This window comes from Eretmochelys imbricata, chromosome 10, assembly GCF_965152235.1.
Source record: "Eretmochelys imbricata isolate rEreImb1 chromosome 10, rEreImb1.hap1, whole genome shotgun sequence".
NCBI lineage: Eukaryota > Metazoa > Chordata > Testudines > Cheloniidae > Eretmochelys > Eretmochelys imbricata.
The window spans coordinates 58,554,338-58,615,074 of record NC_135581.1 but is presented as its reverse complement, the minus strand read 5'-3'; the positions used below and the strand labels follow the sequence as shown (position 1 = coordinate 58,615,074).

Below are 60,737 nucleotides of genomic sequence, written 5' to 3'. Positions count from 1 at the left end.
CTCAGAGCAATTTTTTTTAATTAAACAAACCTGAGTGCTAAGAGCACAGTGCACATGCAATCTAACGTTTCTGTACAGCGTGAATTGGACAATTTTCTGGTCTTTGCCCTCATTCTAGCATCTGAGAGATTCCCCCATGCAAAATGAACCCAAGCAGCAAAACTTCTGTTTCTGGAGAGGCAGGGAATCTGTTAGGTGGCAAGTAATGGATTGAATGAGCTTTCAGTGGAGTTAGTGTAACATTGCTATTAGAGATGACACAAGTGAGAAGTTAAAGGAGGACCTCACAGGGTCCTAGAGCCTGGGCTCGAGCCTGAGTCCGGATGTCTACATTGCAATTAAACAGCCCCACAGCCTGAGACCCAGGAGCCCAAGTCAACTGGCATGAGCCAGCCACAAGTTTTTAATTGCTGGGTAGACATACTAGAAGTAGGGAAGTAGAAGCACTAAGCATGAGGCAGTGCCCGGCTGCAAGGAGATCTGGGGCGGGGGGCAGAGAGAAAGAGGGGTGGCCTTGGGAGTGGACTGGCAGTGTAAAGGGAAGGTGGTTTGCAATGTAAATGGAGGAAGTTTTGTTGCCCTCCTAAAGATGCTGCCCTATCCATCTTCAAAGATTTGCTTGCCAAATGCAGCATTTTATATTGTTTTTGTGGAGATGGAATCAAGTCCTCACTTCCCTTGGGTTTTCTTAAAATAATATTTCACACTAGGTAGGCTTAGGTCTACTGCCCTTCTAAAATTCTTATTGTCTTATCAATAGCCATAACAAGGTCCACTGTTCCTGCTACCATAAGGAATTTAGTCTTTGTAACAGGGTAAAAGGATTTGATAATGCAATCCATTCTGATTAGGAAAATGTAGAACTTACATCATCAGAAAAATCCACTGGAAATACTTCAAGGCTGTCTTCCTTTTTTCATACATCACAAATGTATTTATTGAGAAACCTTTTGTTTTCAAAGCAACACCCATTTGCGCTACCTTGTGAAGTGTTTCTTATTCAGGGGTCTGAAATTAATAAAAAAAATATGAAGTGAGCCAATGATATTCTGTTCTTGCAGAGAAAGGTGTGCACAACTCATGGACCTTAATTGTTCTGAAAAAGGGAGTGTGTGTCTGAAAATGGACAGGGAACTGGCAAACAAACTACTTCTCTGTACTAAATCAATCCATTTGCAAAAAAAAAAACCCTGGCCAAATCCTGCCCTGATTTACACACCCCTCTCCCGTGTGCATACAGTAAGATAGAGCTGCTTGTAATGCAACTTACAAAAGGAGCTTATATTAGTATTATAACCAGCAGTTTAAGGAAAAGCCATCACTAACGCTACATATAACATTGGCTTGGACACACAGACAGCTGTACAACATTTTTATTACACTTGCCTTTTGAAACAAGAGCAGCGATACCGCAGCATTTCACTACTGCCCTCTGCCCAGCTCTTAAAGACGTGTCAGTGTGAACGGTTATGTGTGTCATACTATTTCAGATAATCTCTGACATCACACATTCTCAACGAATCATTGCACAGTCATCCTATACAGGAACATAGGAAGTGCCATACTGTATGCTCCTAAAAGCTATGTCAATAAATGGGATGGCTGTATGTAGCGAGGTGCTGCTGGGCCCCTCTTACTTCTGTCCCTGCTGCCCTCACAGAACCAATCAGGGGTGCCTTAAGTTGATGCAATCACCTGTGTATTTTATTTATAGTTCTTTCCCACCACCAGCTTACTATCTATGTACAGGGTTTTACAGCCAGACTTACCATCTATGTACAGGGTTTTACAGCCAGACTTACTATCTATGTACAGGGTTTTACAGGCCCCCACCCCCAGCCCTGGCTAATTACGCTGGCAGCTGTTTCTAGTTGCCAAGCAGGCAGGGCTATTCAGCCAGCTCCAATCCATTCTGGGGTGGCAGGAGGCTGATTAAGCACTTTGTGTCCAGCACCCTGTCACACACCTCCCGCCTTAGGTAACCACTAGGTTGATCCTTCCCTGTCCTCTCCTCCCTCTGCCAGTGGGGCTACTCTTGGAGAGTCTCTTGTCTCCCACCAGGTGCTCCCCGGGGTCCTTCTTGCGGGGTTTGTTCATCCCCCACCTGCAGAACGTACACTGTGTAGGGGCAGGATTGTCTGGCTATGTAGACTCCCTCCTCAGGCCCTACGCTACCAGCACTCCCAGCTACCTTCGAGACACCACTGACTTCCTGAGGAAACTACAATCCATCGGTGATCTTCCTGATAACACCATCCTGGCCACTATGGATGTAGAAGCCCTCTACACCAACATTCCACACAAAGATGAACTACAAGCTGTCAGGAACAGTATCCCCGATAATGTCACGGCTAACCTGGTGGCTGAACTTTGTGTCTTTGTCCTTACCCATAACTATTTTACATTTGGGGACAATGTATACCTTCAAATCAGCGGCACTGCTATGGGTACCCGCATGGCCCCACAGTATGCCAACATTTTTATGGCTGTCTTAGAAAAACACTTCCTCAGCTCTCATCCCCTAATGCCCCTACTCTACTTGCGCTATATTGATGACATCTTCATCATCTGGACCCATGGAAAAGAAGCCCTTGAGGAATTCCACCATGATTTCAACAATTTCCATCCCACCATCAACCTCAGCCTGGTCCAGTCCACACAAGAGATCCACTTCCTGCACACTACAGTGCTAATAAGCGATGGTCACATAAACACCACCCTATACAGGAAACCTACTCACCGCTATTCCTACCTCCAGCTTACACCCTGACCACACCACGCGATCCATTGTCTACAGCCAAGCTCTGCGATACAACCGCATTTGCTCCAACCCCTCAGACAGAGACAAACACCTACAAGATCTCTATCAAGCATTCTTACAACTACAATACCCACTTGCGGAAGTGAAGAAACAGATTGATAGAGCCAGAAGAGTTCCCAGAAGTCACCTACTACAGGACAGGCCTAACAAAGAAAATAACAGAACGCCACTAGCCGTCACCTTCAGCCCCCAACTAAAACCCCTCCAATGCATTATTAAGGATCTACAACCTATCCTGAAGGATGACCCAACACTCTCACAAATCTTGGGAGACAGGCCAGTCCTTGCCTTCAGACAGCCCCCCAACCTGAAGAAAATACTCACCAGCAACCACATACCACACAACAGAACCACTAACCCAGGAACCTATCCTTGCAACAAAGCCCGTTGCCAACTGTGCCCACATATCTATTCAGGGGACACCATTACAGGGCCTAATAACATCAGACACACTATCAGAGGCTCGTTCACCTGCACATCCACCAATGTGATATATGCCATCATGTGCCAGCAATGCCCCTCTGCCATGTACATTGGTCAAATTGGACAGTCTCTACGTAAAAGAATAAATGGACACAAATCAGATGTCAAGGATTAAAACATTCATAAACCAGTCGGAGAACACTTCAATCTCTCTGGTCACGCGATTACAGACATGAAAGTTGCGATATTACAACAAAAAAACTTCAAAACCGGATTCCAACGAGAGACTGTTGAATTGGAACTCATTTGCAAATTGGATACAATTAACTTAGGCTTGAATAGAGACTGGGAGTGGCTAAGTCATTATGCAAGGTAACCTATTTCCCCTTGTTTTTTCCTACCCCCCCCTCAGAAGTTCTTGTTAAACCCTGGATTTGTGCTGGAAATGGCCCACCTTGATTATCATACACATTGTAAGGAGAGTGATCATTTTAGATAAGCTATTACCAACAGGAGAGTGGGTTTGTGGAGGGGGGCAGAGGAGAAAACCTGGATTTGTGCTGGAAATGGCCCAACTTGATTATCATACACATTGTAAGGAGAGTGATCACTTTAGATAAGCTATTACCAGCAGGAGAGTGGGGTGGGGGGAGAGAAAACCTTTTGTAGTGGTAAACACCCATTTTTTCATGCTTTGTGTGTATAAAAAGATCTTCTGTACTTTCCACAGTATGCATCCGATAAAGTGAGTTGTAGCTCACGAAAGCTTATGCTCAGATAAATTGGTTAGTCTCTAAGATGCCACAAGTACTCCTTTTCTTACTGTGTAGGGGGTGGATGGCCCCACAGCTCTTCCGCTGTGCACAGGTGGTCACACCAATCACACCCCCCAGGTTTGACCTCTCTGCTTCTCCCTCTTTCCCTCCGGCAGGGGAATCGGGGTCAGCCGCGACTTCCTACAGGACACCCAGGGCCTCAGGTTCTTCCACCCTGTCCAGTGGGGTCTGGGTCTCTTTGCCTGGTGGCTCTATTTTGGGGCACTCCTTTGGCCCCTCCTCCTCTACTCCCTTTTCTTCCCCATTCGGATTCTGTTGTCTAGGGTTTTCCTCTGTTCTTTCCTAAGGATGTTGGTCCTCCCCCTTACTGGGGTCCACTAGTGTAGGGGGCGCCCCTCCCTTCTTTGGCGTCCCTTTTCTTTCCCCCTCCCATGAGTCTCCTCCCTCTGCCTCCTTGCCCTTTTAGGAAGGGGTTCCAGTTCCAGTCCATCCCCAGTACCACCGGGTACACTCTCCGGGTACCACCAGCAGGTATCACCCTCCACTACCCTGTCCCGTTTCCAGGAAAACCTGCCCGACACTTCCAGGGGCACCTGGACCATTGGGCAGTGCTTCCTATCCTCATGGAGGCACTCAAGTTTCATCCTTGCCCCGGGGATAAGCCAGTTTGGCTTTACCAGCCCTCTCTGGATGAGCAAGCACGCTGAGGCCATGTCCACTAGGCTCCTCTGGGGCTTCCTCCCCACACTCCCTGGAATGGTGACAGTCCTTACCCCTTCCCCCGCCCTCCAACGTTAGTCCAGCCACAAAACTCGGCTAGGCCGTATTCCATCTCCGGGCAGTGCCCCCTTTTTATGTCCTGGTCATCCAGGGGCTCCCCTGGTATAATCTTTCTTCATCTCTGGGTCCTTCCTGGGTTTTTTTTCCCCTACTCCAGGCCCCTGCACATCCGATCCTCCTTCCGGGGTAAGTCTGCTTCCCCATATTCCTCAGTTAGCTTGACTGCAGCCTCCACTGTGCTTGGCTGGGGTTGTTTGACCCAGACTTGCACGCTATCTGGGAAGCCCTGTAAAAACTGTTCTAGAATCATTTGGTCCATAATTTCTCCCACTGTTTGGGTATCCGGCCACAGCCAACAAGCGGCCCAGCCCGTCAGCTTCTGGGTGAATGCCCGGGGCCGCAACCCCCCCATCCACCTGGCTGACCAAAACTTCTGGTGGTATTTTTATGCCAATAGTCCCACCCAGTCTAGGACTGCCTCGTAGTCCTTGGCCTGGTCATTACTCAGCACCATATAGGCTGCTTGAGGCTCGCCAGGCATCCGGGTCATCGGTGGGTCCCATCTCACACAGGCCCAATCCCATCGCTTGGGTGCCATCACCCCACATGGGACTCATCAGTCGTTGTAGGAGCTGCTGCTGCACGTTGGCCTTCTCCCTTATAAAGTCCTGCAGGGTTCTTGGTTGTTCCAGCTGCCAGGTGAGTAAGACCTGCCTCTCTAGCTGGTGAGATAGCTGGAAGGCTTGCAGCGCCTTTTGTATCTCCTCCTGCTGCTTCACTAGCCATAGCAGGGTCCCTTCCATCTCTGGGCTGCCACGCACTCGCCCTGGCTTCAGACCCTGGACAAGCCCCAACATGTAGCAAGGCGCTGCTGGGCCCCTCTTGCTTCTGTCCCTGCTGCTCTCACAAAACCAATCAGGAACACCTTAGGTCCATGTAATCACCTGTGTACTTTATTTATAGTTCTTTCCCACGACCAGCTTACTAGCTTTGTTCAGGGTTTTACAGCCAGACTTCACCAGCAACAGGCCAGAGCCACCAGCCCTTCTCAGCCTCTGGCCTTTCTTTCCCCCTCCTCGCCTTTATAGCCCCTGGCTAATTAGGCTGGCAGCTGTTTCTAGTTGCCAAGCAGGCAGGGCTATTCAGCCAACTCCAATCCATTCCCCTTGATTGGGGCTGTTGTGGCAGGGGGCTGATTAAGTGGCAGGGGGCTGATCATGCCCACCACCCTGTCACACTGCATTTCTGTATCTTCTAAAATGTTATCATTATTTGTTATTTCCTGAGACCCGATGGTGTATTCAGCCTTTTACAGAACAAAGAGCTGTTGGCTTTGCCCCGAGGAGTTTACAGGACTCTCACTGACTGCAGTGGGCTTTGGATCAGGCCCTTAAGGCTATAGCCAATGTGAAATATGCTTAAAGTGTTTACTAATAGATGTAACATGAATTCATAGGAATCTTTCAAGTTTGTCACTCCAAGGGGCTGATGTTTCTTCTATGGCCTGAGATCTTTTACTCCTATATCTGATTCACGTTAGTATTTACAGCAAAGGATAGATGGAGACAGACCAGAAAGGGAAAGATGGTCTGAAAATCTGTTCCTTAGGTAGTCAAAGAATCAGTAATGCTGCATTTGAATCTGTTCAGCTCATCATAAAATAGTTGTTTTCTTTGAATGCACCAGCAGTAGCAATGATTCACTTACTAGAGAAAATCTTTCAAAGATTGTGTAGTAATTTTTCTGTGAGTTGGGTGAATAAATTTGCATATGGACAGGAAGTTCTGGACATATTTGCCCCTGGCGTAGCTCAACTAAAACCAAGAGATTTACAGTAGAGAAAAATTTTGCCCATATTACAATACAAATACTGAAAGGTGCATTGTGTTGCATGTTAATAAACTTGCTCACCCTAGCTGTGTTGGGTTTAGAACTTATATCAATAATGATTTATGTGATACTCGGAAAACTATCCTGTTAAGAACTCAGTGCTGTATATACTGTTACCCCTGAGAATTAAGCTCTGGGAACAATACACAGCAGCATTATTCTTTATTTCTGTAGGGCAAAGCATGAGGGGGAATGTAAGGAAGGTAGAATAATACAGTCTGTATATAACCCTTTCTCATTCCTATTCTGCTTGGATATAGACATAGGGCCAAAGTACTTCAATGCAAATTTCACGGATGTAATGGCACAATTTGTGGGGCCCAGTTCTGAGGTTACAGTATAGGTACAGTCAAGAATGGATCACATTAATATTGTAGACATTCTTTCCCTTTTTAAAAAGCATTGGCCTCCCTGCTTTCAGTCACCTGAATTCCATTTAAAGAAACTTAAACTGTATACGTTACACACATGGGAAACTCAAGTCCAGATGAAACATCACTGGCAAAAATCAATAAACTACAGGCAGAGAGCATTCGTCTCCTTGTGCTGTTCTGCACATGTGCGACCGTCTCCACCTCTTTGCAGAAATAGCAGCCTTTCCACATGAGCGATGGCCAAAGGCCAGGATTAATCACAGTCCAGAGATGCTGGTGCAGAGTAGTGGTGCTTACTGCCTGGACCTGGGGAGTTCCATCCCAGTTGTCAGGTTTTTAGGCTCTAAGTTACCCTGACAGCTTTGAAGGGTGCTCGTGTCATCTGTTTGGCATTGCCAGTATTCCTACCATTATGACACCGCGAGCAGGGCCAAGATGGTAAACCTGAGAATGAGTGAGACTAGTAGAAAACAGTAATCATGGTGTTATCATCTGACCACTGTTTAATTGGGCAGTCCAACTCTCTACGTAGTAAAGGAGCAGTAACAGGAAAGGTAGGTTGCATGGACTACTAATTAAGGTTTTAAATGTTTAATAGCATTTCTTTTTCCTAACATTTCATGTGTTCTTCCCCCCCAATGCCATCTAGATATTTGTTAGAACTGGGAGAGTACCTCAATAAACCTGCTGTGATTATCACTCAAATGATAAACTGAATTCACTACAGCTGTGTTTGTGCCCCTTTTGTATTGGCTTTCTGCAAAGATTCTAGCCAATGACTTTAATGGGAAGAATATATGTGAAAACTGCAAATTTTAAGCAAACATTAAAGAATATTTGAAGAAAGCAAATTCTGATCTTTTAAGTGTAGATATTGGCACTCCAAAGCGGATTCTCAGAGTTATGCTCACCTAGTCAAGGAACAAAAGCACTGTGGGGAAAGCAATGTGGTCTGGAGAAATGAGCATGGAGTTGGGAATGAGGAGGTCTTGAGACATAGTCTTGGATGCGCCACTGACTCTACTCTGTGGCTTCAGCAAACTCTCCCTCCCACAGTATCTCCAGCTACCAAAAATGGGGCTACCAAACCTTGCGCACCTGTTGTGAGGATTAACGAAGTGATCATCACACCGCCCTTTGAGCACGTAAAGGGATACAGAAATGCAGTGCAACTCTGGAACAATGCAGCTCTACATTGCCTCCCTACTCAGGTCTGTGGCTATCTGCCACAATCTAGGCCTCTATTAGAGAAGGAATTGCTATCAACATTTATCTTAATCAATTACTTTTCTTAAGTACACCACTTATGTCTCATCTTTCAAGGAAGAAACACCATGTTCACCTCATTCTTGCTGTAATTAATGTGTCCTGCTGCAATTTTTTTTTAAACACACACAATTATGCAAGTCTTTTCCTTTCAGAGCCATAATAAAGTTGTACCTTTTATATGCTGCAATAACTAATATCCTGAACATGTAGCTTTGTGATGTAGTAATGCAAAGGTGTCTCCCAAAATGTAATAAATTGGGTTATAATCAGATTACACCCCAAAGTTGCACAAAACCAGAGTGATCTCTGGAATAACTCAGCTGAAGCAATTGGAGTAGAAGACTTGAGTGAGGGAAGTAAATTTTACCCTTAACCTGATCCTGCAGAATCAGGCCCTTATTCTGGATGGGCCAGATCCAAAATCCACTGACGTTCATGGGAATGGGAATTCCCACTGATTTTAGTCGGCTTTAGGTCAGGCCCTATATTCCTGATGCTGCAAGGTGCTGCTGCCTTCTACAAAGCCTTATTTACACTAGGATATTTCAGACACCTAATACCCTATGGGTACAGCACTGCTGGAGACAGGAATAGCATAAACAAGGCTTAGACATCATTATCACTGCGGCATCTAACCCACCAGTGGAAATGCAGCCACTGGGAACTGTGGATATGCCTACACTGCAATTAAAAACCCACAGCTGGCCCATGTCAGCTGGTTCAGGCTAAGAGGTCTTTAACTGCAGTTTAGACGTTCAGACTCAGGCTAGAGCCTGATGTCTGGGTCCCTCCCTCCTCCTAGCATCCTAGAGGTTGGGCTCGAGCCCAAAAGTCTACACCACAGTTAAAAAGCCCCTTAGCCAAGCCCTATGAGCCTGAGTCAGCCAGAGGTGCAAGTAAGCTGGTCCGGTGTATCAGCAAGAGCTGGTACGCCGTGCCAGACCAGACCGGCTTCCCCAGGCTGGCAATTTAAAGGGCCCGGGGCTCCCTGCAGCGGAAGAGGTGGGGACTTTAAATCCCCCCTGGGAGCTCCTTGCAGCAGCCGGAGCCCCAAGCCCTTTAAATTGCCTCCTGAGCCCCGCTGCCGGAGCCCTGGGGTTGCGATGGCAGGGCTCCAGTGATGATTTAAAGGGCCCAGGGCTCTGGCCGCTGTGGGGAGCCCCGGGCCCTTTAAATCACCACCAGAGCCCTGCTGCCGCTACCCTGGGACTCCGGCAGCGGGGCTCAGGAGGCAATTTAAAGGGCCCGGGGCTCCCCGCAGTGGCAGGAGCCCCGGGCCCTTTAAAGCACCGCCCGAGCCGTGCCACTGCCCGGGGCTCTGGCAGCCAGGATCGGGCAGCAATTTAAAGGGCCCAGAGCTCCACTGCAGTAGCAGTGGCTGGAGCCCCGGGCCCTTTAAATCACCCCTGAGCTCCCAGCCGCCTCTGCAGCTGGGAGCTGCCAGGGGGGATGTAAAGGCCCCACCTCTTCCGGTTAAGGCCACACCTCTTCTGGTTGAGGCCACGCCCCCGCTCAGGACTCCGGCATAGTTTCACCCCTGGAGTCAGCTGACGCAGGCCAGCCACAGGTGTCTAAATGCAGTGTAAATATACACCAGGGATCCAAAAGACCCCAGGTGTAGACACAGCACCAGACCCTGTGTATCCCCAACTCATCATGAAGTCACCTACCAGGATTAGGCTCTGGATATTCCTGTATTTAATACAAATAAAGCCAACGGATGAAATAATGCGTCAACTTGTTCAAGTCAATCAATCAATGTGTCAATTGAGTCAGTGACATCTGATAGGAACAACCAAGATGCTAATAGCTTTTTAAAGAAAAGCAGATGAATGTTTCACTGTAGAAATATTATTCCACACTGGGCCTGATTCTGTAGGGTGCTCAGAACCTTCAGCTCTCTTTCATGTCAGTGGGAAATCAGGTTCTGAATACCTTGCAGGATCAAGCCCCTGGTCAGTTTTACTTCAAAATAGGGACTACAATTAAGCTAAACATTTTGGAGGCATACACTCTTTTTCAGTCCTTCACCAGACTATATCACACTGTAGAAAGCCACTGGACTGAAGCAGATTTCATTAGAGGGGTTTACATTATTCTGCCTCATTGCTCTCATAAACAGGCCTCTCTCACCACTGGAGAGTTAAAGCATTTAGTTCAAGAAGTGTATTACTATTCAGTCCATGGATGTACAAAATCACAGCACTTCTAAAGCAGCATTCTTCATTAGGCACTGAAATCTCTCTAAACTGTACAGAATGTGATTTTTTTTTCTTTAAAAGAAAAGAAAAGAAAAGAAAAGAAAGGCAGGCAGGCTAGAGCACATTTCTTTGGCAAGCACTCACTCACTGGCACAGCCTCCTTTGCAGAAAGGTTTCAAATGGCCAACAACTGCGTAACTTTAATTCCATCTGGGAGCAAAACCAAGGGCTTGCTTCCATATTTGGCAGTTTATATAATCTCTCCCCTTCTCATCTTTTGGGGAAATAAACACACAAAAGTTTACCTTGGTAAAAGGTAACCTTGGGGGGAAGACAATGATTAATCCAGTCTATGTGGAATTAGAAGAAAAAAAAGTCCATCAGCTTGTGATTGTGAGGTTTCCAGTATTATCTCGTTCTGCTAATATAAATAGAAGCCAGCAAACTCAGATATCGCACAGGATGGAAAGCTCATGATGAATCATCAGGTCACGTCCAGGGGATCCAGTCAATGCCTGCACAGTCAGATGATTCCACTGGCAGCACAGATGTCAAAATCTCATATTTCAATGTATAAGTAAAAGTGTCAAAGTTCAGCTGAAGCATGATTACACAGCAAATTTAAGGGGTCTGTGTTGGTGCATAACTGGCATTATAGAGCAACAAGAGGAACCAAAAAATGAACGGGCAAAGCAAAAGAACGTTCAAGGAGAAATTTGCCTTAAAGAACAGCTTTATAAAAGAAGCCCTGTCAGAATTCCTGGGAACATTTATATTGATAGTAAGTGTCAGCTGTTTTCCTTCCTTCCCACTAATTTAATGATGGACAGTGTTTGTAAGGGGACATGTGCTGCTTTTCCTTGTACTCTACAAGTAGCATGGGTCAGTGACTGACAAATAGTGCACAGCAGTGAATGAATTGCTTCTATTTAATGGTAAGTTTGTTATTACTTCAGTCACTTGAAATAAATATGCATGACTATTAAATATAGACAACAATATTTGTTGAATGTACTTTACAATTGTCTGTTAAAGGTTTCATTTGATAGCTGACTAGGTTTTTAGTGACTTACCAACTTCTGAAAAACGTGCAGATGTGAACAATACACTTCAATAATCCTGCTTTTCTATTTTTTTTAAAAATCAGGAATTTCTCAGTTCTCACGCATGAGTTCCATTTGCATTGACTAATTAACCATATTGTGCAAATAGGGGATAACAGATCTCAGACTAGGTATCTTTTCACTGTGTTACACAGATTTAATCCTGTGATTCCTAGTGAATGTAATGGCAGTTGCACTGCTGAATCCTCAGGTATTTGAAAGCTTATCATATTTTGTGTGTATATACTGTTATATTTGCTGTAACCTGCTACTGTTTTCCATTTCAGGCAAATATTATACCCCCTCCGTTATGTATTCACAACAACAAAATGTTTTTCTCTTTACTTCTTATTCAAAAAGTTTCCTGGGATCTTTGCATATTAGAAATTAGACACACAACGTAGATTTGATTTACAAAGACACACTGGCATGTTATTAATATTCTAATAGCACATAAAATAATGATTATATTGTGCTTTCCAAACACTGACTAATCCTTAGTGAGTTTGGTATTCTTTTTTTAAGATGGGGAAACTGAGGCACAGAGCAGGTCCCTGATTTACCAAAGAGAGACTTCAGTGACACAGCCGGGATTAGAATACTTGTTCCAAGACCCATCTCCTTCCTTGTAGATGGAATGCAACTGTCTTGTGGTTTTGCTAAGCATTTCATCAAGGTGAAACTGCACCAAAAACTAAACAAAACAAAAATAAAACCAAAAGTACCTACCAAGACCCCAAACTAAATACAGGCATAATACTTGCATGGAAAGGTGTATCTTTTTGTCTGTTACCATGTCAGTTAGATTTAAAGCAGGTCATCTAGAAGACTCCCGACAGTTATGGAAGTGTTGAAAATGACATTCTTTATCCTACTTCAACTAACTCTTAGCACGGGCATTACAGTAACAATCTTACTTTGCAATTTTCCAAAACATCTATACGGTGTTATAACAAGGAACAGTACTCACTCAGTTAGATGCAAGAATCTCAAAGCATTTTACCAGCAATAATCAATTAACATCCAGTCCTATGTCTTAACCACATGATCCTCCTCCCCCACTCATTAATCAAATTCTGTAAGTGAAGAAAATATATTACAGTGTAGATACTATTATTTAATGTTCTGCCACGCAAGAGTGGAAGGAAATGCAACCCTACAGTCTGTTTTATAGTATAACAGGGAAATCAAACTACATAATCCTGGGGTTGGCAATGTGACTAAATTTCACAACCTACTTTCCTTTTTTTTTAGTTTAAAGTTGTTTCAGCCTTGGATAATGCTGAAAAAACCTACAAATAGACAAAACTGGATAACTGAGCAATCAGCAAGCTGCTAAGAATCTAGGCTGATGTTTTGACTGCACAGGATTTTCTGAAGTAAAGTGCAGTACAGGTTTATTGTAACAAGGTGCTCCCTTTTCTGCAGTTACTTGCCCCAGGAGTCAATGGAATCCCACTACCAACAGCATCTCTCGCCTCATGATTCACTTCTTTTAAAAAAAAAATTAAACCCGATTTAATTTTGAGCTGGTGAAAGGGGCATGACTGACAACTCTGGAGACAGAAATCCACGAAGAGCAGGTACAGAAGTAAGAGCTTCCCCACACTGTCCCACTGACATGCCTTAATCCTATTCTAGAGTGAGAGTCAGACAGTTCAGTGGGTCTATTCAATCCAGAGCCTCTCTGGAGGCACAACTGATGCCAGTTAGGAGGATTGCTTGTAGGATGTGGATACTATATCCACCTAGAAATGGGCTACGACCACCTATTGATTTCCCATATGCCACATATTGCAATGACTTTCAGTCACGACCAAATTGGGGTTTAATAGAATAATAAAAATTAAAATTAAAATAATTTGGCCAGTCTCTTATTTCTCCTAGAAGTGGAAGGCTGCATATGTTATTACTAACTCAGGATTCCAACCCCACTGACCCTAAGAAGATGTAGCTGCCCCGCCAATACACACACAGGCAAAGCAATCCAACTTTGGCTCCAGTTCTTCTGGGAGGCAACATCATTGATCCTAGACCGCAATGCATTCTTATGTTACCAAGTTTTAAAAGTTCAGTCAAACCTGGAATGTTATTTCCAAACTCTGACAAATTAAAAAGCCTTATAGGATTTATTTCAGGATATTGGTAAAGTAGCAATTTGTTATGGGGCAAAACCTGCCCTTCCACCAGGGTCGCGGAGGGTTCTGCCTACAGTAGAACTGATGTGGATCCATTGAGGACAGGCCTTGAGGATGCCACACAGAGCTAGCTACTCACACACCCTGTGCCAGAGCCTGGCTTCATGGGGATTCACTGCACACCACAAATCCATAGGAAGAAAGTGGGATAGGTGAATTTGATGGCGTATAGGTCAACAGCCATGGCCCCCTATATAAAATGGGTCATAGATGCTGCTGTGTAGCCTACTCCAGTTTTAGACCCCTCGGCTATATGGGGAAAGGGCTGCTTTCACCACCAGTTTCCAAAGTGTTCCCCAGCACACAGCATGGCTGCTCTAGTTATGCTCTAGGACCAGGATTAGCATGGTTCCACCATACATAGGCAGTGAAAACGTCACATTTAATTAAGGAAGGAACATCAGGCCTCGTGTGTAATTTCTAAGAAACAAACTTGGACTAGTGCAGTTTCTATATGGCAGAGCTATATTAGCAGCATAGGCAAATGTGTGCTACAAGGAGTGTGCATTATGCCAAAGATTTCTGCTTGCAGATGGTTTGCTGATGTCTGAACTGTTCATTTCCCCATTTTTACACTTGTGTTGGTGGCATTACATGTAACATTTAAAGTCTCATCGTGCAGTTTAAATACACTTTTAAAGATGAAAGTCTATCTTTAACCCACCCAGTTATGGTAGGTCTGCAGCACATATATAAAAATAGAGACAACTGTTTCTTCACAGCAGGTGCAGTGTCATGTGATTTTTGCACACCCAGGATATGGAAACTACAGTATGGGCCAGATCATTCCAGTTCTGGCTGACATTTGGCCCTGTTCTCATTATGGTGAGGTTTGCACTCCTCCAAAACAGGCTGTAGGTTCTGCCCCAAATCTCAGGGACCTTCCCTGGGTTTCCGTGTTTCATCTGGGTCTCCCACACACATGCATGCACCCAACCCCTGCCCCATGCCAACCTCCCATACACAGACAGCTTCCTGGCAGTGAGACTCCACTGGACCCCATTGACAGGGCTCCTGCAGCTGGCTGCAGCCCTCGCACTGTGGGGCCTGTGGCACATTTCCTCCCAGAGCTCCATGGGGCTAGTGGCAGAGGCGGCTCAGGGAGACTGACAAAACAGAGCAGAGAAGCAATGGAGCAGAGGAGTGGGTTATATGATTTCCAGGGGATCTCTCATTAGGAGTCTGCATAGGGCTAGTCTGCCTCTCTCTGGTTTAAACCTGCATTCTCTCTGTATATATTCCCTTGTTTCTTACCCTTTTCCAAAGCCATGTCTGTGCAAGGGTGTCTTGCATCAGCGTAGCATACACCAATGCAGCTACACAGGAACCAAGGTGGTGGTGATGTGCTGCTCCAGTGTAGTCAGACTTACTCCAGTTTACACCAGTGTAACACATCTGAACTGGAGCAGTGAAATGTTCCAAAAGAGCAACTCCCTTGCTTGTTCCCATGAGCTGAGTGTATTTTCTGTTTTATTTTCACTCTCAAGAGAATGTTCTTGTTGAAAGCAATTTCCCAGAACACTGGCTATGGAGCCAATAACTCCAGGGTCCAAGAGGCAGGTAGGGGCACGGCCTGTTTACTTGCTAACGTAGAGCACAAGCTTCCACTTGCAATATCAGAGCAAGTGGGTGGCAGCTGTGCAGGCCCCCTTTATAAATAGATTGAGTGTTGTGTGCCTGAGGCCTCCGACAGATTGTGGAGAACATTTCACTGTGTGTTATAGTTGGAGATGAGGTTGTATATGTTTCATGATACATCTACACTGTAACTGGGGGGTGTGATTGCAACATACATACCCAAGCTAGCTTTAACCTAGCTAGTGTGGGTACCTGACCAGTGGAACTGCAGATGCACAGATTTCAACACAGGCCATTCGAGCCTGTCCAGAACCTTAGGTAATTACTCAAGCAACTAGTCTGCGCTGAAGTCCATGCTACTGTGGCTTCAGTACTGTTGGTACCCGTGCTAGCTAGATTAAAGTTAGCTTGGGTATGTATGTTGCAAAGTACTGCAATCACACACCCCAAATGCAGTGCAGGTAAACCCTTAAACTTGACCTTGAAGGGAGTAGAGCCGGGGACTTAGGAGGACTGCTGTCCTTCTGCGCAGCTTTAGTCCGTGGCTGAAGTCGCAAGGCCTCCTGTGTAACTCCCATTGAAACAAATGGGTGTTTGTGTGTGCATAAAGACTGCGGTCTGTGGAGATCCAATACACCAGCTGTGTTCAAGACACTGCCACAGGCTGAGGGAAGGTAGCAGCGGTTGTTTGATTAATGACCGAATGCCTATTTATCTTGTGGTCATCAGCATCTTTTGTCTTGTTTTCAAACCGCAAGCACTTCATTATTGTACTCACCACTTTTTTTTTTCTGGTTCCTATTGTAAATAAACTCCTCTTTGGGTTTGCACCAAAATACCACGTCTTGGTTTATTCCTGTCTGAAAAAGCTACAAATCAGTCATCGACTGCTGGTCAAGTCACAATCAAGTCAGTAAATCCATTATAATTTAGCTGACTTCATATTTTCCTTCTTCCATGCTCCATATGAACTCCAGTGCACACTGAGAATGGTATCTTCCTGTATTGCAGATCCACAGTAGCGAAGCCATATTTCAAGTCTTTATAAAGTGGTGTTTATTGGATAATAGCCAGTTTAAATCTGGATTCCTTACTTCTGTTTATTAAATGAAAGACGTGTTTAGCCTACATTGTGGAATAAGTACTTACAACTTTTGTATTTTTAAAAACAAAGATGATTTAAGTTTTGACATTATCAAAAAGCAAAGTTTGAAAGAGAGGTTAGAGTATCTATGTATAGAATGAGAGGGTTCAGTCATTTTTGTATATTATAAGATATAAATAAAATAGATATCAGTGGCCTCTAAGAGCCACCTAACTATTAGCTGTTATCATTGAAAATCTCCAGAAGCCATCATGTGAATAGTTAGTTAGAAGGAACTTGAAGTAGGATGGGTTAGTCATGAGTGAGAAAAAAGCGGTTATAAATGAAAGATTAAAATGCATTTATAATTGAAATTTTGATACATCATTTACTATGGCAACACCCTTTATAACAACATTCTATGCATTGTTGGGCTCAGATACGGTAATATTCTGAAAAGTGTCTCTACAATGTCATGGAGTTCTATGCAGTAGGGCTTCTGGCATACTGAAGTACAAATAACACAATAATAATCATTCATGATTTGAACTTGACACAGTTTGGTCCTGAACTTGCAGAGCATTTTACAAGTAAAAATGTGTGTGTTTTTTCCTATCTGCCAAAGCCATAAATTCAACCTGGGGTCAGAAAGTTTTCTGGCTCCTGGAAACTTACCAGTAACATAGATTCTGAAGCTAGAATTTTGTTGGCAATCCTATTGATGACCTGCAGGCCAAATAAGAATTCCCCCCCCCCCCTTTCTCTCTCTCACATGTATTGAACCTGCTTGCAAACAGAAGTCAAACCTAATAAAAACATCACTTACTTTTGTCACTAAAGAGGACAGTCAGCCCAACACACAAGCACCAGATTGTGCTGAGTGAGGGGGATATTTTTGCATAGTTACTTTTCAGGCCATAATTGTACTTTTATCAAAATTAGGTTTTTGCTCCAAACACCAGTTCATATCTCACTGTAGTTTTTCTTTCTAAGTGAGCTGAATGTTTAGCCGTGGAGTGGAAGAACTGGAAGGGAGGCTAGCTAATGTTTTTTCAAATCTAAAATGTTTTTCACAGCAAATAATTTTTAAAAGTTACAGGAAATCCTTTGTGTTTCCTGTTACCCAAAGTGCAAAATTGTGGTAGTCAGGCTTTCCAGTATCTGACATTTTAATTTCAGGTGCTGCAAACATTCTGTACTGTGCAAAGGTTTTAAAAGAGAATTCAGTTCATCTTTGCAATACCAGCAGCCCCATCTCATTGGCTCCTGTTGATTAACACAGAGGTACCAATAAGTAAACTGGGATACATTTTCAAAGGACAGAGGCCTAGAGTCCTTTGTGCAGATATGACTTTTGCCAGCAAAATTGGCACTGAAATGCATGCACATTGCTGAGTACTTTAGCCTCTCCCAGCCTGACTACAAAATAATCAAATCTACATTCACAATTCAACTGTAGGTGCAAAACGTGGGTGCAAATTTTGCAGGCGCAAATTTGGACACTGCTCTTTTGGTAATTTGGCCCATTAAGTAAGAAAATAAAAATAAATACAACGAAGTTAAACTAATAAAGTTTCCAAACTGTTACAAGAGCCTGGAACATATAACGAGAGACAAGAAATTAACTTTTCACTATAAAGCAAGTTTACACTCTTTTGCCTTCAGTATGCTCTGATTGTTAAAATCATAGAATTGTTTGGGTTAGAAGGAATTATTGTGAGACATCTAGTTCATTCCCTTGTATAATGGCAGAATCAATTTCTAAGCTGTCCCTAAAACTGTTTATGACTGATATGGCAATTTCCTGCAATATTCTTGAAAAACCTTATTATGTTAAATGTACGTATTATTGTGCGCTGGGGTTGTATGGAACCTTTCTGGGGGTAGTGGCAGATACTATACCTGGCAATTCAAAAGAGACTATATTGAAAATATGCCAGATAAGTGTGGACATCTGGAACAATAAGTGGATTTTCTGGGGAATCCCTAGGGAAAGATTAATGCAAATTCCCCAGCTACAGGAGAGTATCATTGTCTGCTGATTACCTGTTACAGCAGGCCAAGCTCAAAGGCCTGAGCACTATAAAGAAATAGGCTGATCTGCCCAGTTTTTGTTCTGGTTCTGGATCTAAGATGGATGTGAACTTGTAACCCTGGAGAAAACCCAGTTGTGGGTTGTGAAGGATTAAAACCTACCAGGCCCCTTGGTTGGAGAAAGCAATGGCCTCTGGTAAGCCTTTAAGCATGCACATAGGAACTTCTATTGTTTTGATATATTCTCTCTCTAATGCTTTTACATTAAGAACAAATGTGCTTGCTTAGAAGAAGCAATGCAGCAACTTACACCTGTAGGCAATACACTGGTCATAGCCTTTGGAGAGAAAGCAAAGCACAGCCACTGGCCTGTTTAAGCAAATTGACTTGTTGGGGGTATCACACTGTAAATCAGGGAACTGCCTTAAAAACCCCACTCAGAAGGGAGTGAGGCACAAATCTCCACCCAGAAGAAGTGACAGCAAGGAGCTGAAAACAATTAAATGGGTCCCCTGGGTGGACCACGGAGGGAGAAAACAGGTGCAGTTGCCCTGAAACTGTGACAGCACAACACCCTCAAAAGAAGAGCCTGGGAACTTAAATTCATAACTCTGCTGGATGCTAAAATATATAGATTAACAAGTGCACTTATTTTGACTCACTGTGACAATTTGTAACATACCCTATTGCCTGCTGCCCTTAATTGCCCACTTCATTTCACGTGGTCTTCTACAGCAGGTGTGAACCCCTTGTGCTTCATAATCTATTCCACCTTCTGTTTAGCTTAGGCGCTCTGGTTACCTTCTTCAGACCTAAGGAAGAGTTCTGTGAAGCTAGAAAGCTTGTCCCTTCCACCAACAAAAGTTGGTCCTATAAGAGATTAGCTCACCTACCATGTCATACTGTTCTATTAACATTTGAAAACATTAAACTTACACAATTTATCCTATTTTTGAATGAAAACAAAGTTCAACTAGCTAAGAGCCAACTACCAACGGCATTGTACACCCAGCATGGGGTGTGACTGTACATGTGGGAGCATGACCAAAGCCCTGCTTTCCCATTCATTTGCCAGCGCCTGGAGGAAGTGCATACTGCACTTTTCAGGTACCGCTCTCCCAGGAGCCATTAGGCCAGCTTCTGTCCTATGCAGGCACAACACCTCCAGACACCACTGCCTGTGTGATACAACTCCCCAGCCAGCATTGCTGTGGTTAAACATGCTTTTACTTTTTTTAAGCTTTTACATTTGTAAGTCGGTGCAGGAAGGAAAAGAGACAGACACCTCTCAGTACAAGAATAAATGATGAGACTTGCAAGGAAACACCAGTTTAAGATAATCTAGTTCTTCTTGAGAAGCTAAAAAGTAATTCTCCCCTCCTTCTCTTTTCTCTGCACCCCATCCCCATTTTGAAGCGGACACCCTCCACCTCTGCAAGGTAGGGTCTACAACCTGAACTCCTTCAGAGTGTTTTCCTTTCCGACCCTCTCCTGGATTTCTAAAACCCAGTGAGAACCTGAAAATAATTTTCACCAAAGAAATTAGTTCAAACTGGTTGTCTTGCCTAGTTTAGGACAGAAAAGCATTTCAGTATCCGGGGATGAAGAGGGCAACATTAAATTAGTAAAATATGAGACAGTATAGACCTTTCCAGTTTCCCCGGGCAATTTAAGAGTTTATTCCTCCTCTATAGCATGTGCAAGAGCAATAATAAAACATTTAAAGCACTACTTTAAAAATGCAGTAGGGTCTATAGCTCAATATTTCTCATATATGTTTTATTTTACATAGAGCAATTTGAACCAGATCTTCACGTGTTTTAAAAGCTTAAATGTACACATTTCTGCCAGACTCTTATGAAATGTACAGTATATCACTGTCTCCTAGTAGTAATGTTTTTTGCCATTAAAAGGAAGTTTCAAAATTATAATAATTTTAGGGTTTATGTCCATACTATTTAATTACCTAAATGATCAGCTTTAATTCCAAACCCTTATTTCATTGGATAGTGAAAACAAATGAAGGGAAATCCATTTGAGCCTGAAAGGATATTGATTGTGTCCCAGGAGATCTCCAGAAGAATGGATATGGCACTCTTATTACTCCAAGTTTGATTAAATTGCAATAGCAGGACAAAACTAAATATGTAACTAATGATAAAGAGCCATGTGGTTTTAAAGTAGTTACATGATTTTTTTTTAACTAGTAGACTACATTTTTATTGCGCCATGAAAATTAGAAATGATATCAGCCAAAACACTGGAGATATTGGAAAAGATGGAGATGAAGAGTAGTTTTTGCTGAAGATTTTCCATAAAGGATAAAAAAAGCTTCAGAAAAATTCTGTGGCGTGAATTCTTCCAGAGCTCTGATCCGAAATACTAGCTGTTCTAAAACATGCCTCTGTTGTTATTATTGTTTGAATTGCGATAGTGCTTAGGACCTCCAGTTATGGACTAGGCTCCATCGTGCTAGGTGTTGTACCAACACACAGGAAAAAGTTGGACCCTACCCCCAAAGAGCTGACAGTTTATTATAAAAACAGTTAATCAGGAAATCAAATGGGAAATAACGATTTAAGCAAAGTTGATTTTGCAAGTAGATGGATTGTAAATGAAAGAGCACTAAAAATAGACAAAGGAAAAAACTTGAAACCATCGACTTGATAATTGTCTCTGTCTGAAAATAGTTTAGATGTTATTATTAAAAACAACACCTAAGATTCCCGTAACTGAAGAAGATCACAGAAAAATATTCTTTACATTTTCAGTTTTACTTTGTGCATTTGACAGCAATTTGCATAGGATCCATTTTACTGTTTCCCCCATAGAATCAGTTATTTAGCCAGTTTCCCCTCTTTGTGAAGATCCTTCATATAGCAACAGGGAAAAATAATCTTTTTTTCTAATAGGAAAATGTGATTGTCCCCCTGCCAATTTTTGTGGTTTTACAAAGAGGCAGAGGTAGGACCTGTAACTTTTCTTTCTTTCTTTCGTTTATACTGCTATCACCGCAGTAGCTGAGCAGCTTACATGTGAGCTTGCCAGCAATACAAAAGACCCTAGTGGAGTCTCTGGCTCTTCTCCCATTTCAAAATTAAAAAAAAAAAAAAAAAATGGTCTGGGGTATTTTTTTAGGAGTTTGTGGGAGGGGCAGGGAGATGTTGGGGTTTTAAAAAAAATTTAGTTGGTTGATTTGCATTACAGCTATGTTCCTTTGAGTGTTCTTTAATTGACTAGATTTCCATGTGTCAAACGTTTGAGCAGGTCAGAAATGTCCTCTGTTCCTTTGTCTACATTCATTTTAGAAAATGAAGATTTGGAATAGATTCGGCCCTTGATACAAGAAGGTGCAGATCACACCCTGCAGCACTAGCAAGGCCTCTGATGCCCCTTGGAAGAGGGTAGCAGAATTAACCCTTGGGAAGGGCTGTTGGTGTTCTCACTGCCCCTCTTCTTTGAGGCGTTCACAGGTCAGGGACAGCTTCAGGGCTACTCGACACTGGAAAGTTAGGTCGACCTAGCTATGTCGCTCAGGGGTATGAAAAATTCATTCCCCTGAGAGACATAGGTAGGCTGACCTAAGCCCCGGTATAGACACAGCTAGGTCAATGGAAGAATTCTTCCATCAACCTGGCTACTGCTTCTTGGAGAGGTGGGTTTACTACAGTGACAGAAAAACCCCTTCCATCGCAGTAATAAATGCTACGCTATAGCACTACGGCAACTGCAGTTCTAACCTAGACATACCGTTAGTTTCTAGGAGCACTCCACCAGAACCCAGCTGGCAGAGGCTGTCAAAGGCACGTCCAAATCAGCACATCGCCTGAGAACCTAGCTATACCCACTCCCAGGCCAGTGGCACCACTTTATGGGCTGTGCTGGTGTTAGGACCCAGGGACTAGAACCCAAGTCTGCAGAGCCTAGGGCAGCTGATATTCCCACAGTGGCACTGGGAGGCCATGCAGAGGCACAGCTAGGGAGCACTGTGGAGAGTAAGTGCTGCAAAAAGCAGTGCCCAAGAGACCCAGAATGACTGTACCTTGTGGCCCTCTGATTGGCCAAGTACCCCTACTTAGCTGCAGGGGTTGCCCCAGGAAGTTGTTGGGGCAACCACACAGACTCTGGCCTGCTGGAACACCAGACTTCGCCTCATCTCCTGATCTCCATCTCTGACTCCAGCCTGACTTCAACCCTGATTGCTGCCTCTCAGTTCTAACCTGGTACTATCTCTGATCTCCAGTCTCTGACCCTAGCTTGACTCTGACCCTGACTCTTGTTTATGGGACGTGGCCTTGAGATTGCTCCAACTCCTCCCGCGCAACTCCCATCCCTGGTGGGCAAACCTCAGCTGTGACCACCTATGCCCTTGTCCCTTACAACCGGTTAGCCATGTTCCCCACCGCAACCCAGCAGAGGGCAGGTTGCAGCCATTTCATCTGCTCACCTGATGGACTTTCTGAAATCCTATATCCTGATTTTTCCCTGAAAAATCCTAACCAGCCAGGGGGGAATATGGCTACTGCCTTAAGGATGTCACATCAGACAGTTTTCCCCTACAGATGGTCCTCCAAGCTCCCAACAGGTTCCCATGACAATCTTTCTGCTTCCACGCACTCAGAATGGATGAAGCTAGGATACAGCAAGGACTCTCTCTCCTGGGATGATAGGACTTTTAGCCTATTGTACTGCATTGCATTCTGGGGCATCTCAGCCTCAAAGAACCAGATGCAGCTGTAGAATAATCCAGACAAATATTAAAGAGGCCCACCTTGCCTAAGAAAGAGGGAGAAGGCATGTTGCCTGCCAACAGAAAATGCCTGCCGATGGTTGCAGAGAAAGGTAGGAAGGCGGGTCTGGTGTCGGGCAGCGAAGCGGTCCTCCCTTCACAAAGAAATCTGCACTGATAGTTTTACTGCATTAGAGTGATCCTTGGAGCAAGCAAATGTGCGTGTCAACATGTGGCTGTCCTCTGAAAAGTGACTAAAACAGACACTATTATTTTTCAAAGACTTTCAGATTAAGAGTGCTTCATGGACAAGTTAAAAGATGGGTTTTGTAACTGCCACCTCTGGGATCAGCCTGAGTTTGTGCCGAGTTCTTTCCTTCTTGTAGGGATAGCTCAGTGGTTTGAGCATTGCCTGCTAAACCCAGGGTTGTGAGTTCAATCCTTGAGGGGGCCATTTAGGGATCTGGGGCAAAAATTGGGGATTGGTCCTGCTTTGAGCAGGGGGTTGGACTAGATGACCTCTTAAGGTCCCTTCCAACCCTGATATTCTATGATTCAAAATATCAGCAGTTGTAAAGATTCTGAAGACCATATTCTGCCCTCAGCGACACCTGTGCCGCTCCATTGTAGGCTTGCACAAGTGTAACTGACTGGAGCTTACTGCACAGTTCTGATGATGATGCGCAAGATACAACAGAATGCAGCTCATTGTCTAAACTGCGTTGGCTCTTTGCAGCTAACAGCGGTAAAAAGCAATAAACTTCGTTTTGGCAAAAAGAAAAGGAGGACTTGTGGCACCTTAGAGACTAACCAATTTATTTGAACATAAGCATCCGATGAAGTGAGCTGTAGCTGTAGCTCACAAAAGCTTATGCTCAAATAAATTGGTTAGTCTCTAAGGTGCCACAAGTCCTCCTTTTCTTTTTGCGAATACAGACTAACACGGCTGCTACTCTGAAACCTTAGTTTTGGCACTACAGGAAGTAGATCTGACTCTGAATACACAAGCAGCAACTCTGTTGAGTAAAGAGATACCATTCTTATATATACTTTAAGTATTGCACTTTAAGAGGAATCAGACACTATAGCCTCTATAGAAAATAGATCCCTTATTGTTCTGGACTTGGACCTTTCAGAAAACCCTTTTTAATACCAGAAATGCTATTATATACATTTTTGCAGAAATCCTGACTATCACACAGATGGAGGCAGTATGCTCTCAGTCTCGCCAATGTCTGGGAAAGTTCTACAAGCTGCCAAGGAGTAACAAGGATATTATGCTTAAAGGAGCCCAATTGTTTTCCTTCCCCTGATGTTTGTCATATTACCCAAGACAAAGGAAAGGCTTCAATGTCTGAGAAGCGAGCTCTTCTGGCAGAGAATGTGTAGACAGCCACCCCACACCCAGCCAAACTACATGTTATTGAAGACAATAATCTTGTTTGTTTTGGGACAAAAAGAGTCAGCCCTGAAGCTACTGGGGTAAATATAAGCAGATGAGGCTGCAGACAACTGGAAGCACAAGATAAGATAAAGGTATCTGCCCTCAATTACACTCAGGCAACCCCCACTGATTTCAATTGTTTCAGTCAATGAGATTGCATGGGTGTAACTGAAGGCTGAACTTGGCCTAGAAACTTAAAATATTGAGTTACAACATGCTGATCTAGTCCAGTTTCAGCTCAGATTAGTGGAGGTTACCAAGATATTAAATTGCTGCTCATGTAATAATATTATGAGGTGGTATCTGCAAGCTGAGCTCCTGGTATGCATATAATTGACTGTGCCCATGATAGTCAGTACTCATTCACTGCGCATGGGCAAGCATTATACATACACACTGGGCAAGGTATTGACTGCCTTGGCTGCACGTGCTAATTTTAGTTTGTGTGCCTGCTTCTGTGGGTGCCGTTAGTTGCAAGCACAAAAACAGAGGGGCTAGAGCTGAAAGCTTGGCCCAGGGCATGGCTACATATTTAGAAAAGATAGCATTTAGCACTCCCTGCCCTCCCTCCCCCATCTTCTTCCCCACCCCAGTTGTCTCTCTTACACACAGACTGGGTCACATTTTCAAGAAGGTGGTCTCTTTTTTGAGCCTGCAAAACTTGTGCCCAGCCATTCACTTGAGGGATACCAACTGACTGAGCGCAAAATATGAGTGCAAACTGTACCTGCAGAAAGGTACATAGGTACCATAGCAATATTGGGAACTTTTTGTTACACTTCTAAGCTGTGTCATTCACTAGGTCTTGCCTGGTGCAATTTCTCAGATATCCCCTCTACAAAGTCTGAAGAATGAGGTAGCTGCAGAGCACAATGCTTTACTCATCCTCTACCAGCTCTGGTCCCATCAACTATTCCATTACCCCAGTCTTGTGGTCTAAGTCTCGAGTTGCTTCAGTTCAGGCATATCAGTTCTTGCCAGATTAAAGAAACGCCAACATACGAGCCTGGACGACCCAGGTTGTAGCTAAAGACAATAAAACTAGTCAGATTTAAAAACAATTAAAATGCCTTTTGTTTTGGTTTTTGTTGTGCGTGTCTAATCATTAAGAGAGAATATACATTACAGAAGTGTTCCACTCCTAGCATAGCATAAAGCAGACTGAAGCATGGAATTGGTCGGTCTGCTTCACAAGATACAATGCTATAGCCTATGCTACTGCTTTCTAACACAATAACCCTATCTATAAAAAGTATCCTGGCAACTCTAATGCTCTGGCACCACATAATGCTTTGTTTGCTTGTGAGCGACATATAACTTGTAAGCAACATCTGCCCCTGCGTAGATGATGCAGTTGGAGACAGACCGGCCCGGCCAAAGGCTTTTTGCTGGTATAGTAATGTCGGGGGTGATTTTTTTGGCAACTAGCAAAAGCCCGAGTGTAGATGCAGTTATACCAGGATAACTGAGATTACACTTGGGGAACCTGTACAGTATATGCTGGAAGAAGCACTTTTTTTGCTGGTATAAACTGCATCTACACTGGGAGGGTTTGCCTGATAGCTACACGAACAAACCTTTTGTAGTTTAGAGTAGGCCTAAGGCAAAATAGGCTTTTACTGCTGCTCTGCTTAGCTTCTGCAAAGAATCTGCATCACACTCACAATATGCACTTCTCTAAGAACAAATGTATTTACATTCAGACAGAGAGTTAGCAAGACCATCTGCAACGCAGCCATCTGGTGGCTCCCAATAACATTACACCAGTGATTGAAGAGAGGTGATTAGCACGAGCTAACTTGGCATCACTTTTAAGTAAAGATAAGAAAGTGATCATTCATGAGGAGCAAGAAAAATTAGAATCCCATACACATGGACAGGTAGAAAATGAATATGCACATGAATATGAATCACCAACGTAATTAACATTAAGAAAAGGAGTACTTGTGGCACCTTAGAGACTAACCAATTTATTTGATCATAAGCTTTCGTGAGCTACAGCTCACTTCATCGGATGCATTCACTGTATTTTCCACTGAATGCATCCGATGAAGTGAGCTGTAGCTCACGAAAGCTTATGCTCAGATAAATTGGTTAGTCTCTAAGGTGCCACAAGTACTCCTTTTCTTTTTGCGAATACAGACTAACATGGCTGCTACTCTGAAACCTGTCATTAACATTGTTCAAGATAATCCCAGTCACACCCTAACAAGGAGTGAGTCAGACTGTGCTCTGGCTCCTGAGGCGCTACTATCCAGTGAGCCCTAGCCTCTAGATACAGATGGACATGCTGTGAAATGGAAGTGCTCAGGCTGTTGATAACCACCCATTCTAGGGCCCTGGGCCCCAGTTCAGCTGTGGATCCCTAGTCAGCATAGCACTGAAGTGTGTGTTTACATTTAGGAATGTGCTTAAAGGGAGATTTTCAAAGGCACAAACTGACTTGCGGTGAGAGCTGGGTGCCTAACTGCCTTTTGTGACATTCACAATCTTCCCTATTGGTTTAATGTGGGGCTTGAGCATGTGCTTAAAGTTAAGCATAAGCTTAGTTCTTTGCTGACTCAGGATGGACTTAATCACTCTAAGTGCTTTGCTGAACTGGGATCTTGATGAGAACCAGCGTAAAATGTAAATTTGTTAACCTAGTGAGAATGCCCCCGTGTGAACTGTTGGAGAACCCTCATTTTAATGAGGTGCCATGTGGAGAATGCAGAGACAATGAAGCACTCATGTGAGGGCTTCCGCTTGTCCACACATCCAAGAACAGGGCTAAGATAAAATATTCACAAGTGGGCAGATTTTGAAAACGCTCAGTACAGAGCAACTCCCCTTTGCTCTCAATAGGAGCAGTTGGGTGCTGAGCACTTTTTAAAGGGTAGGCATAGGTGTTAAAGGAAAGAGGCACTCATTAGTGAACATGTATAACTATTTATTTTTCAGGCTGTTTGCACAGGGAAACAGCAAACAAGTAGATCTATTTGGCTGATTTCTCCAGAACTTTCTCCAGCTTGTCTCCTTCCAGCCTAGGCCCACAATGTAATTAGTCCTGGTCTTTCATTCTTGTTTCTGACCTTCATTTATGTAACGCTGGATCTTTCCAATCATTCCAACCTCTTTTCTATACTGTCCTGTCCATTTTATGGACACCTGGCATTTTAAATAGTTTTACATGATATTCTAGCAATTCACATTCACACAGAGTGTTGTCTGATCTCAAGACAGCATTACATAAGCACACGATAAAATCTCCAGAGATTCCTCTTTTACCTGCTGGTTGAACAGCGTAATCCAGAGTTTCAAAATGAAGTGACATGCTATGAAACTGTTGCGATATATTTCACAATTTTTATCATCATTTTCTCATTGTTTATAATAACCTATTGGAACTGAAATCTTCCCAGACAGAATGATCTTCCCCAATCAGCACCCATCCACTGGAGTGGACTTGTTTGTTTTGGGAGGTGGACTTCAGAAAGGGCAGCATTAAAAGGATTTAGTCTGAAAGAAAAGTCAAAATCAAAATATAAACTTGAACATGTTTTACACAATAAATCAAGCTGAATTTTGTGAGGGTGGTGCACGCGAAGGTGTGTTCCTTTCCAGTGACACTCAGCCCGAAGGCTCTTGTGCAGGCTCCGCACTGGGCTGAATTTCACCAACAAAGTTCAGAAGCATTTTCATGGGAGAGACCATATAAAATACTATGTATACGCAACACAAATTGAGCTAGGAGGCAAGAGCTGGGTTTGCTGCCTTTTAGTGAAGCAAGAAGAGAAATGTAACATTGTCATAGCACTTTGTCTTCCAACCTAGACGTTCACTTTTATTCCATGAATACCAGATCCTTCTCTGTTATAATCTAGGACATCGGTAGATAAAATTCCTACCCACGACAAGCCATGCTTTCTGCCACTGAATTGAGGGAGATGCAAAACCAATGCCCAGCACAATCGAAGTACTGGTTGTCCACACGCCATTGATTTCAAACACTTGCAATTCTTCACCAACATGGCTCCCTTGCCCTTAAGGCAGCACGCAGGAGTCACAGCTCTCCAGGAAGATCCCATTTACCACTTGGTGCCAGCAGGCTCACGCTTTATCTTTCCCTTATGGACTACAGGCACTCGGGTGTGGGTGTGTTGCCCAAGACGTCCTTAGCCGAGGGGCCATGGGCGGGACCGTAACAGTGGCCGTTGGATTTGCAATGGCAGTCACCATGGCAGTGTATGTATCCGGGGGCGTGTCTGGTAAGTCTTTTTTTGTGACGCATGCATACCACAGCTTTCACAGATTTATATATAGTCTAGTTTCATGGTATTCTTATCAGATACACATTTAGCAACTTCAGGTTGCTGTCTGCACCATTATAGCGGAGCATAGATCAGATCTTCCATTAACCCCATCCCTCCCCACACTTTCCTTTCTCAGTATTTAATAAATTCAGCCACCAGTTTCCATTCTGGACCTAAACACATAACACTAAGGCCGCTCAGAAACCTGGTACTTACAATAAGTGCTTTGCACCAGGTCAGAAAACAGCCAAGCCACTGCCCTGAGGTTTCCTCAACAGAGAGGGCTCCCTGGATAGCACAGGAGCCATGTTAGGGTAATGGCCAGGAAAAGCTGCTAGAGTCTAGCGATGCCCAGCTACTACAATGATTCCCAGCTGGGCACAAGTTAGAGTGACCCTGAAGTTGCTCTAACTTGTACCACTAGCCAGCCCTACGATCAGGGATGTATAAAGGTGACATACAGATACCTTTGCCATCCCCTTCCCCATGTCTGCAGCACGGGGAGCCGAGCCAGACTACAGATCTAGGTCTCACGTCAGTAAAGTGTCTAACTCCTCCTCCCACCCCCAAGATTTGTAAAATAATGTCAGTTTGGTCACTTTTAAGAATCAGGCATGACAGAAATCAATAAAATAATAATTCTCTTCTTGTACTGAGAGACTTTCCCTTTGTTTCGCTGTCTACCTTTGAGGTAACTCAGTACAGTACCAACATGCAGCACATTTATACCTTCCCATTCAGCTCTGACCAAATTGATCCTGGGAGCGTTTGTATACCTGCTTTCAGCTCAAGTGTTTATTCTGAGTTAGCTCTCGCCCCTAAAAAGGAAGCTTGGATTTTTTGTCTATAAGCAAAATTAATTGCCAGTGAAGAGGAGACTGCCATGGTTAAAGTTAAAGGGTTCCCTTGCCCTCTAGTTTCGGTTGAGGAAACTGTGACCACTGATAAAGAGGGGCAGTTCAGCCTAGCAATAAGCATGTAAATCTAGTTGCCTTGGAAGGAATTGCTGTGGCTGTTTGTTTTCTCCTCTCTAGTGTGTTTTTACGCAGACAATACATTGAGATAACTGACTGAGAGGATGTTTCTAGGTTCATACCAAGAAGTGGTTCAGTGTATTGTGAAACAGCCAGATCTCATTACCTCCACTCAGACAGATAAGTCAATAGTACCACACCAGCTTAATTTGATAGTACAATATGTCGGAATGCTGTTCTAATCTGAGCAAGGATTAACTACGGCTGTTCCTTGTGATGTGGATAGGGTTCAGTTAGGTCTTCCAATGCAGCACTATGAAAATAATCTGGAAAGCACATCTCACTTTTTGTACCTTTAAAGGATATTCATCTGAACCTGTCTAAAATATATGGGGCTCGACTGTGGCAAGGTTGCAAAGCTTTTTCTTTGAGAAGGGATTCTGCATGCAGCAAATTTTCTCTAGGAAAGACCAGATGTGTCAATAGGATGCGACAACCCAACATCTAATGATTTGTATATGTAGTAGAATATCTGCCTCCACATAGCCTCATTAATAAACCCTATGGCTCACTGGAATCCTGCATTCCCATGGCTAAGTGCTACTGACATCCTTCGCATTGGTACTTTAGGAAATTCTAACTCTCTGTATCATATGGTTAAAGGTCTGGATAATCTGAACTTTCTTCTAGATGCCATTTTAAGGGAATTTCCCTTTTCCCCACCATTCTGGGGCTGTCCACATCCCTGTCAATGCCCTGAGAATTCCCCTCCCCACACTTTTTCCTCATTTCACTGTTGATGCTTCCCCATCCTTCTGGCTGAATTAGAATGGAAATTACACTTTCCAAAGCCTGTCAATGCTGTTATTTCGTCACTTGAAGGAGCAGCAAGTGGCTCAAAGACCAAGAACCTTGAGTCTCCCAAGTCAGTGGTAAATCCACCCAGTAGACTAGCCCATTGCAGATCTAATTTTATCAGCCATTTCTAATGAGCTCCTTTTCCAGGTTATAAGCTTCTCCCCTGCATGTACTCGCTAAGAACAGGTGGGGGATTGTTGAAAGAAAATAAAATTCTTCCTTTCAGATAGAGTAAGGAAAAAGAAAGAAAAGACAAGAACATATGAAATTCCACATGAAGGATTGTTAAGTTCCAATCCATCTATTAGCTCTATGATGAAGAATTAGAAGAATTCATTCCAGATTGATGCCACTAGGTGACAGTTTTGGAAAGGATACAAGGGACGTCTTTATCCTACTTGTTATCTGTGTTTATCTGTTCACATGTCATAGGTGCTTATGTTTCACAAGAAGATAACACAGTGCAAGTAAACATGGAAATAGGAGAGAGACACCCTTTCTCCATTGCTATCCTTTGACAAAGGTCACTTTCTTATATACATATTATCAAAGACAAAGGCCATCATTTTTCTTACCTCAATATATCCCTGAATGTGGCTTTACCTGGAAGTTACCACATGGCATGTTCTACATTGTAGCAAAATCCACATTCATCATATTTATATTTTAGATATCTTGAAGTCTACTTATTACAGTAACTAGAAATATGCATTTCTTAAGAATCTACTGCACATCCAGCAATAATGAGGTTTACAAAGGCATTCAACACTTTTCCCCAATGCGGATGAAAAGGTGTTGAGGGAAGTGGATAATACATGACAAAACAAACAACATGATTCAGATGTTGATAATGAAGTTGTTACAGTAAACTCAGCTACTGGAGAAATCTCGTCCTTCCTAAATATCTAGGTACTTACATGGTCCCTGTCACAAATGCATCTGAGCATTTCCGAAATATTTAAAAATAGATCCCTCTGCATCCACAGGGTCACCCCAACAGCCCCCTGACCACACGCCCTCCTGAACTCAGCATAGGAGTGTGGTGAGGGGCAAAAGTGTGTCTATTCACTGGTGATCCCTAGTTTCCAGATAGCCTCTAGCCAGCACACCTGAGCAGTCTGAGGTGATTTTACTTAATGCCAGGGAAGGCTCAGTTCCCATCCAGCCCCAGGATTAAAGAGGGCAGCATAAAGATGACTTAATGCCACCTTCTCCTGAGTGCAGCTCAGATGTAGCCCAGAATCCAGATCAAGATTAGCAGCATGACCAAGTCAACATTACTTCTTAATCTTAATAAATGCTTGGGAAACAGAATGAACAGTCAATAACATTCTAATGAGACGCCCTCCCCACAAATACTGAGAAGAGTGAGCTGTAGCAAAATAACTCCATTGCCGAGCAAACCTAGGCACATAGTCTAGTGTTCAAAAGTGCTCACATTTTTACAAACACTCCACCTCCTCCTATTTCTCTGTGTTGTCTATATTATCGGTATTATTTTGTGATTTATTTTTCAGGTGGTCACATAAACCCAGCTGTTTCATTAGCCATGTGCGCAACTGGAAGGTTGAAATGGACCAAATTACCTTTTTATATATTAGCACAATTCCTGGGAGCATTTGTTGGAGCAGCCGCTGTCTTTGGGATTTATTATGGTGAGTATATAGTAGACACACCTATAGGACTTGCTAGAAGTAAGGAAATCTCTGAGACCCTAATGCTTCGATGAGTTCCAAGCAGGCACAGAGGTCTGCCACACACAGTTCATTGTGGGACTGGGGCCTATGTCACAAAAGAGAAAGGAAGAACTAAGGGGGAAGGCTCTGACCTCCTAAGTGTTCGACAACACTTACATTTCAGAAAACAGAAAAAGTTCTGAAATGTAGGAAAAATGACTCATTCTTGGGAAATTAGATACTCTAAGAACATGTATTTCTCACAAAGACTTTTACTTATTTAATTCTTAGCATGTATATAGGGCTCCTCCTCCTCCAAGGACTTTAGAAATATTAAAGGACAGATCCAACAGCCCTTATGTGAGTAACACCAACGGTGTTCAGTGAGACTTCAGAGTGGGAGATGAAGTCCCGCCTGACTAAATCTCATACCACCTCTTTGAGCTAGGTATTAACCCTATTTTATAGATGGAAACTGAGGCAGAGGGGTTAAGTGGTCACATATTAGAGGCAAGACTAGAATGCAGGAATTTCTGACTCCCCACTCTGTCTGGGCCATATTGTGGTATGATAGAAAAATAAAATGTCAGATTGGATATTTATAGGCTTCCCTGGCTAGATAAATCCTCCAGGATTAGGTCATTTCTTTAACCTCTGATTTTTGTTTAAAAGGACTCACGCCATGCTTCTGTGGTCCCATCCTTAATTCTGTTGATCTCTGTGGGTGTTTTTATTTCATTAATGCTCTTTTTCTTTGTTTTCTGCTACTGTCTCCTAGAATCTAGGATTACAGGAATTCTCTTTTCTCCCATTTCCCTAGGCCCTGTACTATCTCTCTCCTTTAGTCCTCATTCAATCCCTACATCCATATATGCGCCTCCCATTATACTATTGCTTGTAATTCCTGAAGCCAGGTAAACTCTTCCAAAGCACCAAAGTGACTTAGGAGCCCAAGTATCATTTTAAAAAGTGATTTAGGCACTTATGTGCTTTTTATCATTTTACCCCACATCACTTGCCTGTGCTATTTTCTTTCACCACCAATGATGTCCCAGGGAGAGATGATACTTCACACAACAGAATTCTGTGATAATTTGACTGATGTACATATGGAATTTTTAAAGATATACCGAATTAAACAAAAGTAGGGCACAGTTAAAAAGTTTTCTTTTCCCTTTTTATTAGTAGATAGTTGTGATGGAACCATCCACCAATGAGAAGGAGGGAGCCCGAGGGGGGAAAACTAGTCAAGAGCTAACCCAAAAGCCATTCACAGTTAAACTAATCTCAACTCCACACAAACCTAAAACAGAAAAAACAACCATGGGGTGTAGATGGCAGAGATGTTTTTTTTCTTTAGCTTGGCCTTTTATTTCAAAAAGTAGAAACCTGGGCACTCTTACCTCTGAGAAGTTTCTAAAACCATTTTGGGTCTCCCCGGCTCTAGCCAAAGCCAGCAATACTTACCAGTGACCTCCATTATGATATAGGTGAGGCTATTTCTACGCTCACATAGCATCACTTGAAGGCAGGAGTGTGGCACAGAAAGCAATGCTCAGTTTCTTCTCATTGTTTGTTTTTCATGGGTGCTTGGTGCTGGTGATCCCTTCCTTAGAATCACAGAATATCAGGGTTGGAAGGGACCTCAGGAGGTCATCTAGTCCAATCCCCTGTTCAAAGCAGGACCAATCCACAACTAAATCATCCCAACCAGGGCTTTGTCAAGCCTGACCTTAAAAACTTCAAAGGAAGAAGATTCCACCACCTCCCTAGGTAATGCATTCTAGTGCTTCACCACCCTCCCAGTGAAAAAGTTTTTCCTAATATCCAACCTAAATCTCCCTCACTGCAACTTGAGACCATTACTCCTCGTTCTGTCATCTGCTACCACTGAGAACAGTCTAAATCCATCCTCTTTGGAACCCCCTTTCAGGTAGTTGAAAGCAGCTATCAAATCCCCCCTCATTCTTCTCTTCCGCAGACTAAACAATCCCAGTTCCCTCAGCCTCTCCTCATAAGTCATGTGTTCCAGTCCCCTAATCATTTTTGTTGCCCTCTGCTGGACGTTTTCCAATTTTTCCACATCCTTCTTGTAGTGTGGGGCCCAAAACTGGACACAGTACTCCAGATGAGGCCTCACCAATGTCGAACAGAGGGGAACGATCATGTCCCTCAATCTGCTGGCAATGCCCCTACTTATACATCCCAAAATACCATTGGCCTTCTTGGCAACAAGGGCACACTGTTGACTCATATCCAGCTTCTCGTCCACTGTAACCCCTAGGTCCTTTTCTGCAGAACTGCTGCCTAGCCATTTGGTCCCTAGTCTGTAGTGGTGCATGGGATTCTTCCGTCCTACGTTCAGGACTCTGCACTTGTCCTTATTGATTTCTTTTGGCCCAATCCTCTAATTTGTCTAGGGCCCTCTGTATCCTATCCCTACCCTCCAGCATATCTACCTCTCCTCCCAGTTTAGTGTCATTTACAAGCTTGCTGAGGGTGCAATCTACGCCATCCTCCAGATCATTAATGAAGATATTGAACAAAACCGGCCCCAGGACTGACCCTTGGAGCACTCCACTTGATACCGGCTGCCAACTAGACATGGAGCCATTGGTCACTACCTGTTGAGCCAGACAATCTAGCCAACTTTCTACCCACCTTATCATCCATTCATCCAGCCCATACTTCTTTAACTTGCTGGCAAGAATACTGTGGGAGACTGTGTCAAAAGCTTTGCTAAAGTCAAGGAATAACATGTCCACTGCTTTCCGTTCATCCACAGAGCCAGTTATCTCATCATAGAAGGCAATTAGATTAGTCAGGCATGACTTGCCCTTGGTGAATCCATGCTGACTGTTTCTGATCACTTTCCTCTCCTCTAAGTGCTTCAGAATTGATTCCTTGAGGACCTGCTCCATGATTTTTCCAGGGACTGAGGTGATGCTGACTGGCCTGTAGTTCCCTGGATCCTCCTCCTTCCCTTTTTTAAAGATGGGCACTACATTAGCCTTTTTCCAGTTGTCCGGGACCTCTCCCGATCGCCATGAGTTTTCAAAAGGTAATGGCCAATGGCTCTGCAATCACTTCTTCCTGGTCAGGCAGGGTGCCAAGGTGGCAACTTGTTTTTAGATAGTTAACACGCTACAAACTCACAGACAGAAAGTTATGAATCTCCCACCCCACCACATGGGCAGTGGAGGGTGGCAGACTGGCTGAAGCAAAAGGAAGGTGGAGCAAGGGAACTATTCAGGCAGGTTTCCATGGCCTTGGAGCCCAGCCCAAGTTTGACCCAGTTCTAGTAAGAGCTCATTCCAGGTTAGGATCCAGGCAGAAAATCTGGAAAGCTGGATCTTTAGGACCAGAATTTTGTTACCTCAAATTTTATAAGTCAAATTACAGAAAGCTTTACATTAAAATACCTTATTTTGATACATATAATGGATTCCTCATTTCTTTCGGTCCTAATGAGTTTTCCCCACAACACCATACTACAGCTGTAGTGTAACAATAAGATATTCCCTTCTCAGCCAAGATTTTCAAAACTGAGGGGTGTTTTGGATGTCTGACTTGAGACACCTTAAAGGGACCTGACTTTCACAGGGTGGGTGCTTAGCACATGGTGATAATCAGGTCCCTAAAAGGTGTCTCAGGTTTAGCACCCAAGAATCGATCACAAGTCACTTTAAAAAAATCTTGGCCATCATGAAGACCAATGCTAGAAGTGGTAATACTTTACGTACAGATAAAAAGATAAGAGAGACCTAACCGTGTTCTGTCTGCTATTTAAAAGAAAAAGTACGTTGGATGACTAGGAAAATGAGAGAGCCATTTCTTTTAGGCTTTAGCCCTTCTTTTAGGAGGGACTATAATTTGGGAAAGGAATGCAACTCTGAAGACATTGGTAAACACTAAATTAGATAGAGAAATTAAGAGTAATAAGGCACCAACTCCCATGGCACCAAGCAGGGTCTTCCAGGGAGCTGAGCTCTTTGGCTGGGGAATGGCCACATCTGAGAGAAGTGACTCCCTTTTCCAGGCTGGCAGATGTTCAGGTATCAGAAGAAATTTCTGGCAGTTGGTTGAAGTAAAGCCCTCACACAGAGCAGGGAATGCAAGCTCTTTTGGGGCCAGAGATCTCTCAGGAGCGTTCCTTCACCCCAGCAAGGGACTGTATAACATAATGTAATGAAAAAAGTAATGTGGCATTATTCCCTGGCTGCTGGTAACCTGAATGGTTTTACAACAGTAAAATCAGAATGCTGCTGAAATCAGATATCTGAAGATGTCATGTCAGGTCTAGAAACATTTTGCAGAACAATATAAATGTTTTCAAGACCAGGAAACTTTCCCAAGTACTGGTTTGGGGCAGCAATCAGAAAGAAAGAACACATGAGCCTGGATTTGAAAGATGGAACGTAAGAGACAAGAGGTGCACTGCAGTGCCTGAATGCACAGGAGCAGAAATGAGACACTGTGGAGGTGGTTTTATCATTCCTCAGCCATAAATAAAACAGGATTCAATAGTTTCCAAATGAGAATGTGATGTGCAATTCCCACTGTATGTAATGTTGATAAGTAAGCATAACCAGGCAATGGATATGTTTTCTGTAGATGCATTCATGAACTACAGTGGTGGAGAGCTTATAGTTACAGGATCTAATGCAACCGCACATATTTTTGCAACCTATCCAGCTCCACATCTGTCCCTGATAAGTGGATTTGCAGATCAAGTAAGTACACAGAGAAAAACAAAAAAACCTAGTCTTGTTACATTTGTTGTCTTGATTGTAGAAACAAAATGTTGAAAAACATAAAATTGGCCAATAAAAAAACCCAACGATTAAAATTCTAACAACTGTGGCCAAGTTTATCATTTTGGTCACTCCTTGTTATGCATTATAGTAATGACAAGATATGACCGTTTGCAGAGAGAAAATTTCATTCAGATTGCAATAGGGTGACCAGATGCCCCCATTTTATAGAGACAGGCCCAATTTTGGGGTCTTTTTCTTATATAGGTTCCTATTACCCGCCACCCCGTCCCGATTTTTCACATTTGCTGTCTGGTCACCCTAGATTGCTAGCAAAACTCTTTAAAATTGCTCTTTCCAGCTGTGAGAGCCATGTTAAAACCCAGGTAACAGCTATTCTTATCCACACGGTCTTTGGAATTCTTCTACTATTTTATGTTTGTCAGTGTATTGAGCCAGATCCTCAGCTGATGCAAATCAGCACTGCTCCCCTGTCTCCAGGGGAGTACACCAATTTATACCTGCTGGGGTTCTGGCCCATTTGGTACATGTATGTTATCCCTTGCTAAATAGCAGTTTACCCCTAGAACCACAGTCATTTATTTCTTACCTTTAACTCCCTCATAGATGCCTCTTCACCCCACTCCGCACAAATTTTTGATGATTAAAGAAAAATTGAGAGGATCCACCAGAGCTATCAAAAGAATGAAAATTCCATTTGGTGAAGGATTTTGAAATTTTCAAAACATGGCTTCATTTCAAATCTGAACAAACCCTGAACATTCCAAAATTCTGTGCAAAAGAATTTTTTTAAAAAATAGTGTATTGATCAATATTTTGCAACAAAGTAAATTTTTATTTTATATTAAATACATGACATACCAAAAAATTTCAAAATGAAAAGTCATTTCAAAGCAAATAATAAATAAATAAATAAATAAATAATTCTTTCCAAAAATGTCAACATTGGATGTTTTGACACTGTCAGAACTCTCCCACCCCTCCACCCACACAGGTTTTTCTCCAAAATAAAATTTGGGGACATTGCCCAATTTTCCAAAGTATTTTGATTTTGTCAGAACTGTCTTTTCTCACAGAAAACTGTTTTGTCAAAGTTTTTCCATGCAGCTCTATTAAAAATTATGTCATAAATCATATGCACAAAGGGCCCAAATTAAGGTTGTACAGGCAATGAAAATTCTGGCATTTCCTAACTTTTGAAAACTTTTGAGTGCTTAACTTAGTAAACATATTGTTCTTTAAATGTAGGTTTTGGATGTAATACCAGAATAAAGGTTCTTTCGCTCTCTTTTTTTAAACTGTAAATTTAGGGGAGTAAGCTGTATCTGCATAAGTCACCTTTATACTGGTATATAAAATTTACCAAATTAGGAGTTGTACTAATTTAATGATATCAGTAAAAAATATCACACTCTTAACCAAAATAGCTAAATTACTACAAAAACCTGATCGTAGATGAGTCCTCAGACACTGGGGGACATCTCTCTTTCTCTCTCTCTCTCCTGCTCCACTTGTTCAGGCTTGTAAACAAATCTTGCCACTTCCTTCTCTACATTTCTAAGATTTGTCCTTTGCTTTCTGTTTAGACAGTCTCATCCTTTGTGTCTATGTACACACACACACTTTACATAAAGTTAACTAGAATCAAGCAGAGCTACTTGTGACTGTATGAAGTACTCAGTGGGTGGGAAAGGTGATTTTTCTTCTTCAGAAGCATCCTAGACAGCAAGTAAAGCAACCCTGGATACATTTCCAGGTAAGCACACTGGGCTGACTAATGGAAGTTTTGCCTGTACAGAGTCTGCAGGATTAAGCCCATCATCAGCAAATGGTTCTGTAGCAACATTTTTAATATGCATGGATGTTGTGTTTAAATAGTCACTTTGACTGACTATCAAAATGTGCAACAGGGACTGCTGAGCAAAGCAGAAATATGAAGCAATTAGTTTTGTGCGGGCAAAATCATTGCATAAAGGAATGTGATCTACCAGGTACCAGCAGCTTCAGTTTACATTGCATTTCTCTGCTTGCATTTTTCAGTATTTTTTTATCTATTATTGCTCGGGCACCTTTCTATTATGTGTTTGCAAATGATGAACATTTGGGTGGAGTTGGATTTTTTTTATTTTGGATGCTTACTGCTAATAAGGGACAAACCAGACCGTATTCCTATCACCTTGAACTATAGGGACAGTGGGATCACAACTGGGCTGCTCTGTCCTCTCTCCGTAGTGGAATGAATCTGATCATCAAATCCAAACTTCACCAAATTTGGGGGAAGTTCAGATTCTGATCCAGAAGGCCCCCTCTTTATTTAGAGCTTATATATATATTTATTCAATATATTTTCTTTTCATTGGACAGGTGATGTCAACAGCTCTTCTTGTTCTGATTGTCTTTGCTATTTTTGACACCAAAAATATGGGCGTACCAAAGGGCTTGGAACCAATTGCAGTTGGACTTCTTATCCTTCTGCTCACTTGTTCTTTGGGAATGAACAGTGGCTGTGCCATGAACCCAGCGAGGGACCTAAGTCCAAGGATTTTCACAGCTATAGCAGGATGGGGTTTTGAAGTATTCACGTAAGTAATTCTTGCATCAGTGGGATGTGAATATATCCCTGTTAAGTGTTCTGCTGAATGATTAAGACCCTGATCAAGCCTGGTACTTCAGCACATACCATACTCACCTGCATATGAAATAATCCCAGTGAAGTCTATTCATGTACTTGAAGTTTGACATGTGATAAAGTACCTTGCCTTAATGAGGATTTTCGGCACATCTAGAAAATAAAACTTGCATTTCCTCAAAAACCAGGTACAGTTTCAGACAGACTCTCCTAAAATAGTATGGGGTCTCAGATAACACTGCAAATAGCATAAAGGAAATGCTTTCTTCTCTCACGACAGTTTTCATAAAGAACAAAAACTGCTGTAGAGAGTCAGTAATTAGTACAGTGATAGGTGCACTAAAAGCCATAGCTAGATCAGACAAGGTGGGTGAGGTAATGTCTTTCATTGGACCAACTTCTGGGGGTGAAAGAGACAAGTCTCCGAGCTTACACAGCGCTCTTCTTCAGGTCTGGGAAAGGTAAGAAGAACTCTGTGTAAGCTCGGAAGCTTGTCTCTTTCACAGAAGTTGGTCCAATAACAGATATTATCTCTCCTACCTTGGCTCTCTAATATCCTGGGACCAATCTGGCAGCAATAATGCTGAAAACAACATAAATAGATCAGGCTGATTTGGACTGTTATTTGAGAGTTGAATGCATGTAATTGCAGAAATATGAAAAATCTAAAGGCCTGATTTTTAGGCTGTGTGATGCCTCCTTAGTTTTCATGTTTCAGCATGCACTCTCAAATCTCTGGTTTGTACACACTGAGCTGGCTAGGCACACAGTTAGCCATGTGCACATACCAAAAGCAAAGCTCACCTGTAACCAGTTGTATCCAGGTGCCTCTTTTGTACATACACAAACAGCGCTGTTTTCAAATCTTTCTTCAGGAGCAGGCTCCTCTGGTTGGTTAGTTTTGTATTGCTAATTATGTACAGGTAGGAATCCCAAGTACTCACCACAACTGCTTAAAGCCCCTAGATATCTACAGGATAAATATCCAGAGCACCTAATAGTCCATACAAAGACATTTAATACTACTACACAGCTCTTATGTAGCAAGTTTTTCTATCCATAGATCTCAAAATATCTATAAAAAGAGGCCAGTATCATTACCCCATTTTCCAGACAGGGAAACTGAGGCACAGAGTGCCTGTGAAATGACTTGCCCAGGGTCACCCAACAGGCCAGTGGCAGAGCTGGGAATAGATTCCAGGTCTCCTGAGTTCCAGGCCAGTGCTCTATCCACTGGACAATACTGCCTTCTAAAAAATGGAGCACATGCAATGTAAGATTTCATATCCGGAAAAAAAACTTTCATTATAAATAGGCAATTTTGCTGGAGAAGGTTGGGAAGCCTTGTCATACAGTAATCTAATCATAGACTCCCTAGGAACTCCCCTCTCCTCATATGAGGTGTCATACACATTTGTATTTTAAAATCTACAGGAAAACTATGCTCAGAAGAAAATGCATTCTTTACCTGTTTCAGATTATTTCTGCTAGTGTTGCTTGGGATTTATAGTCAGGTGGGAAATATATCCACACTGAAAAGATCATATTGAGCATTTAAAAGGGAGAGCACAGAATGTCTGGCAGCAGATCTTTGAAACCACAAGAAAAAATAATCTGAGCAGTCTTAGAGACATATAAATTAAGTAGGACATCTTCCTCTCTGTCCTCATTTACCCTACAGCTGTAACTGGGGAACCAGTTACAACATGCTTGTTCCCTTACCCATTTACAACATAGTTCCAAGTTGGAGTACAGAAAGTTACATAGAGTGTTACATAACTGGGCTAAAACTTAGGTACAGTATGTTGGTTGCAGAATACAGATAAGGTCTTGAATATGCTGAAGTTTGAATAATATTGTAAGCAGGTCAGTGGCAGGATTTCTATAATCATTGTGGACAGATTTGGTTTTGCCTAACCCATGTTAGAAATGTGTTGTCAAACCATTCTGTATACTTCAGAGGGGGACAGAGAGGGTTGTCTGTAGTACAGTTTGGATAACTTACTCAGACAAGTAGGTCCTATTGAAGTCTGCTGTCTCAACAGAAAGCCAAAGTTTTCAAGGTTTATCCCTCTGAACAGGGCAATAATGCTTAACAGCCATGCTTAAACATGGTTTCCACTAACAGTTCTGGTTACAGTGGCGGGGGGGGGGGGGGGGGAGGGGACAGAGATTCAGATACAAATGCTCAACCTTGCAATTGATTAGCTGGCAGGTTAACAAAATGTGAAGAGGTGATGAGCGACATTGCTACAGATGAGTATTTTGCTACAATATCTGAAACTATCTAGCAGCAGTGGAATTTTCCCCCCCTGTGTTTATCATACCTTTCTTTTTAACCAGGGCCCACGATGATTCCGAAAGGCTAGGTAAGCACGCAGTGTTTCCTTTAGAGATGTTAGCATTTCACTGACTAGCAGACTGAAAGTTCTGTATGAGCTGTGCAGCCAGTACTGTTCCTTTCAATATTACATCTGCAGTGTATTTAGACTCCCCTGAAACTGCCTCTGAATTCCTTTAGAGAGACAAGGTGGGTGAGGCAATGTCTTTTATTGGATCAACTTCTGTTGGAGAGAGAGACAAGCTTTCAAGCCACCCAGTGCCCTCTTCAGATCAGAATTCCTTTGTGTTGGGTTTTTTTTTTTAGTTATATTGTGTAGTAATAGTGCCCTCTGGTGGCTAGCTGCAAGAGATCAGTCCTGATATTTCCATACTGAAGCTTTAGGGATTTATCATCTATCAACTTCTCCTATTTAAAGGTTATAGGTAGCACTCAGATATCTACTGCCTACACACATCTCTGTTGACATGTCTGGTTTGAATGATGCAATTACCAAACAGCATTAACTAAAACCAGTTCTGTTCTGGAGAAGTCCAGAGGAACTACATAAGGCAGTGGTTCCCAAACTTGTTCCACCGCTTGTGCGGGGAAAGCCCCTGGCGGGCCGGGCCGGTTTGTTTACCTGCTCCGTCCACAGGTTCGGCCGATTGCAGCTCCTAGTGGCCACGGTTCATTGCTCCAGGCCAATGGGAGCTGCTGGAAGCGGCGCGGGCCAAGGGATGTACTGGCCTCCGCTTCCAGCAGATTTTCTGCTTTGCCCAGTTTTGGATGTAGCAAAGTGTGGAGCTATTACTGAGCTAATTACAGCTCCCCAAAGGACCATGAACCAGCTGGAGATGACCAGAGTGCAGTGTATTTCAGCCACTCCTGCTCCTCACCTATACCATGCTCCCTGAGCCAGAGGCTGCAGAAAAGAAAGCATAGGCATCAGCTTTGTCAGCTCTGCATCCACTGTGTTCTCTTTTGCCCTGATCTGCAGCAGAGGTAACTACCTGCAAGCTCCCTTAGTCTTCAGTTGCATGAATAAAGTGGACAGAATGTGTCCCTTTAGTAGTAGTGGTAGAGAAAATACTTTATCATCACAAAGACATAATTGGATGATTTCCTTCTGACCTGGCAGCACAGCTGTATGCTGGGCAATAGGAGAACTAAATGTGCATCAATGGAGCTAAGGGATGTCACAGAGTACTTGTCTCTGTTTCAGTGGAGGATGACAGAAGGTAATGGCAACTCACAACTCAAGCATGTCCTGATCTCCGTTTAGTTTTGGCATCAGCTCCAGGGCAACTGCTCTTGCACCCTCCTAGCAGGAGGGAAAATGCCAGAACTTCAGTTGTCCAGTGCAAGTAAGGGCCATAATTTAGAGAAGATAAAATAGAGAGCACCAGGGTCCCATCTTCACTGGCTTTGTTTGGAACAGCGACATGCACACACATGCAAGACACAGTTGGAGTTTTGCATGTGTAGATCAACGGCACAAAAACTACTGAGTACACCTTGTCACAGCAATCCAGAGCCCAGACGGCCATTCAAGTATGAGCAATGAATGGAGCCAAAACTCAGTAGGACAATGTCAAGGACTATTTTGCACCCTCTAGCAAGATCTTAACAACTCCAAAGGAGGAACTCCAGACTATGGCATAAAGACTGAGTAAAGGAAGAATAATTTCATGAAATGGACATTGTGAAGACTGCAACAAATACCACTGTACTTGTACTGTGGCTAAACATAAATTCACTTCCACATAAAATTATGCTGTCATGCACTGAGCAATTATTTATATAATTTTAAAATTAGATTTGCCATTGTTTGTAGTAATCTCCTAGAATCGTCTTCCAATAAAATCCTTTCTCAAATTAATTTATCTTTTTGTATTGGGGAAAATACGTTCCCTCTTCATTTCCAGTATGCATTAAATGTAAGTGACTCTTTTCTCCTTGAGAATCACATCTTCAATTGATATATCATGTTATTGAGCCAAAACAGCTCATTATACCAGCACAGTTGAGTATATCATCAGAGCTCCGGGACCAGTGCTCAGAATTAACTGCTGCTGTTAAGTGAATATGTCTAGGATACACACATATAGTAGCTTCCTGTATTACCCATAGACCCAGCCCCATTGAAATCAATGGCAAAATTTCCATTGACTTTAATGGAACCAAAATTTCACCCTTAGATTCTACAAGGGTTTCCATCAGGGTACTGCAATTATAATACGGCTCAGTTTTAGGCCAGCATCTTTTTTAACTATTACTGAAAGAAAACCTCACACCTTTAAAACAGAGATAATAAACTTCCTTATGAAACTTGAATCTTGACCACTCTAGTCAAACATAATATACTTTACACTTTAGTATTTTAAACTATACTTTTCAAAACACCCATAACATACTACGCTTCTCAAGCAAAATATTATATACTATGTGAATATAGGGCCTGATCCTGCAAATCATTCCTCATGTAAGCAGAAAAATTGAGACATACCTGTGCAATCATCACACTTGATGTTTCCAGCTGCCCATTAATGTGTGTTCATAATCTGACAATGTAGTGCACAAAATGTGTGTCATTTAATTTCACTACAAGCCAACAAATTTCAGCTTTCCCAAATTCCCCATCTGCTAAGGGTCTGGTAGTTAGGAAGCCTATTTTCTAAAGAACATATACAGTAATCGACCTATGGCCCAGGCGGTTGTTAGTATATTTCAACCAGAGTGTGCGCAGGAAGATAATGGTTGTCACCAATCTACAGAAACATTAGGTCAAAGTAAACATTTACCACAAGATATGATACAAAAACCTCACTGTGATAGGCATTCTAGCTATACAAAATATTGCAGTAAAGTCAATACCACCATACAGCGTTTATAACTCAGCTGCCAAACAATAGATACAATATTAGCAACACAGTGAACCATAATTCTGTTTTTCTTTCTTACAGGGCTGGAAATAACTGGTGGTGGGTTCCTACGGTTGCACCTATGATGGGAGGAGTAATTGGAGCTGTTACCTATATTATTTTTATTGAAATTCACCATTCAGATACACAGCTGGAAGAAGACACGGATATGTATGAGAAATATGAACTTACCAATATGGAGAAAGAAGAAAGAATTTGCGATCAGCACCCTGTTCGGATTTAAAGCAGAATGGCCATATAGGCCATTCTGCAAAAACTGTGCCTCAATTAAAGTACACACTTCATAAGTTACATGTGACCTGCACAGAAAACAAAGTCCAAAAAGAATTTCTTCCCCTGAAGCAGATTATTTCAAAATCTGGGACTTAAATTACTTACTTGCTTCAGGGAAAAAATTGCTGTCTTTTTTTCTGTGGTTTTCAGGTCAAGTTTTCTCCTCGATGAAATTGTAATGGGATGATACACTGACCTGCTAATTCAATCCATACAATCCATAAGTCAAGTGATCTAATTAACCATTAATGGATGAGGCACTGTGTCACAAAACTGCCTGCACAGAGACAGTTAAGTGGTCCAGTGCTGCATTATCCTGTAAAGAAACGATTTCACTCATTACAGCCATTTATTAAAAAAAGGCATGTGCTGAAAAGATTATGCGTTAGGAAAAATATCAGAATTGCCCGAAAGTTAATTGAAGTGGTTTGTACCTAATTTTGTATCTGGATATTAACTGGACAGCTGTGAAAGGATATGCAAGTGGTGAGGATTGAGAAAAGATAACATGTTGACAAAAGGTGAGAAATCTCTGTCTTGAGCTTTAGTCCAAAAAGACAATATTGATACTTTTGCTCAGCTTCTTCATAGCCATAACGCTCCAAGTAGGTTTTCAAACCATTTGATTAATCTTAATGGAATCTATTTAAAACCGAAACTAGATTATTCATCCAAATGTCTCTTGCTGTGTTCTCTGGGTGAATTTCATCCTTGCGCAGAGGGCCAGCAGCACAACGGTTACGCAATGCAGAAAAGTCCTATGCACTACTTATGTTCTTAAGAGGCCTCGTGTGGGCACTCTGTACAGGATGAATTTCATCCTCTAAGAGGGAGCAATTTTTTGTTTTGGTAGCTTCAAGTCATCTCACAAAAACAGTCATTAAAATTAAAAATAGGTCCAAAGCCAGACCCTAGTTTCAAACTGCACTGAGCTCTGAGATCCAGACTGAGTTCAAATCCAGACAGCGTGCTCTCTCTCTTGAATGAAGATGGTTAGATGTATTCTACTTCCACACTATTTAGCTTATGCTAGTTAGTATCATTATCAAGTCCTCACTTTGAAAATCCAGTTTCCTGTTTTATCAATGTAAATTGAATGTGTCAAATTAGCTCAATGCAATCTCTAATTTTTATATGGCTGTTGGTGGTTGTGAATAAAGAGACTTCATGTTCAAAAGCCATGTTTCAAAAGTCGGTTATCAGCTCTATTCACTCATTTTAGGATATTATTGTTCCCTATTTAACGTCAATCCATCCTCTAAATCCACAACATTTTCTCCGAAGTATCTACACTGGGGAGTGCAGAACTCTTTTTATGGCCAGCCACTCCAACAAATGACAAACAGAGGTGGTTTTGAAAATAACGTGGCCAGAAGCCTTCTCCCAATTTCCAGAGGGCAGGTCTGTTACTCCCCCTCCTTGACATAATATGCCAGTAAAAATCAGAGGCCCAGCACATGGCAGCAAAAAGGTAGAAAATCATCTGATCAGACAAAAGCTTTATTTGAATTTGGATTGTTGACTGGACATTGATGATACCATTTACCTGAGGAGCTGCATAGAATCATAGGACTGGAAGGGACCTCAAGAGCTCATTTAGTCCAGTCCCCTGCACTCAAGGCAGGACTAAGTACTACCTAGAGCATCCCTGACAGGTGTTTGTCTAACCTGCTCTTAAAAATCTCGAATGACGGAGATTCCACAACCTCCCTGGGCAATTTATTCCAGTGCTTAACCACCCTGACAGTCAGGAAGTTTTTCCTAATGTCCAACCTAAACTGCCCTTGCTGCAATTTAAGCTCATTGCTTCTTATCCTATCCTCAGAGGTTATCTCCCTCCTCCTTGTAAAAAGCTTTTAAGTACTTGAAAACTGTTATGTCCCCCCTCAGTCTTCTCTTTTCCAGACTAAACAAACCAGTTTTTTCAATCTTTCCCCACAGGTCATGTTTTCAAGACCTTTAATAATTTTTGTTGATCTTCTCAGGACTTCAAAATTTGTCAACATCTTTCCTGAAATGTGGTGCCTAGAACTGGACACCATACTCCAATTGAGGCCTAATCAGTGCGGAGTAGAGCAGAAGAATTATTTCTTGTGTCTTGCTTACAACACTCCTGCTAATACAGCCCAGAATGATGTTTGCTGCTTTTTTTTTTTTTTGGCAACTATATTACACTGTTGACTATTTAGTTTGTGATCCACTACGACCCCCCAGATCCCTTTCCGCAGTACTCTTCCTAGGCAGTCATTTCCCATTTTGTCTGTGTGCAACTGATTATTCCTTCCTAAATGGAGTACTTTGCATTTGTACTTATTGAATTTCATCCTGTTTACTTCAGACCATTTCTCCAGTTTGTCTAGATCATTTTGAATTTTAATCCTATCCTCCAAAGCACTTGCAACCCCTCCCAGCTTGGTACCATCCGCAAACTTTATAAGTGTACTCTATATACCACTATCTAAACCATTAATGAAGATATTGAACAGAACCAGACCCAGAACTGATCCCTGCTGGACCCCACTCAACATGCCCCTTCCAGCTTGACTGTGAACTACTGAGAACTATTCTCTGGGAACAGTTTTCCAACCAGCATATCTCCATTTTCAATGAACATTTTAAGAAAATATACAAAACCATAAACACTCACCTTGCCAAGTCACCATACAAGCACAGTGAAAAAGGTTGTATCTGCCTTTAACTAGTTTGCTTTGGACTCCTGTATTCAAAAACATATATTCTGTTAGATTCATCTGCTTGTGTCATATCACACCACTTTTTGGAGAGTCATCATAACAAAATGGGAGGACAGACATAGCTGGCCCATGTCTTTTGGAGAAGAGAAGAATACAGGAAAAGCAAGTGTATGACACATATGTGATTGCTCACTGTACAGAGCTATATGCAGGGTTTACAGCTGTGGCAGCTTTCTCCTCTGCCTTGTATATTGATATATTGTGCTGTTATAGCTTGTGACATCATATAGTAAAATACAAGGCTGTCAGAAAATGAAATTTATGAACTCTAAGAATAACTTGCACTTATAGTACAAATCAGTAACACCCTTCCTCCGAACATCTGCTCTACAATCCTCAGTCTGTTAAATTACAGAACACTCCAAGACACTGAGAGGTTAAAGTAGCTTGTCCAAAATCACATAGGGTGTGATCCTGCAAGTTGCTGAGTGCCCTTAACTCCCACTGAAGTCAGTGCCTTACTGGAAGCATCTGTACAGAAGATAAAGATATGTATGTGTTATGCAACTGGACGGGAGTAATACATTTTGCCCGGAATGTTTGCAGCAGGCTAAAGTTTGTTGTTCCAGGATTTTCCACAAGAAGGCCACAGCCAGTTAGCATGCCCCCCACACCACACGCTGTTGTTTCCTTTTATGCACCATGGTACAAAGTGCGGAAGCATGGGTCAGGAATGTGAGTGGGACATTTTGCACAGGATATAGAACAACTGGTCTACACCTATAGCATGTGTCTGTGTATTAGCTGTGGTACACAAAGCTCCTCTTCTGCATTTTCTGCATGGTGCCCAGATTGCTACAAGAGAAATCAACGGTGCACCTCCTCTCTAGGTCATTCACAAATATTAAATCATTGTTTAAAGTTATCATGGTTAAAAAAATGACTAGAAGCAACACAAATCTCACCAATTTGGCCCGAAAACCTGCTATCATTAAGTTATCAATTCTATACAGGGACCCATTTTTAAAATTAATTTTAACTCAAACTAATTAATGAGCTTATTTCTACATTTTCAGAAGATTCCCTCTGTACAAATGACAGCTCTCTTTGACTTCAGTGGGGCCAGGATTTCACCCAGAAAGTAAGCGCAATAGTTTTTGAGAGCATATGTTGTACTCTTCATGCCAAACAAAGAGACCGAATCCCTGCTTTGAGTGCAAAACTTAGCTCAACCTTAACAGTGGAGTCATAATCAGCATCTCCATAACACAGCTGAAAAATTGAACTCCATCTCGTGCTACAGGCCTCAATTCATGAAGTTCAGTTTGTGCAGAACAAAAGTATTTTTAGTTTACATAAATCATGAAGTTGTCTATTATCAGTTGATACTGCAAATGTGCCCATTGCCTGAGTTAATATAAGATGATCAGGTACAAAGAAAAGCTTTTCCATCAAGACAGACTTTCCAGTCACTGAGTTGACATTGAGCAGGCTTCAGTGTACTTATTTGGATCTGAAATATCAGCTCCTGGAGAAAAATCATTTCGGGAGCATTATTTGATGTTCAGATTATCTTTTGGACAATTTAAATAGTGTCTTAAATCTAATTAATCACTTTACTAATTTAGAGTCTGCTCTTGCAAACACCATGGGGTCAAATGCTTACTGTTGTTATTGTTCAGAAGTCAATGGCACCACTCACAGTAATAAGCAGTGTGGCCAGTATTTGTACGATCAGGCTCTTAATGTAGCTGAAACTGCACTTTCAAGTAGTTTTGATTCAAAAATTTGGATTACACTGCAAATGAGTTATAATCCAAACCATAATGAGTGCATTCTAATACCAATTTGTATTTATATCAAAATCCTCCCCTTTGACACTGAAGAAAATACTAAGAAATAAATAGCCACTAATCATGACATTCAGTGTTTTATAGGCTGGTGTTGCAAGAACACATTAACTAACCAAATTCCCAGAACACAGACTCTGTGGCAAATTACTTGGGTCAGAAGCAGTGCCAGGAGCACAGGAATGCTGGGGCATGAATAATGGCCATTGTGGGGCCAGGGGGCATCCATGCACAGACAAAGTGGACCAAGCCCCTAGATCTCAACCTGTCCCCCCCTCTGCAGTTCTGCTTGGGGAAAAACCTCTTGAAGTAGCTTTCCCACAGGTCTGAACTGAAGCCAGAATAGGGTGGAATAATTTTGTCTACATGAGTCTCATTCCAGCAATCAATTTTAAGCCATGCACAGATAGTCAGATTTTGGCCTACCGTGCTTTAAAACCTCCCAGGCCAACGTAACCACAGGGGAGCTCCATTGAGGTTAACAGATTTATACCGGGGATGCATTTTACTCTTTAATTTAAATTTACATAACAAAATTTGATGTACAGATTACAATAACCAAAGGAAATAACCCAACAAAACAATGGTTAAGTGAGGTTCTTCACTTTGTCACAGAAATCAGCTCAAGCAAGGAGATTCAGAGTTGTAATTGATATTTCATTCTTCATCCATCCAGCAGGGTATTACCTCCCTACAGCTTATGGTCTTTTTGATAGTGTATGTTCTGCTCTCTTTCCTTAGCCATCTCTATTTTCTCTGCTCTTTCTCTATATAGTGCAATGGCTCTCCAGAGATTTATATTCAGCATTTTGAATCTGAGAATGTTCTCATGAGAGCAACTACAAGTTTTACCTCACATGCTTGTTTTTTGGCAGTTGCTTGAATTTTTTCCTCCCACCAAACAACCTTGCACTGGAAAATACAAGTAAACTGACTAAGATCCAGTAACAGCTGTTCTCTGTCTGCTCAGTACAATTGTTATTGCGTAGCATTACTGGCTCTGTAGTTTTAAAAAAAGTTCTACCTTTTAATCCGTTGCTAAACTGTAACAAAAGAGTATTTAGGAAAAAAACATCTTCTGGGCATAACAGTATTTTTGATTTTTTTTTTTTTTACCTGCATCTTGTTAAAATTATTTCTTTGTATGGCACTATTACTGTTACTGCCTCTGCTTTTCTAGTCAGCCTAAGGTGTACAGCATCTGTTCGTTGGTCAGCCAAGAATGAAGAGTAGGTAATGATTTTAAGCCACTGGTATGTGCTCTGCACGTGTAAATGGCACCCTAAAGAAACCTATATAGGTGTGAAAGAGGAAGCTGTGCACGCTATACTTGTGTGGGTTTTTCCCTCATTCCTCCCCTTTTTCTTCCTTAAAGAGATGTTATCAGGAAAAAAAAACAATCAAAACTTATTCTTCTGTATGTAATTAACACCCTCCCAAATGGAGTACAATCAGATTTACTTTTCACTGTCTCCATATTTCCAGCCCCAAGCATTCAAAAATCATAAAGTCAAACCCCAACCAGTGATGAGACTGGTTTAAAAATCATGAGATTTAAAAATAATAAAGGTGGGTTTCTTTTTATTTGCCTTCTGGATTTTGTTCCTTTAGGGGGTCACATTTTCAATCTTTGCTTCATAATAATGAGGGCTAGAAATTTTTGCTGGTTTGTTTTAATGAAATCAGAGATTCTCATGTCATCACTTGACTCCAGGAACCAGGGCTTTAATTAAAAAAACAATCAATCATCATGAGACTCGTGATAGAAATCAAGAGCTGGCAACACTGCAGTTTATGCTGTTGTGCTTTTGCATTTCACTCAGTGAAGGCAACAGATGCAGACTGATCCATTTCCTTTTTGTTTCTGTAGCTCCTGCCTGGTCTACACTATCGGGGGTGGGGGAGAGCTAAGTCGGTCTAAGTTACACAACATCAGCTACGAAAATAGCAAAGCTGAAGTTGACATGTTTAGAGCTACTTACCGCGGTGTCTTCACTGCCGTAGGTCAACAGCTGACACTCCCACATCGACTCCGCCTACACTTCTCGCTCCAATGGAGTACTGGAGTCGACGGGGAAAGCGCTCGGCGGTAGATTTATCGCGTCTTCACTAGACCCCCGCTGGATCGATCGCTCCGGAGGTAAGTGTAGAGTGGAATTTTCAAAAGTACTACCGCTGACCGCCCTACCTCTACTCCTGCTGAAATCAACTGTAAACCTCCCACTGACTTCACTGGGAACAGAGTTATGCCAAAGCTGAGTGCTTCTGAAGATAGCATCCTATATTCATTAGTATTTACTGAAGTCAGAAATTAATGTCTAGGTCTCAGAATCTGGTAAGAAGCATGCTTAGTCATGAGTACTTTTGTTTCGGAAGCAGGGTGCCTTCTAGTTTGTAGGATGAGTTCTTTGGATGGGTTAGATCTAGAGCCCAATTAGGAGTCAATTTGTCCTGCAAATCCCAGGCCAATTTTTTTTAGGACTGATACAGGATGCTGTATTTGTAGGTAGTGTGAAGGTTCCTTCCCCACTCTGAACTCTAGGGTAGAGATGTGGGGACCTGCATGAAAGACCCCCAAGCTTATTCTTACCAGCTTAGGTTAAACGCTGCCACCACCAAAGTGTTACACAAAGAATAGGGGAAGTGCCCACTTGGAAACGTCTCCCCCCCAGAATATCCCCCACAAGCACTACACCCCCTTTCCTGGGGAAGGCTTGATAAAAATGCTCACTAATTTGCATAGGTGAACACAGACCCAAACCCTTGGATCTTAAGAACAATGAAAAAGGAATCAGGTTCTTAAGAAGAGAATTTTAATTAAAGAAAAAGAAAAAGAATCCCCTCTGTAAAATCAGGATGGTAAATACCTTACAGGGTAATCAGATTCAAAACATAGAGAATCCCTCTAGGCAAAACCTTAAGTTACAAAAAGACACAAAAACAGGAATATCCCTTCCATTCAGCACAGCTTATTTTATCAGCCATTTAAACAAAACAGAATCTAACGCATATCTAGCTAGATTACTTACTAACTCTTTACAGGAGTTCTGACCTGCATTCCTGCTCTGGTCCCGGCAAAAGCATCACACAAACAGAGAGAACCCTTTGTCGTCCCATCCCGTCCCCTCCCCAAGCTTTGAAAGTATCTTGTCTCCTCATTGGTCATTTTGGTCAGGTGCCAGCGAGGTTATCTTAGCTTCTTAACCCTTTACAGTTGAAAAAGTTTTTCCTCTGGCCAGGAGGGATTTAAAGGTGTTTACCCTTCCCTTTATATTTATGACAGGTAGTGTGTTGCACAGGATAGAAGACCTAGTTATGAAAAGGTTAATAGCAGGCTAATACACAGGACACCACAACCAAGTAACATTCTTTCGTATGCTTTAAAGAATTAGAAATGCCTTTTAGCTGCATTTTACTGTTCTTAAAATTACATTAAAAGTAAAGGTACCGTGTGCAAATAATGCAAGAAGAGAGCTACATTTGGAGATCTTTTGTACAATAATTCACCACCATCTCCAGACACCTATTGTGATTTGGAACATTTCTAGGTAGCATCTTTTCACTTCGATGTTTAGAACAATTACAAATTCTACTACGAAACCTTGGACTGCAATGGCATGCATATTTAGGTACACACACGAAGACAAATTCTGGTCTCTGTTATACTCTGGATTTACTGTGAAGTAAATCAGAGGAGAATGAGACCCATTGTTTCTTTTTGTCCATATTGGTTTTTCATTCTAGGACTATAGTACAACATAAAATCTATTCCTTATCTTTAATGCAATGCTTCAAAGACATTAATAATAGATAGCAAAGCAGGGATTCTCTTTAGCAGTAGAAAGAAACAGCCATAAGTCAGATAAAAACAAAGATAAATATCAATTAGGAAAAAACAGATTGTTTACTGAACAGCAGCAATAGGATGGCTCCTATTGTTATAGAAAGAGTGTTGGAAAATGGTATTACAGTAAAATGGTATTTGCAAATTTAACCATATTTTCCCTCAAGTGTTTACACTCTACCTAAAATCCAATATCATGAAAGCAAAACACTATGTAATTACAAATATATAGCCTTCCCCCTGTTTTACACCACATTTCAAGGCCCACACCTTTACTCCTATGTAACAAGAATGATTGTGGACAGTGTAAAAACTGGCAATGCAAACCTACAGTGTCAGGCAATCAGCGCACATGTCACCTTACACAACAGCTCCCCTAAAGGCCTTTATAACTATAAATGGAGTGATATGGATGGCCTGCTGGTGAGCATCATAAATATGAAGTGTTCTCTGCTGTTTGCTGGAAAGCATACAGCTGTATCTAGGGTGGGGTGAGGTGAGAGACAGAATAATAAGATCCTGTACTCCTTCCCACAATAAAAATACAAAACTGCATGTTTCCATTGATTCAAGGGAAATTTAATTTCCCATTATAATGAAAGGAGAAGAGGTCTGATTTCTGTGCTGGTAGGCTTCCCTCCCAATTTTCTAGAGACTTCAGCTTTAGATTTAGACTATGACTTGGGCTACACCCCCGGCAGGGTGCATACGGGGGATAAGAACCTGTGAATCCTTTCTTGGCACAGGATATCCATCCCTTGGATCAGGAAGTTCTGTGCAAGCACTCTTCTCCGCCCATCTGTTTCAGGGGTGAGGAAGTGTGTGGGGAGGACTAAGGAGTGGCTGGAATCTTTGCTTTGCCACTACAGTGCATCAGCCAGCATAGATGAGCTAGAGCAGAGGATGTTGTAAGTTAGACCAACAGCAAAATTACTTAACCCCACACCAAAGCAAGGGAAAGTACGTAAAGAACGCTGCCTCAAAGGGATGTCTCTGAGACACAGTGCCTCCTAGGTGTATTCCTGGGATGGTGGTGCACGTTCCAGGCTGTGCCTAATGGCACAATCTCATTCCTCAAGGACATTAGCTCAGGATTGAGAATGGAGACCATGATGCTCAGATACGATCTTGATGTGCACAGTATGAGGCTCTATCTAGACAGGTAGGAAACATAAAAGTTGTACAACTACAAAGTCATAGATCTAATCATTAAAAATAAGGAAAGAAAAGTATGGAAAGTTCTGAGCAGCTTCTTCTCAACCTATGTTTTATATTACAGGGACAAGTGTCCCACAGCATCATATCCTAAACCTATCAGAAGTGAAAAAAGGGGCTGTAAAAAAGCAAGTAAATGCTAAGATGATGATCCGCATTTTAGGCATTATGTCAGCAAGAGTTAGGGAGCTTGCAAGCAATTTGAATTTCAGGAATCTCTGTCAAATATTATAGAAGCAATGAGAAAATGTGCTGAACAGAAAATCCACAAATGTTGGCAAAACAAACCAAGACATGAAGGCCAGCCACAAGCAGACATAATAAATGTTTGCTCACTTCAGGAAAATAACATTGTCTGTGGAACGTGGCATAAATAGATAGTGGTGAAAAGCAACTGTGACCTGACAGTACTGGAAGGGTGGGTAAGGGCAGGTATATCAGTCTCAGGCCTAGTCTACCCTAGAAAATTAGGTTGGTTTAATTACGTTGGTCAGGGGTGTGAAAAATCCTGAGCGGTATAGTTAAACCATCTTAAGTCCCAATTTAGACAGTGCTAGATCAATGGAAGAATTCTTCCAGCGACTTAGCTTCCACCTCTTAGGGAGGTGGATTACCTACACTGACAGGAGAACCCCTCCCTCAGCATAGGTAGTGTTTACTCCAGGGGTTCTCAAACTTCATTGCACGGCGACCCCCTTCTGACAATAAAAATTACTACATGACCACAGGAGCGGGGATTGAAGCCTTAGCCTGCCCAAGTCCCACTGCCCTGGGTAGGGGGGCTGAAGCCAAAGCCGAAGGGCTTCGGTCCCAGGTGGGAGGGAGGCCTGTAACCTGAGCCCCAATGCCCAGGGCTGGAGCCCTCGGACGTTGGCTTCAGCCCCGGGTGGTAGGGCTTGGACCCCGGGCCCCAGCAAGTCTAATGCCAGCCAAGGTGACCCCATTAAAATGCGGTCCCGACCCACAGTTTGAGAACCACTGGTCTACACTGAAGAACAGCAGCTGTGCCACTGTAGCATTTCAAGTGTAGACAAGCCCTTAGGAAAAGGGCTTTAACTATTCCTATGATCTTAGAGGTTACCTCTAAGGAAATAAGGAAAATAATTATGGGCACCTGAATCTAATTAAGGGCAGCCTGAGATCTTTAAAAACCTCTTCTTGTGAGGGAGGAGGGTGGAGAAGCCAGCTGCGGAAGGGTTGTGTACAGCGAGGGGGAAAGGCTTCTCCTAGGAAAAAAGCAGTTTTTCCCTATAAGGGGAAATCTTGTGTTTATTTCTGTTTGAGGAGGGGATCTTGATTCCCAGTGTAGCTAGGCCCACAGTGGGTTAGAGAGGGTTGCTGCCAACTGCATAAGAGGAGGCAGATTTCCAGTGCGAGTTAGGAAATGTATTTTTGTTTGTTTGTTTAACGATGCCCTCGGGTGAAAACCCCAAGGCCTATCCTATCAATATTGAAGTATTAAACCTCTGCAGTGGGTCTGATTTACTCCAGGCTCCTCCCCCCAACACCAGAGGGAGAAACGCTGGACCCTGACATGACAAAAGAGGTGTGTTGTCACAACACTTAGTCACGGCCATTCTTCCCTTCTCCACCACGAGCGTCATGTTTGACTCATGAAATTAAAATCTGGTATCAGAGGTGAATTCAAACCTTTCCAAAATAAGTACTTTCTAATTCAGGTACCTGTTTTTATACATCACTAGTCAATACAAAGAAATATAACTTATTAAAAGTTGAGCTTTTGAGTCTTGTGTGAATGATGTTGCATATTTTAATGTGCTCACTAACAGCACTTAATAATAATGTAATACATGAGGAATACTTTCAGCATCCTCAAAAAGTAGTCTGTACTCCAGTCATTTCAACTTTGCAGTCATGTCAACAGGATTGTCAATGAGAAAGTAACAGAGCTTGCACCACACTGAAACTCAAGAACACTACACTTGAATACAGAGATCAGGAACAAACTTGACCAGAATTCAATAGATATATAACTAACCTCAAATAACTAACATGCAGCCACAGATGCCTAAGTTTGGCAGCAAAATATTGCCAACTTAAATAGCTATTTGTTTTATCGGATGTTCTCTTGAATGGGGTAAAATTGCAAATTATACTCAGTGATAAAACTCTCCCAAGGCCTAGGATTGGTGGATATTATATTTTCCAATACTCAAGCAAAAACTTGCATTTTCAAACTGGATGACTTATTTCAGAGTAAGGAAAAACACCTAAGAAAGAATGAATTTAACGTCTTCATAGGGGTGAAGGGAGGGGCAGAGAGAGCGAGCGTACACAATGACAACCATCTTGAATTAACTGCAGCATTACAAACCCCACTCCAATACCCGACAACTGGCAGGGAGATCCCAGACATTTAATTTGCATGACAGAAAACAAAATCATAATATCATTGCCTCCCTATCACGCATACACCACAGGTGACACCATCCTGGAGGCTGGTGTCAAAAACGTGGTCAAAATACAGGTTAGTGCTGACTAAGCATTGCAGGGAACTTGTTTAACATATGCCTCCTGCCACCAAAGGATGAAATCCTCACCTCACTGATGTCAGCGGGAGCTTTCACATTGGCTTCAAGGAGGTGAGGATTTCACCTTAAATGTCTAAATCCCCATATGTTTGCAGCGTTGTTGTAGCCATATCGGTCCCACAGACCTGAAGAAGAGCTCCATGTAGCTTGAAAGCTTGTACCTTCCACCAATAGACATTGCTCCAATAAAAGATATTACCTCACCCACCTTGTCTCCCTGTCTGCATCTAATGTTCATGGTCCTGGTGTTAACCTCCCTGCAAAGAAGGGAGCAAAATCAGGCACATGTGGTTTTTTGGAGAGGATGGCATGGAAGGGGAACCATCAGGAGAATAAGGAAAATAATTACTTTCCCCTTGGATATCAAAATAATCACAAGGAAAGGAAGTCCTCGGAGTGTGACTGCTGCCTAGTCCCACGACCTAATTACAACAAACTGGATGGAGTAAGCACACAAGCTGCTCCATGAAGTCTTGGAGAGAGAGAGAGAGGAGCTGCTGCACAACCCTCTGCTTAGAGGCACATATTCCTAACAACTACTGGCTGTACATGAAGTAGTAGTTTTTAATAGTAGACAATCCAAAGTCACAGGCCATGTACATTGTTGTAAAGCGATCAAACCAAACACTGCATGCACCTCAAAGGCATCTGAATCAGTAAAAACACGGTGGCTAAATAAAATGTAAAATGCAAACCACACACATTCCAACCTACTCCACAACAAAAAGGTACAAAATAATCAAGCTGTAGAACCAGCAGCTGGGGTTTTAGGATCTCTGCCTCACATCACAATGGGTTCTTTGAAATCTGAGAAACTTTTGCGGTTGAACAGAACAGCTTTCAAACAAAGACAGAAGGAAGAAAGAAAAACTCCACCTAAAATATTTACCCTGCCAGCAAGAGTATTTGTACCCTTTTCTTGTTCCAAGTCTTTTATCTGTTTTACAGCACAACCAGCAGCAGGCCCTTCTGTCTCTCTCAGCAAGATTTCTTCTGTCTCTCAGCAGCTCCTGTCTTGACCGTGTGCCACTGGTCTTTCTATTCCCTTGAGCACATGCTCCCATTAGCAACCTTTTCATTTCATGAAGCCAAATGAAAAAAAAAAAAAAAAAGTGATTTTCAAGCTAAATCTCAGCAAGTTAATCAACTGGGCTTCCAACAACTTCTCTAGCAACCACATTCCTTTGCCTTTTTGTTTATTAGATGTGTTACATACAGGAGCCTGACATGATAGAGATTACAGCTTCAAGGAATTTGGATGAGTCCCAACAGAATCATGAGCTTTTGGGACACAGGTGAGACCAGTGCTTTTTCAAGAGGCCCAAATGTTATGATTTGTGGTGTATTAGGAATAGGATTTATGAAAGTTTAATTTGAAGTTTAGAACATGCAAAATCTGAGGGGGTTGGGTATTCTATTTACACAAAATCAACCTTAATTTGGAAAAATTTATTAGTTTGTTAACTAAGTTCTGATTGAAGAATTTTTATTTATGGGTATGATGCATGAGCCACTAAGAACCCAGGTTGACTTTCAGATCCCAGACAAGCCTGTGATATTGTCCGTTAGAAAAAGCACCCTTTTGCCTGTAGTCTGAGGTGATTTGACATGCACATTAGAGAGAGCTAAACACAGAACCCCAAGATGCCATTTTTCAGTCACTTTTTAGAGTAACACTGTATTAAAAGAACAAAAACAAAACAAAAAATCTTCCCAGCTTTAGAAACTTTATCCCATTACCATAAAACACTTACTTAGAAGTGAAGTGTTAGAAGTGACTAAGCCCATTTCATAATTTTTAAAATGTTACTGTGGCTTAGAGAGTGATGTTTAAAAATGTCCAATGAATGATCACTAACACAAACACACGTAACATCTGTACAATCATGCTAAGCTTTTGCTTTCATTAAGACACTAATATAATTTCTCCTCCAGCTATTTTGCAGGTCTCAGGTGCGTTCATTTAGCCAACTCTTCTTTATTTTCTACATTCCTGTTTTTAGCAATTTGTTCCGTATGGTATTTATTTCTGTTACTTAGTCATGAAATGTGCATGGTTTTCCCTCGGACCTTTTCACTTCCAAGTGTTGGTGGCTAACTTTAGACTGCACTGCCACTGCCCTCTTTTCATGCATCTGGCATCTGACTGCTGGGAGAGCAATACATTATGTACTGCAGCTTCCAGAGAACTGCAGCACTTTAGTAGTTAGCAGTACCCTGAGGATCTGATCCTGCAATCTTTCTGCAAGCAAAACTCACATTAGTTTCAGTAACTTCATTTGTCTTATAGGGAATATTTTGCCGTAATGACAACTGGATTGGACCTTGAGTCTTTAGGACAGACGTCTGAAAGGATAGGACAGTGGTTTGAACGCAAGCCAGGGACTTGGGAGACTGGGATTCAATTCTGTGCTCTGTCATGAATTAATTGTGTGACCCAGAGCAAGTGTCTGTTCCTCATCTAGATGACAGTATTTCTAACCCTGACAGCGGTGTGGTGACGGTAAATACATTAAAGATTGTGAAAAGAAAAGGAGTACTTGTGGCACCTTAGACACTAACAAATTTATTTGAGCATAAGTGAAGTGAGCTCACTTCATTGGATGCATGCCAGTGAGCTGTAGCTCACGAAAGCTTATGCTCAAATAAATTTGTTAGTCTCTAAGGTGCCACAAGTACTCCTTTTCTTTTTGCAGATACAGACTCACACGGCTGCTCCTCTGAAACCTGTAAAGATTGTGAGGTGCTCAAGTACTACAGTAATGGGGGCCTTATAAGAACCTTGATAGATGTCATTTCACTCTCTTTACAGCAAATATAACAATCTTCACTGCAGCAGTGAAACAGCAGGAAATGACTGTGAGCAGATACCCCAGTCACATGATTCCTCTGTTGAGTGTGGGTTTGGTTTAACACTCCTAGGAAAGGTGAATAAAAGTTGCTAAGGACTCTGACAAACATTTCACTGGCAAAGCTTGGGGAAAGGCACCAGTGCTTCAAGGCGTCTGGCTTTCTTTAGTAATGTAAGAATCCCTGGAATTTTTTCAAACAATTATATGACCGATTACATTGGTAAATTATTATCAATCCCATGCTGTCCCCAGGATGTTCTTACAAAGCTATTATTATTATTATTA

The 60,737-nt window shown here is 42.2% G+C and overlaps 1 protein-coding gene across 1 annotated transcript; it reads left to right on the top strand.

Annotated features, from left to right (window-relative positions):
- Positions 1-11,213: 11,213 nt before the first annotated feature.
- AQP9 (aquaporin 9) lies at positions 11,214-45,396 on the top strand. The gene is made up of 6 exons (XM_077828532.1): positions 11,214-11,315; positions 28,825-28,951; positions 32,346-32,483; positions 37,119-37,237; positions 39,644-39,861; positions 45,195-45,396. Exons 1-6 carry the CDS (start codon positions 11,214-11,216, stop codon positions 45,394-45,396), a joined length of 906 nt encoding a protein of 301 aa, XP_077684658.1.
- Positions 45,397-60,737: the final 15,341 nt, after the last annotated feature.

Coding starts and splice junctions, on each gene's coding strand:
- AQP9 (XM_077828532.1), top strand. CDS start 11,214: ATGAACGGGCAAAGCAAAAGAACGTTCAAGGAGAAATTTGCCTTAAAG. Junction 28,952..32,345: donor TGTATCCGGGGGCGTGTCTG/GTAAGTCTTTTT, acceptor TTTATTTTTCAG/GTGGTCACATAAACCCAGCT. Junction 32,484..37,118: donor TGTCTTTGGGATTTATTATG/GTGAGTATATAG, acceptor TGTTTTCTGTAG/ATGCATTCATGAACTACAGT.